Genomic DNA, 55,274 nt, shown 5'->3' on the forward strand with positions numbered 1-55,274 from the left:
TCAGTAAAGCACAATTTTCCAAGATTTCAAAAGGGGTTTCTTAATTCTGTACCCTTATTCACACCCACTCTTTGCTACCTAACATCCCCACTCCATTCGTCCAGCAGAGACAGAGAAGTAAGAAGACAAAGACAAAATTTGTCCCCGTCTGTCTTTCCCGCCAGGGTTTTTGCATTACACAGCCAGTGAGAGGAGGTGACATGGTGCTTCAGTAACAAATGAGCAGCATCCTCCCCTCCCCTTTCTGTACTAAGCTATTCTTTCCCCCATTGACTTTTACAATTCTTTTTTTTAAGATCCTGAGGGTATACCTGGCCAGTGTCTGCAGTGTGTTGGCATCCTTCTGCCAAAGAAGGCGACCTTTAAGTTCCCAGTCAGGGCACATTCCTGGGTTTCAGGCCTGGTCCTGGGTTGGGGTGTGTGCGGTTGGGACACGTGCAGGAGGCAACCCATCCATCAGAGTTTCTCTCCTTCTCTTTCTTCCTCCCTTTCCCTGTCTCTATAAATAAATACATAATATCTAAAAAAAATCTGAAGGTCTCAAAAAAAGTAATGGTATTCATAAAATATATGAGCAAAAGTTTACCATAGGAGCAGAGTAAAACTGATGTACTGTTACTTAATGTAAAATTCTGGATAATCAGCATTGCTCCCAAATTTCATGTTCAATAACCACAAGGCTTTGTAGCTAGAGAGTATAGAAGGAATTATCTACTTTAGCCCCATATTTACTGATAATGGCAATAAAACCAGGGTTAAATGATCTGTCCAAAGCTCACTAGGGGTGGGAGAACTCAAACAATGATTGCTCCCCACCTGCAGACCACCTGACCCAACCTGCGGAAGACCAGGTACAGTGGCGATGGATGAGGGGACCAGAGCGAGGGGAGGCCAGGGTAGGGGACTGGCTTCTCACCAGTGGAGAAACGGATCCCAAAATATGCTGAAAGAAAAAATAACTGCATTAAAAAACTTCCCCTGATGAAAACTACCTCATTTTTACTTCCAGAAATTTTAGTAGTCCATCCTATTTTTCCACCAGATGGCAAAAAATTCGTCGTGGGTGAGCAGGAGGAATGGAATGTGAATACACAGGGCGTGAGCATTAACAGGGCTGTGAGTTTTTGATGTGGTAATGTAGGAAAAATGGTGTGTCCTCAGAGAAGAGGATAAATAGTGGATTGCTAAAGCTACATGCTAGGAGCTAACAACCACCATCACAAACAGGATCATATCATTCATCTTTCATGTATGAGTATAAAACTTAAGAAGAAAACAAGTTTGCACCATTTTTTGACATTTTTTTTGTTTCCAGAAACAGATGTTAATGAATAGCTCATAGAGTGGAGAATGTGTTGACATTCTTAGTAGAATTAATCAAATTCAGATCAAGGAGACATCGTATGGTCCTAACACAAGTCACAAATTCAGAGAGTATTTTAAGAAACAAAGAGGGGGAAAGGAACCAGCAGGGACTGCAGGGATGAAACCTGGTAGCCATTTCTCTTCTCTTCCCACCAAGACCTCTTGAGGGAACCTGGGGACACCTCTGCACGGGTCTTTCAGAACCTGTTCATTTGCCTGTACCTACTTGGTTTCGATTCCACGTGTTATCATACAAATCCAACCCAATGCTGTGCTATCTCATGCCTATCACTCGCAATGTGCGATAGTCGAAAAGTACTGGAAAATTCTATTCCTTGACTGGTTTTGTAAGAAAGGAATCCCCAGCCCCCAATTTATCCATCATTTTCTCCTCTGGATTTTTTTTCTAAGTAGTGGAAATTCCTCTGATAAAGGCCATACTGTTCTTTTTAAAGACTAAGTAGTAGAAACTTTCATCAGTTTTTTTACTATTTTCCTATCTTCTTGAAAAATCACGATATGGTCACTCAGTTAAATTTCAAAAAGAAGTTCTAGCTTGTGAAATAGAGATTCAAATTTTAAAGAGTTAAATTAGAAAGAATCCAAACAGTTATTTATTAGGGCATATTCATACTAAACTAAGGAAGCTGTTAGAAATATTTCCTTAGGTTTTGGTAAATAGATTAATTACCTATTTAATATAAGTGAAGATAGAATGTAAAACAGACAAAGATAACAGTGGTGAGAGATGAAATCAGGTAATTCAGTTTTTTCTTTAGAAAACATTTTTAAAAGGAGACTATGATGAAAAAGTTTAAGCTTCTGTCTTTTTTACATCTTTGTCTTTATTATAAAAAGTCTTAAGTGAGCAATAGAAATATATTGGAAATACAGGAAAGTAAGAAGAGTTACTAATCTGAAGCCAACTATTAACATTTTAGAATAGTTTTTTTCCAAAGGGTTTCTTTTTTCCCCAAAGATAAAGTTTTTTTTTCAATTTTTAAAAAAAATCTGTTTGTGTTCACAGTTGTTTCATGGTTTTTATAACCTGATTTCTCACATTACACGATAACATGCATTTTCCTTTAGGATTAGAAACCCTTAAGCCCTGGCTGGTGTAGCTCAGTGGATTGAGCATGGGCCTGCGAACCAAAGTATCACAGTTCGATTCCCAGTCAGGACACATGCCTGGGTTGCAGGCCACTTCCCAGCAGGGGCCAGATTCCAGCAGAGGACTCACAAGAAGCCACCATACATTAATATTTCTCTCCCTCTCTCCTTCCCTTCCCTTCTAAAGATAAATAAATAATTAAAAAAAAGAAACACTTAAAAATAACTTTAACTGTTTCGCAATGTTTGGGCAAGGATGAGCCATACTTGAACATAGTGTTGGACATTAATCCAGTCCCTCCTTTCCGGTGTGATGTGAAATAGCCCTGTGATGAACACGTTGATTTGTACTTCTGCCAGCTTTCTTTTCAGCAGAGCTGAATGGGTGTACAGTGCTGCAAGCAGCATACCAGAAAGCAGCTTTCACACTGATGCCATGGCTGAGCATTATCACAAGAAACAAAGAACCAAACACTCTGCTAAATAGTCTCTTATTAGAGTTTCAATTTGCATATATTTGATTACTAGTGAAATGAAACCTTTTCCTACCATTTGTTAAATGGCTGAATTTCCTCTTTGGTGAACTACTTACTTCTGTCATTTGTCATTCATTTCTTGGGGCCTTTGTTATCCCAGTTTACCAAGAGCACTAACAAGCACAGCCCAGAGAAAGGCCTTCTGTGCACAAAGCTGAGGAATTCCTCCCCTTTTAGTCATTCCAGACAGCATTCGGACACCAACACGAAAGGGCAACCAGGACAAGCAGGACAGCTAAGTGACACATTTCTCTCTGTGGAATGAGTGAAGTGACAGTTCACGTTACCATGTAAATGACACACTGTTCCTTAACTCAACCCAGTACTCATTTTACTACTGCGTTCAGTACGTTTTGACCACTTATCAAACTGCGTGTTATGTATGATATAATACCAGGAATACATCCCAGCATGAGTCACCGGGAGGCCATCGTAGTTCCACAAAATGTTGCCATTCTGTAGTCATCTTTTAAAATGATTTAATTAAATATGATTTGATTTACTTTATCTTGGAGTGCCTTTCTCTATTCTAGATTGCTTCTGGAAAGGCTGGCCTGTCTATGTATAACTTTTCTTATGGACACAGCAAGAGCAAGTATCAGAAGGAGGCTTAAAGACAGTCTCCCGGGTGGATGAACTGAATGGCCTTCGCTCTGCACCGGCCACTCCCAGACTCAGGCTCACGGAACTGGCAGGGCAAGGCTCCGCACCAGGAAACACAGGACTCGGTGGCTCTGTGTTTGTTCCGTTTGGTCAAATAGTGAAACTCCCTATATGTCTGTATTTGAAAAATGGGGATTATAATGGTTCTGCCTCTTAGCCAAGGGGTGTTTTAAAGATTACATAACAAGAAAAAACATTTTGAGGTTGAAAGGAAGAGCATTAAGTATCATTATATCCCAGTAAGTGTTATTTTAAAGTATAAGCCAAAATCCAAAACTGACTTCCTGTGTCGAATATCTGGAGGTCATAAAAAAGAATCAAGGAATATTGAGAATGAATGGAATTTTAGGGTTATCCAAGCCAGCTCTCTCATGTGACAGAGAGAGAACCTGAGGCTATGAGAGGTGTCATCGAAGATGACACTTGTACAGCATGACACTACTAATTAATGACAGAGCAAGAATGCTAGCGTGGGAGTCCTGAATTCCTGCTGCCTCCCTCCCCCACCCAGTGGGTAGAAAGTTACTAAGCACCGACAAGGAAACAGTTCAATTTCATTTCCTTATCACCTTTTAATAGAAACTGTTTCCAATGCCCCCTTTATTCTATGAGTTAAAATTTTGTTCATAGCAAGAATAATTGTGTTAAATAAGCTGAAGAATATCCATAAAGTTTTCTAATAATAGAATGTGAATTCACATGTAAACCAGTGTAGGTCTAAAAATGTAAGAACTGAGTGTTCCAGAGCAGGCTGCGATCAGGCCGAAGGCCTCCACCACCTGCAGCCACGCCGCTGGCTCCCAGGCTGGGCCGCGCTGCAAACACACTGGGGAGCGAAGGTCACCGAAATGAAGTGGAACCAGTTTGACAGAGAGTATGCAATCTCGTATCAGGAGATCTCTTAGTATGAGAAGAAATAAATGTGTTAGCCACTGAGAAAGAGGGCTCTGGGATCATTGTGGGTTTCGAGCCCTCACCCTTCTTTTCAGCTAAGCACGAGTGTGTAAACTTTCTTCAGAGAAACTGTGTTTTGCGACAAGGAAATGGAATGTGAATACCTCTGAGGACCTTCTTTACAAAGACTGGGAAAACAAGCAGCAAGTTGGTTTATGTGTGAGACTCTTGGAAACTGTAGTAGCAGATACTTTCAACTGATCGAGGGTCCAAACACAAAATTATAAGTGGTGCTACCGAAGCCAAGGCAATCTTTGCCAAAGCAAGGGAGAGGGTTTTCCTTTCCTTCAATATTTTGTAACTGTGAAAGAACTTTTGCTTTCTTCCATGTGTTTTTCCCCAACCTCAGTAGGATTTAATGTGTATTTAGACACAAAATTCTCTTCTTTTATTTACATATACACACTACACATGAAACAGTAAGAAAGAATTAAACAGAGAAAAAATGCTAAGAAAGGTTTACATGGCAAAAACTTTTCTGGTGAGTTTTCAGAGGAGCCGTGTTATTGGCCTATTTCTATTCCTTTTATTAAATCTTTGAACTCAGCACCCTGGATATTCCGTGTTTCAGATCATTAGGCAGTTCCCCCTGGTTTTACAGAGTTTCCATGATATGCAAAGCAGAGGAGCTTAAACCACAGCTCTGGGTTTGAATTCGGTAGTCCTGACAATTTCAGATTCTGTGTGATATTATACCAGGAAATGAAGACGAAAATGATCGCACATAGTCATTAATTTCAATCTGTTCTCTTGCTTTCAAACAAAACTGGTAAGGCAGCAAAATAGCAGTGTCCTACTTTCTCATGGACCTTGCATCCGAATGATGAAAGTGAAGAATATGTTGTAAATTGTCTAAAAGATAAAAAGAAGAGAAATAAAGGCTGCACAATAACACAAAGTAAAGAACTGTCTCAAAATCAATGAAAATAGATTTATAGGAATATTTAATGAAGCCAACGCCTTGCTCTTGTGGAAACCGTCACAGATCACACAATGGTTGCATTTTATGTCTCATATAATGATGTCTCTACAATGCTGAATGAGAGCGTTGGTATTTCCCTGACTCACACGACAGGAGCGTGCCGCCTGATGAATCATTCTCCTTGCTTCCTGGAGTGCCTGGGTGTTCCAGACATTAATCAAGGATTACATTATGGTTGCCGGGACAATTACCTAAAGGCTACTTTGATAAATTCAACAGCTGTAGTACAGTGTTCCCTGGAAGTAGAATTTTTTCCCCTCCAAAATCTCTACAATTTTAATCCGTGAAGTCCATCCATAACTATGCAATGTTAATTTAAAGAATTGCTAACGTCTTTTCTCAACTAGATAAATTACCATAATAAGCCACAATTCATCTTTTAAAATTTATTCCTCCTAGTGAATGGTGATTGACCTATGGTGTTGCTTATTGTATTTTGAGGAAATAAAATGAAAAACATCAGAGTAGAAATAACAATGGTGTGTTTAATCAATTTTCTTAAAGTTATAGAAACTCCAGTTTGAGGAAAAAGATCTGAACACCTGCCCACTAGCCGGCATTTTGTGGTTAACGGTCAGTTTTACGCAGGCAGTGTTCATGCGAACTGGACACGTGAGGACTTGCCTGTGGAGGGTCTGGATCTGGCAGGAAGGCGTTCTGTCCCTCTCTTCTCTCTCCACGATTAGACCCAGTGAGAGCTGAGAGGCAGCAGCAGAGGTTCCTAGTAAACCTGTATTTTTATTTCAGAATCTCGCTTTGAGGAGGTTTACAGTATCTTTCAGGAGAATTATGCAAAGCTTCAGCTACCGAGGAGCACTTAGAGTCATCAAAATGGACATCATACAAAATTCAATGACGTTGAGTGTTCTTGAAATGACTTTACTGTGTTTTCATAGCTGGGTTCAAGCATTTGTTGCTGGTTTTTATGTAGTGTTTGTCTTCTCTCATTTTACTTGCCCTCAGGATGTTGGTTATTATTCTTTTCCTGAGGTGCTCATTGGACTCCTTCTAGTCTCAAGTGTGCATAGAAAAGCATCAAAGAATAGAGTAATCTAGGTTGTAGGGCCTTGCTTTTCATGATACTCTATCCAGTAAAGCTTTCATTTAGAATGGAAGGGCAGACAAAGTGCTTCTCAGATAAGGTCAAGTTCAAGGAGTTCATCATCTGCAAGCCCTTATTATATGAAATGTTAAAGGGGCTTATCTAAGAAACAGAAGATCAAAACTATAAACAGTAAAATGACAACAAACTCACAACTATCAACAACTGAGCCTAAAAACACCCCAAAATCAAACTAAGCAAACAACTAGAACAGGAACAGAACCACAGAAATGGAGATCACAGGGAGGTTTATCAGCAAGGAGGGAGAGAGGAGAGGATGAGGGGAAAGGTACAGGGAATAAGAAGCACATTGGTAGGTACAAAATAGACAGGAGGAGGTTAAGAATAGGGTAGGGAATGGAAGAATCAAAAAACTTATATGTATGACCCATGGACATGAATTATGAGGGTGGGGGATGCTAGAGGGAGGGGGTACAGATCAGAGGAGGATAAAAGGGAGGGAAAATGGGACAACTGTAATAGCATAATCAATAAAATATACTTTAAAAAATTTTCAAAGGCCTGTGCTATTTCTAAACTGCTCCTGGTTAGGAAACAAGTTAACTATGTATAATCAGTCAGGGTTATATCAGTAAATGGTCCATTTAGATGAATTTAATGGAAGCAAATTTAAGGACGTCCACAGGGGTGTGGACAGGGATAAGCGAACCAAGAAGGGGATGGTGGGCACTCAGACAGGAGTCTAGTCCGGAGATTTCCCACCCCTAGACATGTAGGTACATCACAAAAGACCAGCGTTCCAGAGCCTGGAGGGGGCAGGGACCATAAAAGAGCTGTGACAGGGAACTGCATTTGTGGTGGTGAGCAGCTACTTTTCCCACTAGAACCTTGGCAAGGCAGGGAGTGCAGAGGAATAAGCATCCCAACCTTTCTCTCTTTCCACCTTTTTCTTTGGTTGTCAGTGCCTCACAACCAAACGCTACACAGCAAGGGTTTCTGCTTTGAAGTAACTTCCAAGGGGTTAGCCGCTAAGGCCCTGAGCAGGGGAGACCGCGGGGTCTGGGTTTGGTGGTTGGCCAAAGGGAGAAGAACCAGACAGAACTCATCAGAACTTCAAACTGAGTAAAAGTTTTTGAAAAAAAGAAAAGTGCTTGAAAAAGAAGAAAAATATAGAACGTCATTGACAAATAAACTGAACAAGTAAGTCAAAACACAGAATGAGAGAAATACATTTCCCTCAGTTTCTAAAGCATACTTTTTGTCCAGCAGGTTCATGAGATGAGTAGGAGGTGGAAGCTAACTAGGTAGTGTCATTTTGGAGATGATAGTAGTAAATGAATGTATCATTCGAGCGTTCTTCCAAGACAGTTTGCATCTCTCTCCTGTTTTTGGTTTTACATGACTATTTTTTCCTCTTGATATTTTCCTATCATTAACCTGATCTCCTAGTCTTTAAGCTGCTTTTGAAGTTTTACATTTTGGGCAGTGATCTTATTATAAAAGCGTTTGTCATAACTCCCCTAAATAGAAATATTAACGAGTTCAATTATTTTTTGGAAGATAACAACTTAGAACCAAAGGGTTGAGTACTGGGCACATTCTGGCACTTGGTCAATTGACTTTCTTGATTGTGATCTTCGTTATCATCACCAGAGGGCGCCTTGAGACAAACTATCTTCTCTGCATAAAGACTTGCTGAGTTACTAGGAAAAGGTTACCATAGGGGTGAAGGGCAGTAAAACTGACAAAATGGCTAAAAATAACCAGGTGGTCTGTGGAGGGGGCATGTGCAAGACGGAAGGGGCAGATCCCACTTCCAGTGCCTTGGTAACAGGGTTATAATTGCCTGTGGTGCTGTTTCAGTTCATTGTGATCACCAGCTGGGCTGTCTTGTTCCCTTAGAGGTTGTTGCTCTAAATCAAGCCTTGTGCCAAGTGGTTAAAATCTCCAAGGTAATGAGTGTATTGTACGAGGGTGGTGAAAGCAAATGCTTGACAGTGTTTATGAAGGGTTTTTTTAACCTCTAAACTGGTTCACTAAATATGTCCAAGGGCATCCTCAAGAATCTTGTATGTACCGCCCTTCCAGAATCTGGCAGCAAGTGTTGCTGCCTGATCAGCCCAGGGCATCACTGAGAGTAGGGCATCCCGATTTCCCACCCCCAAGCATCCCCCTCCCCTCCCTGCTGTGAATTACTCCATTGTCAGGAACCTCCCCACCCCCAGGATCACATGGACTTACCTAGAACAATGTAGAACCTCTCCTTGTATCTGGAGGCCTGCTCTGACACATTATCAGTGTTACAATGCTGTTCCATGGGAAATTCCACTTACTATTGAGGCAGCTTTAAAAAATGCAAGTCACTTAGGGAAAAATGCTTGGTAAAGCATTTGTTTTTCCAATCTTCACAGGACTAATGAGAGGCTAGCAGAGCTCAGCACTGAACTCCTCCTGCAGAAACAGCAGAACAGATCTTTACTCAGCTCTCTGCCTCCGAAGCCAGGCCTGGAGATGCCTTGTGTTGGAAATCTTAACAGTCATTTGGGGCTCTGTGGAAACTTCACTCCAAGAGAAAACTTGGTGGTTCCTACCTCAAGGCCACAGACTTCGGGTGATCAACTTGGACTCAATCCAACAAGAGGATATAACCTTTATAAACATATATGCAGCCAATATAGGAGCACCTAAATATTTAAAAGAAATCTTGGTGGATTTTAAAGAAGAGATTGACAGCAATGCGGTGATACCAGGGGATTTTAACACCCCACTGTCATCAATGGGTAGAGCTTCCAGACAAAAAAATCGAGAAGGAAACAATGACCTAAAACAACACACTAGATTGGCTGGATTAAACTGATTTTTGCAGAACATTTTATCCCAAAGCGACAGAATATCTATTCTTCTCGACTGCACATGGAACATTCTCCAAGAGAGACTACATGTTAGGACACAAAATAAGTCTTAAAATTCAAGAGGATTGAAATCAGCCCTCACTGGGAAGGCTCAGTTGGTTGGAGCTATATCCCATGAACTGGAAGTTCACGGGTTCAATTCCAGGTCGAGACACAAGCCTAGGTCATGGGTTTGGTCCAAAGTCAGGATGCCTATGAGAGGTTACTGATTGAGGTGTCTCTCTCACAGAAATGTTTCTTTCCTTCTCTCTCTTCATACCTCCCCCCTCTCTGAAAATCAATAAGCATGTGCTCTAGTGAAGATTAAAATAAAAAGAAATCATATTAAGCATTTTGTCAGATCACAATGGTTTGAAATTAGAAATCAACATCAATTAAAAACTCAAATACATTGAAATACATGGGGGCTAAATAGCATATTGTTAAATAATTACTGGGTTATCAGTAAGGTCAAAAAAGAAATAAAAAATTACCTAGAAAAAAATGAAAATGATCACACAACAACCTATAATCTATGGGACCCAGCAAAAGCAGTCCTGAGAGGAAATGCATAGCAGTACAGGCCTGCGTCAAGAAGCAAAACCTCTTCAAATAAACAATCTAACCCGACACGTAAAACTACAAGAAAACAACAACAAGCAAAACCCCGAGTAAGTAAAAGGAAGACAGTAGTCAAAATCAGAGTGGAAATAAATGACATAGAGACTAAAAAAACAAAAGATCAATGAAACCAGGAGCTGGTAGTTTGAAAACATAAACAAAATTGATGAACCTTTAACCAGATTCATCTAGAAAAAAGGAGAGGGGACCCAAATAAATAACATCACAAGTGAAAGAAGAGAAGTAGCAATTAATATCACAGAAATACGAGGGACTGTAAGAAAATACTATGTACAACCATATGCCAAAAATTGGACAATCTGGGCAAAATGGATAAATTCCTAGAAACATACAATCTTTCAAAATTAAATCAGGAAGAGTCAGAAAACTTGATTAGATAAATCACAACTAATGAATTTGAAGCAGTAATGAAAAAGCTCCCAGAAAACAAAAGCCCTAGACTGGATACCTTCACAGGCAGGCTTTACCAATCATTCAGAGAAAAACAAATACTTATCCTCCTCAAATTACTATAAAATATTTGAAAGGAAGGAAGACTTCCGAGGTTTTTTTTTTTCAGGCCAGTATTATTCTAATTCCAAAACTAGATAAAGACACAACAAAGAAAAAAATTATAGGCCAATATCCCTGATGAACATAGATGCTAAAATTCTCAACAAAATATTAGCAAACTGGATCCAGGAATACATTAAAAATATCATACAACATGATCAAATCGGATTTATCCCAGTGATGCAAGGTTGGTACAATATTTGCAAATCAATAAATGTAATATATCACATAATTAAAATGAAATATAAAAATCACATGATCGTATCGATAGACACAGAAAAGCATTTGATAAAATCCAGCACCCATTTCATTTTTCAAATATTTTATTTATTTATTTTTAGAGAGAGGAAGTGAGGGAGGAGAGAGAGAGAAACATCAATATGTGGTCCTCTCACGAGACTCCTTACTGGGGACCTGGCTGGCAACCCAGGCAGGTGTTCTGAGAATTGAACTGGTGGCCCTCTGGTTCCCAAACTGGTGCTCAATCCACTGAGCCATAGCAGCCAGGGCCTAAGGCAATATTTTTTAAAAGATGGACTTTTATTTTAATGTTTCAAGAAACGTCTGTCTCTAGAAATCGAATCTCTAACTTTGGGGGTCTCTGTTTCTTTGCAAAGTGCGCGTGAATCTCAGGCCACCAACTCAGATATGAGAAAGGTGTCCTCCTCGTCAAAAACCATGTCAATTCCGTATCAAGTCCCCTTCTGCCTGGCACCTGAAAGGAAGTCTGTCAAATGAAGGGATCTGCGTCTTGTCCACATGTTGCTTAGTTGGTGTGGGGCCCCCTTCAGCCCCCAGGGCTGGTTGCCCGGTTTGTGGTGGAATACAGAGGGGAGCTGGTGGCAAGGGGCTGAGTGGTGCGGTTCTCTCTTGATGTCAATGATTCTCACAGGCTCCTGTAGGGGCGCCCACCCTTCCATCCGGCCCCTGTGGGGCTGTGCCCATCCTGCCTGGTTTGTCCTCAGCTCCTGAGCGGTCCTCTTGCTGGCCGAGAACACGTTTCGCAGCTTCCTCGCCAGGTCCCCGGGTTGGTGAGTGGGGAATCCCATCAGGCCCTGCCCCGCCCCCAGCTGTGCTCTGTCACCGAGCTCCCGCACTTAGCTGGGGAGCTTGGGAGCCCTGGGAGCTTTCTGGTAAACAAGGACGCACTGAAGCTCTCCTCTCAGTTTCCCCAAGCATATCTGTGGTTTCTAGAGACCCTCACCTCCACCCGGTCCTGGGCTAGGCTGGGAAGTGGGGAGCGAGACCCACATGTAGGGGAAGGTACATGGGCTCTGCTTTGCCGGGGACAGTCCTGGATTGTGCCTGTGGTCCCAGGGCAGTTGCTCAGAGCCTCCCTTTCAACTTTCAAAAGGGTCCCTGTTTGGACGGTAAGCTGTATGGTCCTCCCCAAACAATATCTAGTTTACCTGTTCCCTTTCCATCGCTTCTCTCCTCCCTTCCGACCTAGAGAATCTGCGTCTCATTTCGGCTTGGAAAACCTGACCTTCTCCGTCACAACATATTCTTTCCAATCTAGTGTTTATGGCATAAAATTAATGCTGTGACTCTTTCAAGGCCAGGCTTTTGATACCGAAAAGCCCAGATGCCTGAACCTCCTAAAAGCATTTCCTCTGCCCCTCTGGTGTAATAACCCTTCCCTGAAATGCACAATGGATGCCTCACAGTCTCCTTTGGTAGAGGGCCATAGAGTACAAATAAATTACTAGTAATGAAAAACACATGGTACAGGATTCTAAAAACTTACCCCTACCACATCCCCCTCCCTCTTGTAGTTCCCCCGACCTTACAAGGAAAGTTGACTTCTCAGTAGAGGTGTTCTCTGCTACCATAGGCCCAGGGGTTAAGAACTGGATCTAAACTGGTTCTCTGGGGAGAGGAGGGGGGTCAGTTCCACTGCAGGGAACTGGGGGGGCTGCTGGCCTAGGACCATCTGGGATGACTTTGACCAACTGGAGGTCAGATGCTCGTCCTGATCTTTAGCACCCCACCGAGGCCGGGGAGTTAGACACACCCTGGGGAGAGGGAGGCGCTGAATTCAGTGAGAGTGCCCTGAATTAACAGGAGTGATATTTCTCCAATCTAGTAGAGTTGGCCCACAGGATAGAAACTGAGTAGACTTATGCAAAAATTAAAAAGTTACATTTTTTGCGTATTTGAGTTACACCCTAGGACTCACTAGCCCTGCTACATGTAGAGATTTGTGTGGGATTTATAATAATAATAGTAATGATAGTCATGATGGTGATGATGGTCCAGGCTGCCCTCCGTATCTGTGGGTTCCATGTCTGGGGACTCAGCCAGCGGTGGACTGAAAACATGCAGGAACAAAGGTCCATTGTCGCTGACGTGTACAGTGTAGTCAGGCCTAGGATGGTGTGTCTGCACTGAACATGTGCAGACTTTTGGTCATTATTCCCTAGACAATACAGTATAACAGCTCTTTATGTAACATTTACATTGTGTTAGGCTTTACATGTGATCTAGAGATGATTTATGTTGGGGACCACTCTGCCTGGTTTCAGGAATTGTAACTACCCCCTGTGGCTAAGGATGAGCAAGTGACCTCTAGAATGTGAGCCACAGGAGACAAAGTTTGTCTCTGGTAGCAAATGCTGCCTCAGTTTCCTCTCCCTGCCCCCAAAGCATGGTCAATATTGATGACGGGTAAGTATTTAGGAGGATTCATGTACATTATATGCAAATACTACAGCATTTTACATGAGGGACTTGAGCATCCATGGATTTGGTACCCCAGCGGGGTCCTGGAACCAGTCCCCCATGAATACTGAGGGACAACTGTCATGTAAGCTTGACTGCTTACTATGCACCAAGCTCTGTCCTAAGGGCCTTACATGTTGATAAGTTGTTGATACTATAAGTTGCCCCATTTTACAAAAGAAAGTTGAGTCCCAGAGAGATTAGTTAATTGTCCCAGGCCTGGGTGTGTGCCAGCTCTGTAGACTGATGATAACTCCTGTGGTGGCATTTGGGGCCGGTCACTCCAGGGCATGAGAAAACTGTGTGCAGAGATGAGGCCAACTTCTCTGAAATCGGTGATTTAGTAGTGAGCCAAGGTGAGGCTACTCACTACTCACTACATGAATGTTTATATCCTGGAACCCTACCAATCTGGAAACCCAGAACTCAAATCATCCTGAAAGGCTGAAAAATAAAATAAAATAAAACACCAGAGAAGTGGACACCTTCTGCTTATTACCAGACCCATTAATGCAACAAAATGTAGGAGAAGGTTTTCAGTCTTAGAAGGCTCCATCTTACTTCCAGGTTCTATGCATGACCTACTCCAGGAAATCCTCAAAGCTCAGGAGCATTAAAATGAGAACAATTTATTTGAGAGCCATCTGCCACAAGCATCTGGTGTGCCTGGGAGATGTGCACAGGACAGCAAAGCGCAAGAAAGGGAGGTAAGAGTCCCTGTCACCAGCCTCCACTCGTACAAATACATTTTTTTTTTCTGTCTGGCTTCCTTTGCTCTTCTTCTGGCCACAGCACCACCTCAGCTTTGGGAAACTGCCCTTTCTCCTCCATGTGACCCAAACTTGGCCCCCTCTTCTCTGGGACTTTACAGGTTAATGCTGGGAGAGGGCAGCTATCTCCTTCTGGGGTCACAAAGTTGGGGTTGTAGACGCCTGAACTGTCCATGATGCTCTCCGCCCCCGGCCTGCACCCCGCTTCACAGTGGGCAGCAGGATAGCAGACCTGGAGAGGAGCAGGTGGAGCTGGAATATATGTGGAACTAGAATCTGCTGGACGGTTTAAGTGGAGGGAAGAGATTGGCAAAAAGCAAGAGTCAAGATTAATTTCTGGATTTCTGTTTCCTGCTTGAATGTGTTGCCATTGTTGCTGCAGGGAGAAAATGAGGGATGGGCTTGGAAATGAAAGCAGAACTCTGAGGTGACGGCAGGAGTTCAAGGTAGTGGACAAGTAGGATGTTGTATAGACAGTAAGAATATCAAGTTCCCAGAGGTCCCCCTTGAATGAGGCCAGGAGGATATGACGTTAGAGAGTGAAAAGGCCCTGCTGTCTCTGCCGGGTGGGAGCATGACTGTTTCTAGTTTTTTCTGCTTATTGAGTCAAAGGGGGAAAGAAGCCTTGTCCAGGTGGACAGCAGGGTACCAGGCACCTGGGCTGTGCTGACTTGCTTCGGTAGAGACGTCATATCCGGAGAGCAGCTCTAATGAGAGTCGCTGACTGATTGATTGGGCTTAGGATAATCCATGGCCATCTTCCAAGACCTCTCTCTCTGGCAAAGGCTCCACAGCTGAATTCAATGGGAACTGAACAGAAATTACCCTTCTTCATCTTTCAGAATTTGAAGATGGCATCAATTTCTGCATTTCTTCAGGGATGTGCTATTACTGCCTTTTGTTTACAATTTTAGCAGGTGAGGAAGAGCTCAGCAGGCTGTCAGCTGACCCTTGCTACCACGACTGCCCTTCCTGCATGGGTCAGGGAGAAATGTAGGGTCCTACCGGTTACCCAGGGCAGGAAGACAGGGAGTAGTGTGGCATTAAAAAGGCAAGAAAGCAGGGCTTTATGAAGGAAGAAAATCACTGCAGGAAACCAATAAGAAAAATGCTGGAAGGACACACTGGATTTGGTAACACGATGATCATTAGTGACTCTACCAAGAGCATATATATCCAGGAGTGTTGGGGGCAGATGCCAGACTGGCATGGGTTGAAAAATGACGGGGACGAGAGACATGAAGCCAGTGAGAGCAGGCAACTCAGGAAGATTGGCTGTGAAGGGGTGAGATTTCCATTCTGGACCTGCAGTACTGAGCTGGGTATGCCTGTGTGGTGCCGAAGTGGAGATGCCCAGAAAGAGTCAGATACAAAAAACGATAGCTGAGGGACATGTCTGGGATGCAAAACTAGATCTGGTGAGCAACAAAGTGGGTGTGGTTTTTGGAACCCGAGGTTGCTGAGATCTCCAAGGAAGAGTGTGAGGAACATCAAGAAAGGACAGAAACAAAGAACCTGGAAGAAGGCAGACGTTTAGGGGGAGCCAGAGGAAGCGGAGCTGAACAAGAGACTGATGAGTAACTGTCCGAGTTGTAGGAGGAGAACCAGCAGCCCTGCGCTGGGAGCCTAGAAAAAAGTCTCAGGACATGTGAGATGATGCATCTATTTCAGAGATGAAAAATGAACCTTTGGATTTCACCTTTGAAGGTCATCTAAGACTTTAGTGAGAGGTATTTCAGTAGGGTACTAGAGTTAGAAGCCAGATCATAAGGGGTTTATTTAAACATTGAGAAGTTAAGTAAATAAAATCAATGAACATTGACTTCTACTGAAAGAAGTTTAGCAATATATGTAATGGAAAATCAATTCATATCTATCATATCAATATATTAATATATCAATGTAATTCTATTTAAAATAAATTATATTTACAATTCTATTTAAAATAGTTTTATTAATAACATTAATACATGTTATTGAATAATACATGTTCATTAATAAGCCAATAATTGTTGTTATAGGAAATAAAATAATATAATTAAATTAGTGAAGTATCAGTGTATATTTATGTGAATATTAATGTGGTTAACATAATGATATATGTAATCATCATTGAATAATCCATGCAATAGCAATATATAGATTATTTATATGTTATATTACATATTAATTACATTATAAAATATTGTACATCAATATATTATTGACATAATGTTAGCCAATATAACATTAATATTATTATAATTAACAATAAAATGTTAATTATAGTTATTTTAGTAATTATATTAATTAATGTAATTTTCATTACTATTACTGAATTAAGAAAAAGGAGTACTGCCCAATTAAGAATGGGCAATGGATATGTATGTGCAATTCACAGGAAAGTAAGTATAAGAAGCCAATAATCATATAAAAACATAATCAGCCTTATAATAAGAAAATGCAAACAAAACAAAAAACCAGTTTTTCCTCCATTACATTGGCATAAATTTTGAGTTTAATAATATCAGGTATAATGAAATCAAAGCAATTGTAGGGTACTTGACCTACAGGTAGAGAGTAGTGGAGAAAGTAAGCATAACTTATTGTCCCTATAGACGAAATAGATGGGAGGAGTGGATGAGAATAAGGGTGAAAATTGTTGCTCCAATTGAAATTATGACTTCCTTCCCAGTTCCTGGACCAAAGCCAGTTTTCAGACTCAGCGTGTGTTGAGTGAAGAGTTAGCCAGGTCCCTGGAAAGAAAGACCCTACTATGTCATGGCAAGTACATACTACAGTGAATGGTGTTCTGGGTTCTTCCCCAAAGCAACTGTGGCCACTTACCTGGGTGACTGTGCACTGGGCAGAGGGGCATACCTGGCTATTTCATGGGCTACTGAACACAGGGCCTGAGTTGACATTCATACCTGGGTTACCCAGAGCCCATCACGGTCCCTTGTTAGGGTGGGGGCATAGGGAGACCAGGGAATAAGTGGCAAATCCACACAGTATTGCTTTCCTGGTGTTCAACTGTGTCACAGGGACTGACATACTCAGCAGTTTGGGTAAGCCCCACCTGGCACTCTTGGCCTGTGGAGTAATAACTGCCATGATGGGGAAGGTCACAGGAAAGTCTTTGAAATGTATCCTAAACCCCTGGTCAGGATTACCAGACAAATACAACATAGCATCTACGGAAGGTGCAGAGGTTGGTGTCCCTTAAGGACCTTGAGCATCTAGCTGTGCCGGCTCCTCTCACACCCACAGTTGACTTGCTAGGCTGGCCCCACGGCAGCAGATGGATCCTGGAGAATGAGTGTGGACTGTGCCAAGCTCAACCCAATAGCCCCCACTGTGGCTGCTAGGCTGGGCAGGGAATCCTTGCTGGAGAAGATTAAAACGGTTTCAGGTACATGTTATGCGGCCACTGATTCAGCAAAGGCCTATTTTCTATCCCAGTAAGAACAGAGGATCTGAAACGGCTTGCAATCACATGGACTCGGCAACACACAGAGTTTTTCCCTAGGCTAATTTAACTCACCCACTGGTTGTCATCACAGAATCAGAAGTGACCTGCTCACCTGGTCGTGGTGGAGAACATAACACAGATCTATTAGATTGATGGTGCCTTCTCACTGGACAGGATGAGCAGGAGGTGCCAGGGCAGGAGGCCGTGGTAACCCATGTGTTCCACAGGGTAGGAGATCGTCTTTATGGAGATTATGGACCTGTCACTTGGTAAAGATTTAGGTTTATCCAGGGGTTGGGGTGAACCAGGTCATCCCTTCCAGATTAAAGGACAAATTGCTATATCTTGCAACTTTTATCGCAAAGAAGGAAATACTACCACTCTACAAAAGAAGAAAAGTAGCCCAATGTGAGGATTCGCATGGGACTGGACTCCTCATTGGGGGCAACCTTTGAGGGACTGAGGCTCCTTTCTGGGCAGGAAAAGGCCATGTTCTCAAACACCACAGTGGATGGGAAAGTTGCTTCTGGATAGAACACCTACCTCTGCCTAGGCCGCAGTTTCCTGGCGAAGCTCTAAGGGAGTCTGTCTGAGCTCTGGGTGCTCACGCCCAGGTGCTGCCCCTTCCTTGTGACCTGCAGCCTGACCAGCCACCCCTGTGTCCATGGTGGATCTGTCCTCTCCGGAGTTCAGTTAATACAAGAATCACTTTAAATGCCAATAATAGGCGCCTGCCCTCCACAGTCCTCAATTATTGGAGAGTTTGGCTTGTTAACAGGCTCACACGCAGTGAGCACAGATGCTGCATGTGTTCAGAGCAGCAGCTTTTACCTTTCTGGGATCACACAGTAGCACAGTTCTCAGGTGAGGCTGCTGCGAACCTGGCTGCACCTAATTTAATTACTGTTTTTATTAGCAGTAGAGGTAGCATATACATTTTTCTTGTATGAAGTTAGAATAAAAAGTATAATAACCATCCAAAACCCAACCCTAAACTTCCCTTTTATTCCTCTTCTTAAAGGAAGTGTTCAAAAGTGGGTGTTTATCCTGGCAAACATTTTTATAAATTTATAGGCGTATCAAATATATTTTCATAAATACTGTATTCTTTGTGTATGTAAATTGAATTTTTCACCTAATAAGTCAAAGGATCCCAACATGTAAGTACATATAGATTTAGCTTATTTTTTAAATTGCTCTATACTTTTCCAATGTATGGGTGAAAAAAGATTAATTAACCTCATTGATAAGTTTTTTGCTTGTTATAAACAGTGCTCAGTGAATAAATGTCTTTTATTTAGAACACCAGAACAATACCTGCAAGTTAACTTTTTATAAGTGGCTTTACTGGGCCAAAGGATACCTACCCCCTTTCACATTTCTAAAGCTATTGATAATTAATATCCATAAAAGCTTAATCAATTAGCACCCTCATAAACAGTATGTGAAGTTTTATTTTGCTAAAGCCTATCATAAAGTGTTTGATTTGTGCCATTAGTATTTTATTTTATTTTTGAAAGATTTTATTTATTTAATTTTAGAGAGGGAAGGGAGGGAGAACGAGACGGGGAGAAACGTGAATGTGTGGTGGCTTCTCGTGCGCCCCCTACTGCGGACGTGGCCCGCAACCCAGGCCTGTGCCCTGAGTGGGAACTGAGCCAGTGATCCTTTGGTTTGCAGGCCAGTACTCAATCCACTTAGCAACATCAGCCAGGGCTATTTTAGTTTTATTTTAAATTTGTTTCTTCATATCATCATATTTCTCTTCTTTGGGTGAAATATCATCTATATATTTTGCCAGTTTTCCTTTTAGATGGTTGGGGTTTTCATCTTGATTTATAGGAACCATTCATGTATTAAAGAAATGATCAATTTTTTCTGCGTTTTGGGTCACAAGTCTCTCCATCCCCATTTTGCTGCTTGCCATGGTTTATGTGTATAATTAAATGAACTAATTCTTCTATGAGTTCTAGGTTTTGTCATAATAGACAAACATTCCCTTTTTGTCATTATAGTTACATGCTTTTTATGTTTATAATTATCCAATTAGAATAAAGCCTAGACATAATTATGCCTAATAAATATTTATTGAAATTTTTATTCAATTTTAAGTATGCTTGGATATGTATTTAGTAATATTTCAACTTTGGACTTTCTAAACTGAATTTAGAGAAGTTTCTTCTTTCTTTTCCTTTCACCCTTCAGCCCCTGATTTCTTTCTCCATTTAGAGTTAACAGTATTTTCTTTTAATCTTAATGTATTTTGTATTTGTATATAAATTACCATATTCATATTGGTAATTTTTATTGCCAAGAGCACTTTTTAATGTATATGCATATATATAAATTCTCTTAATAATATTGGGAATCAATGAATAAAACAAATTCACATATCTATGTTTAGGAGACTTGCCTGGATCATTTTTCTTAGCAATTAATTATGAGCAGTGCATGGACTCATTTTCCAAACTGGTTTCCTCTACACTCTGTCTCAAAGAAATTCTCCCGTATGAAGTTCTCTCTGTGTGAGGGACAGAGGGCACCTTCTCCGGTCTCCAGTGGTTTTGTAAGCTTGTCTCCTTTTTGTTGTATTTCTCTGGTCTATCCCAGTTTCCAGGGTGGAGTGACCCCCGTGTTCATGTCACCATTTGAATGAAAAAGCTATCCTAACTTTTAAGATGCACATAACTGGGCTCTTGAAAGGCGGGTTGTGTACAGTTCCTAGAACTTGGGACATTGCTTGGTACTTTTTTCATGGTTGTCACTTAGCAGTAAGTAGTAATTGAGTTTTTATGTGGGTAGATAGGACATTTTATGGAATCTCCAAATTGTAAGAGCACTGAATCTAAGAGTTTAGGGAAAATATCTCTAACAATGTTTTAAAGGAGAAAGATATAGGAGATTTTTTTGTATGTTGCCCTTCCAGAAAAGTCCTTGTTTAAAGCGTGATCTTACTAAAATAACCACAAGATGGCATTAGTTTTCCATTTTAAAAGTTGCAGTAAATTGGACTGAGGATTCCTTTTCTCCTTTATTTGTATGGTGCAAGTCCTAGTTATAGCTACCCTCTTGAGTTCTTCATCTATTTACTGTACACATAGTGGCATCTGTATCAAATTTAAAATCTGTAGATGGGGTAAGTGATTTGGGAATTTCATTTGTTGACCACATTTGCATAATGAGAGAAAGACTCAGCTGGTCATCTGGGTACTTAAGATGAAGTGTCAGTGAGGGTGTTCACAAATGCTCTCCAAGGGAGCAAATCCAAACAGAGGGCCTCTGACTGACCATCTTTATGGTGCCTTTTCAGCACAACATCAGCATATTTTTCATCTCAAAACACAACCTCTGAATGCCAACAATTGCTCACAAATGTGTCAGAGCAAAGTACTAAATTCTACAGAAAAACATGTGAGCTTCAGGATCGGACTTTATCTTGTCTCCTCCATTTAGATGATTGATTCTAGATTATTGTATTTTATTAATCCAGTTCTAAATTACTCACGTTTTTGTGAGTCTAGAGTGTCAATCAGAAAAGATTGTCATTATTTACTCTCTGCCAGTTTGTCTGTGTCATTCTATAAAAGGAATTTGCTGTCCTTAAAATGCCTAAAAAATAAAATCAGGCAAAATATTCTGAGTTCATCTGCTATTTTTGAGTCGTGAAACCCTTTCACATTGGTTTTGGAACCCAAGTGCAGCTGTAACATGGCCTAGCAGTGACATGGTTTCTGATTAAGGAAGGTTCTTCCTTTCCACTAAGACTATTTTTCTGGCTTTTAACCTAAGCATGGTGTCTACTTTTTCAGGACAGGATCCTCCATCTTTTAGAAAATGCACTCTGTATGAGGAGGTGAAAGGTGTTGGTAATTCAATAATATAGTTTAGAACTTAAAATTGTGTGTAGCCTACGTCTTACCCACGTTCGATCTAGACAAAATGAAGCAGGCAAACCATCACTCGGTGCTCAGTCACCTGCCTCTGCGTGACCTCCTGTCTCTGTCACTATGCAGGTCCCACTGCCCCTGTGTTACCGCCCTTTCTCAAACTGCTTTTCTTCTCTCCTCCCTCCTTTCTTAAGTCCCTTCTCTCAGCCTAGCTAACCTGAGTTTGGTATAAATAAAGGGACGTTACCCGCTATTATTTACGATGTGTCTCTGTTATGATTGTATTTTGATAATATGATTATCTACATTTGACCACGAGCTCTTCAGAGACAAAAACCATGTCTCATTCATGCTGGAATTCATTACTCAGAAGACACTCTCGTGTTAGTGAAAAGGGATGAGACATGGGTAGCAAAGAGACTAGAGACTTTGGTGGCGAGAATAAAGAAGTTTCAACTGAACTGTGTATCGGACTGTTCTCACTACTGAGGTGATTCTGCATGCCTTTCTTTTTTATCATATTTTATTGTTTCTGCTATTACAGTTGCCCCAAGTTTCCCCTTTGTCCCCCTCCACCCGGCTCCACATGCTCCCTCCGGCCGTCCCCACACTGTTCTCCATGCCCAAGCGTCCTGCATATTTGTTCTTTGGCTACTACAGTCCCTATACTGTGCTTTACCCACCCCCTCCCGTGACTATTCTGTAACTACCATTTTGTACTTCTCGACTTTTTTTTCCCATCCCTCCAACCACCCTCCCGACTGGCAACCATCAAAACGTTCTCTGTATCTATGATTCTGTTTCCGTTCTATTTGTTTATTTTGTTTTTTAGACTTCATTGTTATAAATGTATATTTATTGCCTTTTTATTGTAAATATTTTTGTTGTCCTTCACCTCTTTCAAGAAGACCCTTTAACATTTCATAAAATACTGGTTTGGTGATGATGAACTCCTTTAGTATTTCCTTGTCTGAGGCTTTATCTGTCCTTCCATTCTAAATAATAGCTTTGCTGGACAGAGTTATCTAGGTTGTAGGTCCTCCCTTTTCAACACTTTAAATACTTCTTGCCAGTCCCTTCTTGCCTGAAAAGTTTCTTTTGAGAAATCAGCTGACAGTCTTACGGGGGCTCCCTTGTAGCTAACTGACTGCTTTGTTCTTGCTGCTTTTGGGATTCTCTCTCTGTGTTTAACTTACACAGTTAATTATAATGTGCCTTGGCATTTTAATTATAATGTTTCTTGGAGTGAGCCTCATTGGGCTCATCTTGTTTGGTCTCTCTTGCCTCCTGGGGTTGTATGTCTATTTCCTTCACCAAGTTAGGGAAGTTTTCTGTCATCATTTTTTCAAATAAGTGTCTAATTTCTTGCTCTTTCTCATCTCCTTTTGGCACCTCTATGAGCAAATATTGGTATGCTTGTAGTTGTCCTAGTGACTCTATCCTCATTTTTTTTAAAGATTGTATTCATTTTTAGAGAGATGAGGGGAGGGAGAAAGAGGGAGGGAAATATCAATGTGTGGTTGCCTCTCACATACCCCTTACTGGGGACCTGGTCTGCAACCCAGGTATGTGCCCTGATTGGGAATTGAACCAGTGAACCTGTGGTTCACAGGCTGGCATTCAGTCCACTGAGTCATATCAGCTGGGGCCCTCATTTTTTTAATTCTTTTTTTCTTCTTGCTGCTCTGATTGGTTGTTTTCTGCTTCCTTATGTTGTAAATTGCAGCCTTGATTCTTGCTTTCATCTGGTCTACTGTTGATTCCCCATAAATTAGTCTTTATTTCAATTAGTGTATGCTTCATTTCTGACTGGATATTTTTTCTACTATTGAGGTCCCCACTAAGTTCCTCGAGCATCCTTATAACCAGTATTTTGAACTCTGCATCTCATCTCATTTTGTTAAGTTTAGTTTAGTTTTGTTTTTTTCTGGAATTTTGTTCTGCTCTTTCATTTGGGCCATGTTTCTTTGTCTCCTTATTTTGGTTCCCTCCTTGTGTTTTTTATGTATTAGATAGAGCTACTATGACTCCCAGGCTTGACAGAGTGGCCTAATGTAATTGGTGAACTGTATGATCCAGTGGCACAGCCTCCCCTATTACCACGCTGGGTATTCAAGGTGCACCACAGTGTGGGTTGTGTATACCTTCCTCTTGTAGTTGAGACTTGATTGCAGTTGGCACATCCAGGGTCAGCCACCACCTGTGTTCTTCCTGGGGTCACACAGCATTAACTACAAAGCCATCTGCAGATGGCTGCTACCTGTGCTGGGCTTGAAGGGTACACAGGAGAGGCCAAGCGGTGAATGAAGGCCAGCTGCTGCTAGTAACAGGCCTGGGGCAACTTAATGAGAGGTATAGGGCTCACTGAAGCCAGATTCTGCTTGCTTGAGAGCATTTAGGAAAATATAAAGCATGGGCCAAGAAACACCATTTATATGGAAAGGCCACTGAAAACAGCTTGAGTGGGTTTGAAATTTGGGTGGAGCAGAGCCTCAGGGAATCACCTGGGTGGGGCAAACAGTGTGAGCCAGGTTGATGGAATAAGATATGGTGTCTGCCTGCTGGTTCTGTGGGTGTGGGGCTCGTCAGAGGAACAATGCCCTCTGCCAGCTCTTTTGTCTTTGAGAAAGCTGCCCCCAAGCTTTTGCCCTGATGCTGGCCAATTCACTTCCTCCCTGTATGCCTCTGATGTCTTTCATTCTGCTGCTCCTGTGCTGGAGCTCAGAGAGAGTTTGTGTAAGTCTGTGTGTGGGCCCTTTAAGAGGAACTGCCAGGATTCCAGAAGTTTCTGTCTTTCACAACTTCAATCCCTGCTGGTTTTTACAGCCCCAAATTATGGAGACTTATCTTTCTGTCACTGGAACCCTGTGGGGGCCTGATATATGGCTGGGACCCCTTGCTCCTGAGATATTCCTCCTGATTTTTGGAGGAATAGCTTCATCCATCCTACCAGTCTCAATGTGGTTTCTTCTTTAATTTAGTTTTTGTAGGACTACCGTTCAGATCAATTTCTGATGGTTCTGAACAATGGTTGTTCTATCGTTTAGTTGTAATTTTGATGTGATTGTGTGAGGAAGCCAACTGTGTTTATGTATGTTGCCATTTTTACCACTCTGTTTGCCTTTCTATAGCTCCAGAAATAATACCATTAAAATATAGCAGACATAATGGCTACAATATATTCTGTAGATCCATTAGGGCAGGTTTCCCCAACCCCCAGGCCACCAACCAGTACCGGAACTGGGCTGTATAGAAGGAGGTGAGCGGTGGGTGAGCAAGCAAAGATTCTCTCCCATTACCACCTGAGCTCTGCCTCCTGTCTCTCCCGACCCTGTGGGAAAACCAGTCCCTGGTGCCAAAAAGGCTGGGGACCACTGGTTTAAGGTCTGTTTAGATGCCTAACTCAGTGTTCTAATTGAGACATGAAGTCTCATTTTTCATCTTCTCATCTGCCCTAAGTATTTTCCTCTTTCTTTCTTCCTTGTTAGGAATGAAAACAGGATAGCTGTTCCTCCTAACTTGCATAATAATCTCAGAGCATTATGTAGTCACTCAGTTCCCTTTTTCTAGGTTAAAATCTAAAGATTTAATAAATTGCACTAGTCATTGAAAACAGGCTCTAAAACTGAAACATAAACAAGTAAAGAAACAGAGGGAGGGGTTAGAAGTGACAGCAGCAAGAACTGACCATAAAGATAGTGTTGGGGGAGGGAAAACATATGGTTAAATTACATACAAATACTACGGTGAGGTGGTAGACTTTGATATCGATGGCCTCCAATAAATCGAAATTTCTGACATTTATTGTATCCTTCAACTTTGACTTTGGGTTTGGCCATATGACTTACTTGGTCCATTGGCACATTAGCAACTGTGACACAGTGGAAGGTTGATAAATTCTGTGCATTTCAGATTTTGCTTACCTAACGCACGAGTGCAGGTTTCTATTGACTTGTGGTCAAGTTCACGATGCTGATAGTAAAGCTCTTCAAAGTACTAGTTACTTTATCCCTGATCTTTATTAAAATTTTTTTAATTCAATAAAGTGAATTTCTCATTTCCTGTAGTGTAGTGATGCCCAAAAAAACTGGCATAGGGGACAGCAGAAGACAAACTGGAGACTGCTTTATGAAAAGAAAAATAGAGATTTCCTTAATAGAAGTTTGGGAATTGGGGGGAATCATGTCAGGCAGAAAAGGGAAAATAAGATCTTGAAGATCACCCTCGATGTACAAAAAGGAAAAACAAAACAAACCGACAGCTTATCAAGATAGGACTTTAAAAGGGGAAAACATTTTAATTATTAATAAGGCACAGAGAGAATCTAAAAAAGAATCTAGCAAAGGAAACTGGAGTAACAATCCCAGAGGGAGTGAAAACGGAAACGGTGAAGCATTCTGCATTGCCTTGCCACAACCTGCAGTCTAAATTCGAGGTCAGTAGATACAGTCCTTGGTGTGGTCTCTTTGGAGAACTTAAGTCTTCCAACCAAACAAAAGGCTTTGCAACAGCTCTGCCGAGGCTGTTATAAGGAGGAGTCTTTCTAATTTTAGAAATTAGATATTTAGAAATAAGTGACAATACATTTTACACAAATAAAATATGTACAATTTTTAAAACACTGCAGAGCAAAAGCTCTGGAAGTGACAACATTCACTTTTGAATACCGAAAGTTCTAATTTTGATAATGGGTAATTTAAACAACACATGATAGCATTTATAAAAATATATAATGATCAAAATTAATTCATCAGACATTTATATTTCTGTCATGTTCTTGTATAGGTGTTTCCTTATTCTGCAGGATCAATGGATTTTTGGTGATATACCATGTAGCAGATGGAAAACATTAACTACTATTTTCCATACTTTTCAAAAATGTTTTGTAATCATTACTCTAATTACATATACATATTGTACTAAGTCACAGGAAAGAAAATATTCATGATATAGTGAGCCATTGGTGTTAAATGAAAAATAAGCTAGACTTTAAAGTGAAAATAAATATGAATTGAACCTTGAGCTGAGTAGCAATTTTAAATTAAAAGCTATATAGAAATAAAATGATAGAAATTTGACTTTCCTTTCTCAAATTTTAATGCAACATTTCTATATATTTTTAGCATCTGAAAAGCACAGGCTATATCTTATACTTCACAAGTCACCTCTGAGAGCTGGTAACAGTTTGTCACCTACACAAATTTGCTAACTAACTAATAAAGAATATTCTCAGGCTCTTGGTCTGATTTTATCACTGGAATTAAGTGAACTAAGACCTCCATTTTTGACAGTTATATTTAATATGAAATTATCTTTATCATATGTTAAGGACTTTAACAAATTTATTAATTACTATTGATGTTTATAAGACCAGAGCTAAAGCATTTTTGAGCTAGTAAGAGCTAGGCCTTGTTTACTTACTTTATTTTCCATAACACTGAGGAAGTAACAAAAAAGATTTTCAGTGGTTTATTTCTATTGACTGGGATCCATTATCCCTCCTCAGCTTCTCAATATTTTTTCTCCTCTTTATTTTTTAAGAAAAGAAAGTTCTGCAGCTCTGGAGACTTTACTTTTGTCTGTTTTTATACAGACAAAATGCTTCTTAGTTTCCTAACTGTACTATCTTCTGGCTGTTCAGTAGAGATACTTGTCCTGAGTCTATAGGTTATTAAACTCTCAGTGGCCATCACAGAAACAGTCCTCATTATCCTTATTAAGTTATAGCTGTCTTACAACTTTTAAGCTCCACTTAGGAGAAACTTTTAAGATGGATTGACTTAAAAAAGATTAGAACTCTCTCGGTTAACATGAAAGAACATTTTTTAGAAGTCCTTTTAAAAAGTAATGTAGTAAATGCACAGTGTGAATAGTTACAAAACAACTTAGTTTCTGGAAGGTGTGGGGTGTAGCTGAGCCCCAGGAACATCTTGGATTAAGGCTCAAAAACCATCAAGACTCCCAGTGACTTCGCTGTTTTCTGTTTGCCTTGGCTACTTTCTCTTTGAAAGCAAATGAATCCTTCAATAGTCCACAGGCAGATCCAAGTTGGAATCTTAATAGTATCACAATTGAACGTAAACTGTAATTTAAAGAATAATTTAAAAATAGTTTTCCAATTCGTATTCTACAGTTGTAGGAAAAGGAGACAAATTGGCTTAGCCTGAGTCATGTGCTGCTTATAGACCAATCAACTGAGACCAGGAAATGAATTAACTCAGCCACAGTATCTTTTTTTTTTATCTAAGATTTTATTTATTTTTCTTTAGAGGGGAAGGGAAGGAGAGAGGGAGAGAAATATCAATGTATGGTTGCCTCTCATGAGTCCCCTGCTGGGAACTGGCCTGCAACCCATGAATGTGTCCTGACTGGGAATCGAACTGCTATTGTCTGGTTCGCAGGCCCGCGCTCAATCCACTGAGCTACACAAGCCAGGACCACAGTATCTTGTTTCCAGGGACCACTCTTGTTCCAAACAACTGTATCCAGGAAGTGGGTCATAGTGCCTTCCTCTATAACTAGGACTTGTGGGAAAAGACCAGTTCCTAGAATAAGGGTGCCAGACAAACAATTGCCTTGGAAGCCATTGTGGGACCACACTCGATATGTGCTCTCCTTATGTTCCTAATCATCATTCCAATCCCTCCCCTCCCTAGCCATAATGGAAATGTGGAAATGGGTCCAAAATTTAAAGCAATCTAAAGAACATGTCCTTAGATTTTACTTGCACATTTTTATGTCAGTGCCATGATTTTTAAAATAGCTTTAATTATGCAATAGATGATACAGGTGAAAATACATATGCAACACTAATGTTACTTAAGCACAGAAATAAACACCTGTGGATCCATGACCTAAGCTGAGGAAATAGCACATTACAAACACTACTGACTCTTCTGTTGTACACACTCTGCAACCCCCCTCCAATGTCTATGTAATGTATTTCATAAATATTAACATGTTCCCTCTTTTTGGCAGGAAAACCACAGAAGGAAATAATGTAGGCTCTGGATTAGAATTCTGCCATTTCCACTTACTACATGCATTAGATTAGGCAAGTTTCTTTGCCCGTGCCTCTCTCTATATCTTCATCTGTAAAATGGGATTAAATTGTTCTTGTTTCATAGAGTTGAGGATTACATAGGAAAATGCAACATTCTTTGTAATAGTGAAAACCTGGACCTGGGAAACAATATAATATGAACACTGGTTAATATGGAACAAGTTAAACTACTTGGTATATTCAAACAATTGGCTACTATGAAGCAATTAATATCCCATTTAGGTGTGTGTATTTCCCAAACACAGGGCAGGCTTTGTCCTATGAAGTATGTGGCCATTTTCCCCGGTCACTTCAGTTTATAAAGGTGAGGCCAGAGCTCGATCTGGAGCATAGTGACTGACACAAAAAGGGAACATGTTTAGTTTTCTCATAAGGAAGAGGAAAGGCCATTACTGAGTTTTGGCTTTTTCCTGTGGAGGAAAGGTGGGCAAAGGCAGGAAGTTGGGAACCTTAACGAGAGAGGATGAAGAGAAGCTTTGATAGTCAGTGGCGAGCATGATGGTCATTAGCATGGCAGAGTCAAGATGAGAAACAGCCAGAAAGGGACACCCCGTGGTGATGGTGGGCGGAGGGGTTGTTGGCAATCTACAGACCATAGACCAAGTTCAGCCCACCACCTAGTATTGTATGGCCCAGTAGTTAAGAATGGTTTCTTTTTTAACATTAAATGGTTGAGAAATAAATTTTAAAAAGAATATTTCATTACGCAAAAAATGATTTGGAATTTAAGTTTCAGTATCCACAAATACAGTTTTATTGAATCATGCCGTGCTCCGTCATTTGCGTATTCTCTGCAGCTGCTCTGCCCGGGGTGGAGTTGAGACCAAATGGCTCCCAAAGCGAAAAATATTTGCTCTGTGGCCCCTTACTGAAAAAATTGGCTGACTCCTGCCATAGGGTATAACTTATGGACTTTTCTGAGAAGTAATACTAAAACTTCATGTATACTGAGCACTCACTTTTGCCCAATATGATGCTAAGCTTTTCACACATGTGTAATACAATATGTGAACAACTTCAAAAGGTAGATACTATTATTATCTGTTTTTCACAAATGAGATATTAAGAGACTAGATAATATTCTCAAGGTCATAGCATTAATGAGTAGAAGAGCTAAGGTATGAACCTTGGTCATCTAACTCCAGGGAGGTAATGAGCAATATCCAGTGTTAGTTTTAGTTCTTGCCTGTTTTATTATGTAATTCCTGCCAGTTAGCCCTCAGAATGCCAGTATTGTTCAGTAAACACTTGCCTCCTTGTCTCAGTCTTGCTGAGGAGGAGTAAGGGATTCCCTGTGACTACCCTTAGGACAAAGGATCTGTGAAAGAGGATGGAGGAATGGTAGCACGTTAATGACATTTGATGGCATCACAGAATGGAGGAAATCACAGTGTGTATGTGTGTGTGCGTGTGTGTGCGATATACATAGAAAATGTCTAAAAGGATTCACTCAAACTTCAGATACTAGTTGCCTGTGAAAAGTTAATGGACAGTATAAAATTGGAAAATTTCTCCATTTTAATTCTGTGTAATTTGAAATTTTTAAGCGGGGTTGTACTTTGTGTTGCTATTTAAAAAAAAAACAACCCTACATATTATGGTATAAAGAATTCTCTGGACTGGATTTTGCTTTTGTGAGCTGAAGTAGCTTAACTTTCCTGTAAGTATTTTAGGTACTTAGAAGAGATAAATGATTAAATAGTCCATCTCCTGAGAGTGGAGCCTGGATGGAGAGATTACCTAGCCATCAAAAATGCCCTGCTCCTCTACTTGGGATACAGCCAAGGAAGCTACTGTGCAGATTGGGTGAGAAATAAGGGCCCTTTTTAGGTCAGGGTGTTAGGAGGTCAAGGTGGTAAGAAGTGGCTGGGTTGGGATAACTGGGGACAGTAGAACCAAAAAAAAATTGCTAGTGATTGGATGTTAGACAAGAGAGAAATAAAGGAGTAAGGAGTGACTCTGGAGCCTTCGGAAGGAGCAAACATTTGGGTGGGTCAGGAGCCATTTACTGAGCAGACAACACGAAAGAAACAGATTGTGTTGGCAGAAGAGATCGAGAATTTTGTTTTTGGACATACTACATTGGTGATGAAAAGATGTTGTCGTTAATATCCTCTATTGACAAATGGTTGCTTACATTATTAGTCCCTTAATTTAAACAACTTACCATCCCTAAATATTTTAAAGCAGTGGCTTCTTATAGAGCATGACTACAGAATGTGTTAGTGTTTATAAATATTTCTTGGTAAAATACATCCAAAAAATTGGAGGATTTTCATTTTTTTAAGAAATTATCTTTCACCAATTAGACTGTTGAAGTCAAACATTCCTGGTTTCATCCCTGGCAGAATTAGTCTCATGTTAGATTAGGGGATTTACACAGGGTTGCATTCACAGCAGTGGCTCCAACAGACACTCTGATTCATGCCGCAGTCTGTCTGTAAAATTAGGACAGCTACGATTTCAGGAGACATGTATATCCATCGCAACATCTCAAAAGATGAAATTCAAGAATTTATGGGAACTAGAAATCTTCTTCTTTCAGCACCATGGGTGATATGAGAATACAGTTTGTGATACATACTGAGAGATGTTGCTAATATTTAGTAGAGTCACATAGAGTGCTTGATTTTTCCCTTTTATTTGGCCAGTGAAACAATAGCATAACTCCCTAGGATGTCAGCAGTCACATTATGAATTTGAAAGTTCGTGAGCAGAATTCTTCCATGCCCCCAAAATTCTAAACAGGTATCTGAATTGAGAGTGTGATATTATAACACCTTTAAAATAGGAATGAAGTAACAAGTCCTTCCATGTTTCTCTAGCAAAAGAAGGAAAAAAACTAATTATCTTTTTCTTTTAGAAAAAATAAAATATGAAAGGAAAAAACTGAAATTTTTAAGTTCACTTCCTAATGTCCAGTGATTTTACTCACTAATTACACAATCCTCTACTTTGAAAATGTACTTAGCAAAAATGATCCAAAATCAATAAAATCATCCTTGGACACAGAAACTGCATTTTGTAATTTTATTTACCATGAATTCATTTGAAGTTAAACTGTAGCCACATTAAAAGCACGTTCATGTTGAGCCTGTTTGGGGCACCTTAATGAGTAGATTTAAGGGTCTCTTTGTAAATGTAGACAGTGTAAATAGCCAAGCGTTAGTGAAGTCCCTACGATGTCTTTTAGGTCCATAACATTTCTTTCTGTGGGTTTCTCTTTGTGGATCTAAGACCTGTGTCCCCAAAGCCGAGGTTAGTGTATGGGTTGAGGAACTTAAACACACACAGGCAGCCTGTTCTATGGAGGTTCCCAAGAATGCTTCCTCTTGGTCCAAAATAGTAGCTTTCAGTGGTGAGGAGAACGGGAAAGGACATCAGGAGCAACAATTTCAGGGGACCCCTGTTCTCCCCTGGCCCCAGCCATCAGTTCATTGCTTCTTTTTTGTGGTCTTTCACAATCATAAAAGAAGTTTAAAGACATACTATTTCTGACTAAAGCTGACAATGAAATCCTACTGGCACAGATAAAAATTGGTCTTAGTGCAGCCACGTGAGTCACATGCCCAGACATCTGGTAGTAATGGGTAACATATGCCTCACACGTACTTTGTGTTCCCTCTGTGTCATTTACTCACCCAACAGCATTATGTAGACATTATGATTAGCCCTGTTCTACAGATAAGCAAATGGGCCTTCGTGATTAAGTAACTTGTCCCGATCTATCGAGCCACTAAATGGACCAGCTGGAAACACTGTCATGGTTCTCTGAGCAGTCCCATCAGTAACACCTGCAGCCACCACGGTCTCCCTGGCTTCTGGGCTTTTGACTAACCCTAGATAAGGCACAAAACAGCTCCTCCTCGCCGACCCTTCGGGAGACCCACCACATTGCTAGACCTTGGGCAGAGAATAATTAATGCCTGTCCTTAAAAAGCAATATCCGGGAGGCTTAAGAGAGCTAACAGTATTTACAGCTAGAAAGACTCAGTCAGCTAACACTGTTAATAATCTGGCAAAATCTGGTCAATGCGTAAAAGGAAAAAATAATAATTCTCTAATAAAACTATGCTTCCTTTTCCTGAAAATTCATTTGAAAAAAGTTCTACTTTTAGTATATAAAAACCTAGTGTTGAAAGAAATCTTAAAAGCAAAGAACTGTTTATTCTAGTTTATTTATTTTAAGTAAATTCTTGAACATGAATGAGTCTTTGTTTTAAAATTGTATATATTCTAAACTTATAATAGTGAAAGATGGCTGGTTTTAGGCGTTCAGCTTCATGAGAGGAAGAGTCTTGTCCTGAAAGCATTTCCAGCTAAAAAAAAAACCACCACCAACAAAAAACCTTCAACAAGTCCTGGCACAGTTTGGAATCATGAACAACCTGTTCTTACTCAAATTGTTTTCCTCAAACGTCATTTCTGCTTAGTCCTTGCCAAACGTTTGTGCTACCCTAATCCCTCCTGCTTCCCAGAATCCATCTCCAGTCAAATTTGCCTTGCCGCCTCTCAGGGCTAATCTGGTTCTGTGCACCAGAGCAGGAGACAGATGCACGGGCTGTAATTCACTCAGGCAGGATTTTCCCTTTGGACTGCCAGCCCAAGTCAGGCCAAGGTGGGTGGTGATTCGAGGTGAAACGAGTATTAGTGCAGTCCAACCTTTTGGTTTTGATCTGTAGAAAAAAAAATTTGTACTGTGTTCCAGGGAAATGCAAGTATTAAAAAAAATAACACGCAGGGCATTGTTATATAAGAGTCAGATTGCTTTATGGTCCCTTGGCTGGGCTGTTAAAAATGCTGTAGTATAAAAGGAAAAACCAAAAGTGGAGGAATGTCATAACCAAGGTTGTGGTATAAAACACCCTTCTAAAGGAGACTGGAGTTTAAGAACTCCTTTGAAAGGATTTGGAGGCCATCCTTTGGCTTCCAAAGTCAACCCACTTGCTGCTGCTGCTGCTGCTCTTGTCTTTTTCCAGATTATGAAAGTATTGGAAGGTGATGAATCACAAAGCCATGAAGAATTGTCCCGTTCCTGTGCTCATCATTTGGCATGACATTATGTGACTATATAATATACCTTTAAAATTATCTGCAAGAGGAGATCTCTTGAATTCCAAGATTGATTTATATTTCAGGTAATTTTATTTAGTGTAACATAAGCCTAAATTGACAACACAGTTACTTATTTCTCCTTTCCCTTCAATCAGCCAATTTTTATCTATGGAATGAGGGGTATGAGTTTTTGGTAGATCGCTTATCTCCATTTTGTTTAATTATTTTTTTGTAGTTTTAATCTGTTCTTTCATTTGGGGCATGTTTCTTTTATCTCCTCATTTTGGCAGCCTCCCTATGTTTGTTTCTATGTATTACGTAGAGCTACTATGACTCCCTGTCTTGGTAGTGTGGTCTAATATAGTAGATGTCCTGTAGGATCCCACAGCCTCTCCTATCACCCAAGCTGGGTACTCAAGGTGCTCCCCTTGTGTGGGCTAAGTACATCTTCCTCTTGTAGTTGAGGCTTGATTGCTGTTGGCAAGTCAATGGGAGGGAGTCATCCAGGTCAGTCAGCTGCAAGGACCAGCTGTGACTATTGACCACCGGCCTCCATCCTCTGTGGAGGATCAGCTGTGCAGGGGCAGAGTGGTCGTGCTCTGACGTGGTCTGTAGCTGCCCACTGGGTGTGCAGGCTCTGGGATTTCCTGGGTGGTGCAGGCCAAGGTCATTCACCACCTGTGGTCTGCCTGTGGCCACTCTCTGTGAGCTATACAGCAATCTGAGATGGCTGCTACTTGTGCTGGGCTTGGAGATTCCCAGGCAAAACCGAGCTGTGAATCTAGGCTGGCTCCTGCTAGTGCTGGGCCAAGTGTCACTTAGCAAGGGATACAGAGGCCGAATCTTACGGAAGCCAGTTGTTACTTGTTGGATAAAATTTGGTAAATTGAGAAGCATGAGCCAAGACCAGCCATTCATAAGGAGAAGTCTTAATTAACAATTTGGGTGGGACAGAGTATCAGGGGATCATTAGGGAGGGGCAAATAGTGTTACCCAGGTTGATTGAGTCTCAGGTATGGCACCAGTCTGTTGGCTCTGTGGCTGTGTGGGAAGAGGGCTCAGAAAAGGGCCAATGGACTATGCCTAGCTTTTTGTCTGGGATAAAGTTGCCCCCCCAGCTCCTGTCTTGATTCTAGACACTTTAGTTCCTCCCCATATGCCACTGGTACCTTTCAAGCTGCTACCCCAGTGCTGGAGCTCAGAGGGAGTGAGTCTGAGTAAGTCTGTGTGGGGGTTCTTTAAGGCTAACTGCTTGGGACTCCAGAAGTTTCTTCCACTGACTCAATCCCTACTGGTTTTTGCAGCCAGAAGTTATGGAGACTTATCTTCCTGTGACTGGACCCCTGGCCTGGTATGGGGCTGAGAGTCCTTGCTCCTGACATATCCCTCCTGAATTTTTATCCTTCATACATGAATGTGGGACCAGCCTATTCTGTATCTCTCCCCCTCCTGGATATGGTTTATTTAATTCTGTAGTTGTCAGACTTCCATTAAACTCAATTTCTGATTGTTCTAAGTGATGGTTGTTCTAAACTTTAGTTGTAATTTTGATGTGGTTGTGCGAGAAGGCAAACCATGTTTACCTATGCCACAGTCTTGACTGGGGGTCAGTGTTTTACTTTTTACAGTGACTGTGTGTTGGCAATGAGTTCTCCCAGCCTTACTCTGTTTGAAAATATCTTTATTTTGTCTCATTTTTAAGGATATTTTTACTGCATATAGAATTTAGCTTGGCAGGGTCTTTCCTCCTTTCAGGACTTTAAAAAATATATTCTAGTGTTTACTAGTCATCATTGTTCCTGAGAGAATTCAACTATCATTCTTACCATTATTTCCCTGAAAGTTAATGATCCCATCCCACCATCTGGATGCTCTTTTGTAATTGATTTTATTGAGGTTACATTGATTAGTAAAATTGCGTAAGTTTAAAGTGTACAATTCTATAACACATCACCTATATATTGCCTTGTGTGTCTATCACCCCAAGTCATGTTTATTTCCATCACCATTCATCCCACCTTTAACCTCTCCTGCCTCCCACTACCCATTTTTTTTCTGGTAATGACCATATTGTTGTCTATTAGGATTTTTTGTTTGGTTTTGGTTTTGCTTAATCCCTTCACCTTTTTCACCCAACCCCTTACACCCTCCCCTCTGACAGCTATGAGTCTGTTTTTATTTTAGTCATTAGATTCCACATATAAGTGAAATCATACAAAACATCAACAAAATGAAAAGAGAATCCTCTTAATGGGAGAACATGTTCACCAATACATCTGATAAGGGGTTAATATCCAGAATTTATAAAGAACTTATAAAATTCAACACCAAAAAATAATCCACAAAAAATCCAGTTTAAAAATGGGTGAAGAACCTGAATAGACACTTCTCAAAGAAGACATACAGATGGCCAACAAACATATGAAAAGATGCTCAGTATCATTAATCATCAGAGAAATGCAAATTAAAACCACAATGATAGTTACTTCACCCCTGTCAAAATGACTATCATTAAAAATCAATAAACAATAAGTGTTGGCATGGATGTGGACAAGAGGGAACCCTGTACACTGTTCATGGAAATACAGATTTGTGCAGCCACTGTGAAAAGCAGTATGGAGTTATCTGAAAAAGTTAAAAATGGAAGAGCTTTAACTTAGTGATTCTACTCCTTGGAATTTATCTGAAGAGACCTGACACACTAGTTTGAAGGAATATATGCACCCCTCTGTTCATTGTGGTGTTATTTACAATGGCCAAAATTTGAAAGCACCCCAAGTGTTTATGAATAGATGAGTAGATAAAAAAGTGGTGGTATATTTGTAGAATGGAATACTACTAGGTCATCAAAAAGAAGGAAATCTTACCTTTTGTGGCAGCATGGATGGACACGGAGAGCGTTATTCTAAGTGAAATAAACTAGTACATATACAATGTTAAACCATTATTGTTATTGTCCCAAATAACTCAGATTCCCTATCTTTTTTAACCTTCTTTCCCCCCTTTCTTTGGTTTTATTTGGATAATTTTAATTGACTTGTCTACAAGGTCATTGATTTTTTCTTCTCTGCTGTGTCCTATCAGCTAAGTCCATTGAATAATTCCCATATATGTTATGCTTTTATTTCTAACATTTCTATTTGTTTCTTTTTATATCAGCTCTCTATAGATATTGTCCATCTGTTTATGCAGTGTCCATCTTTTACTCACTATATATTTTAACATATTTATTATGGCTAGTTTACTGTCCTTGTATGACAAGCCCAACATCCGGTCCTCAGTTTGCTTTTACTGACATTTTTTTCAACAATAGGTCACATTTTCTTGCTTCTTTGAAGGTGTCATTATTTGTAATATTAGACCTGGCATTGCGTATAAAAGAACAATGAAGAGGGAGGTAAATAATATTTACTTCCAGAAAAGTGTATTCTGATTTTTCTTTCAGACCCCTAGACTCACAATACCAAAGCTGGCAAGGATGCGGAACTGCAGGAACTCACATGTAGAGCGAATGGGTGCTGAAGTTGGCACAGCGACTTTGAAGGATGGTGTGAAATCCTGTGATAATACTCAGGGTATGTCTACTCTATGACTTAGAAATTTCACTTTTGGCTCTACCCTAGATACATGTACAGTAATATTCATAGCAGTGCTGTTGATAAAACAACACCAAACTGAAAATGACCCATGTGGTTGTCATCGGCAGAAAGAATAAACTGTGGTATTTTTATAAAGTAGAATTTTATACAGCAATGAAGTTGTATTAATTATAGCTGCACGCAACATAGATGCAGGTTATAAACAAATTTCAAAAAGCAAGACAAAATACATTATTCCACTTAAAAAATTTAAAAACAAGCAAAAAACAAAACATATTTCTTATGGATACATGCATATATAGTGAAAATATAAAGGAAAGCAGGAAATGATTAGCATAAACATTGGGATAAACAATGATCTCTCATGGAGAGGTGGGGTTGGAAATAGGAAGAACTGTATATATCGGTGGCTGCTTTGCCAGAAAATTTCTATCTGGTGATCTATATGATAATTGCACTGGCATATGGGTTTTTTAAATTATTTGTTAAGCCGTACATGTATACTTTATATGTGAGTAATATATCTCTGTGTGTGTGTTATGTGTGTGTGTGTGTGTGAGAGAGAGAGAGAGAGATTGAATCTTAGTTTGATTTATGTCGTCCCAATATTGTTCACTGAAGCAGGCATTTGTCAGCAACAATAAATATTTTGCTTAGAAATTTAAAAAATTTATGTCTTCAAAATTTGGAGTGGAGATGAGAAAATAACCATTCAGTTACAAGAAGTCATTATTGTATCGTTCAGAGATCGACAGGGATAGAAATGCTAAAGAACTGGTGAGCGGAAACAAATTTATTTCATCCAGTGGCCTCCTTACCACTCTCGATCTGTGCTGAATTTTTGAAGTTCACAGTAACTCCTAAAAAACCTCTCTGTTTTCTCCTAGAAGTATATGAGATCAGTACAGAATACTGTAGTTCTGTATTTTCCAACTGAAGGCTTTCTCACTATGCAGGAAGTGAACGACTCACATCTACTCCGGAGTTTTGCTATGTTTTTGCAGCTATAAACGTTCAAAGTATGGTACCAGAAAGGGATAACAACGTAACTCTGAGTCATGTTTGTAGAAGTTAAAAAGTACCTATTGTTAATTCAGGGCCTCAAAGCTACTGCAGGAATACTTCATTCTTGCTTTTGTCTTTCATGGTAAAAAAGGCAAACTATAATTTTGTAGCTATATATAAAACATCCCTAACTTTAAATGGTACAGTTTGTTGTGAAATTTAACTCTCCTCAAAACAAACAAAAATGAAACTAAAATTACATCTTGTACATACATGCACAAAAGCGCCCAACAAAACAGTTTCTTATAACTGCACAGTGTGACTTCAGAAAGAAAAAAAGACCTGTATGTTCTGTATGAAAACAATTACACCAAGTATTCAAGTAAGAGGAAGTTAAGGAACTAAAAAATCCTTTAAAGGAAGAATGAATAGCTAAGAAAGTTAATGAAGGATCTGGAGAGCATTATGCTAAGTGAAATAAGCCAGGTGGTGAAAGACAAGTACCATATGCTCTCACCTATAAGTGGAACCTGATCAACAAAACAAACAAGCAAGCAAAATATAAACAAGAGACCTGGAAATAAAGAACAGACTGACAGTAACCAGAGAGGAGGGGGGGAAGGGATAACGAGGGAAAGCAGGAGAAAGGCAGTCAAGAAACATGTACAAAGGACCCATGGAGAAAGCCAAAGTGGGTAGGATTGAGGGTAAGAGGTGGGAGGTGGGGGGAGGGAATGGGGAAAATGGAGACAACTGTACTTGAAAAACAATATTTTAAAAGAGGAAATTCATTATTTGTAGATGTAAAACAGAAAGTTAATGAAGGAAATAAATATAGGCATTCAGGTCATGACATTGCTATTTTGAAACTCGCTGTCTTCAAATATTTAAAATAATCACCCTTAAGAAAAGCACATTAAATCACAGTAATATGGTTAAGTTGGAGTAATGGTGTAAAATTAAGCAAGAACTAAATTATTTATTATCTTCTTTAAAGGCGAATGTTGAAAAATCCTTCCAGGCTGATTGACTATGGTCAGAAAATGACATTTTAGGAAATGAATGATTTTCCAAAAAATTTTGGTGTGGTTGGCTCTTTTTAGTTTAGAGAATGACCAAAATCTCTTTGTCATTAAAATCTCTTTGTTCTACTGAAGAATTTCTGCCCCTTCTCCGCAGCCTGCAGGCTCATTCCACCAGGTCGGCAGCTCCAGTTCTCCATCTCCAGATCGCCTGTGCATTCCTGCAGCTCGGACAAGCAAAGCACATCAAGAGAACTCACAGGAAAGGACCCTAAGGTCAGCTTCATGTTTTTGTTTTTGTTAGTGTGCAGAACCCTTGGCGAAGAAATGGGAGATATGGATGCTACACACTGCGTAATTTAGAGCAAGACACTCAAACTTCACAGATCTGTTTTTGTTTAATCTATAAGCTAGGAAAATATCACAGAAATGACCAAACTGAAGCTGCCCTACTTTGGACACATCATGAGAAGGCAGGGTACTTTGGAAAAGGCAATTATAATAGTGGGAAAAACCATTATTTCCTGCAGAAGGCTGCAGGAAAAGAGGAAAATCAACTATGGGGTGGATTGACTCCATAAAAGAAGCCACAGGGTGAGTCTACAGGAGGTAAGCAGGGCTGTTGAGGGCAGGACCTGGTGGAATCACTCATTCAAAGGATAGCCAGGAGTCGGAGCTGACTCAACGGCCTGAAAATGACACAAAATCTAGTGATAAAATTATGTATCTTGCTTACTCATTGAGTTATTAAAAGGATCAAATAATGTGTTCTAAAAATACAAAGTAAATTATAGGATCACTATTACTGTGCTCTAGAATAACTTCATGATGCTTGTTCCACCCCTACTTTCCCAGTGTCCTTTGTCCCTGACTCAGCCATGACCTTGCTGATGAATTTCCAGGCCCTACAGTGGAGCCAGCCATAGATGGCAGTGGTAATGAGGTGGACAATGGGAGGTGGAGAAGCTGAACAGCAGTACCAATAGCTCAGTTGCTCCAAATTACCAGCTACACCCTCAGTTAAATTCATAGCTAGGAAGTAAATTTCTGACAATTATTATGCAATAACAGAAAGATTTCTGAACATTTTTTCTAGCTCTGAGTTATGTTATTCTGATCTCTAAGATTAAGATTTAGGATTGGTATGAAGGAGGGCTCTTACTCTGAAACAGTCACCTCTACTGGGAAGATTTCATCCACATTGTTGAATTATGAAATGAGTTAAGTACAGTGGAATTTCAATGACCAAGTATGGCTTGAGATAAGCAGGGCTCTACAGGTTTCACAATGGTATTATATAAAATACACATCTTCTAATGGGGCAAGGAAAAGAATGTGTAGTGGCAGTGTTTTCTAGACTTTTCTGAGGCTGAACACAGCTTTGCATTACTGCTACAGGTGCATGATTTATATAGGCCTGAACATATAATCACTTTAGAATAAAAATTTCCCACTTTTATGAGAGTTCACAGGCTAAAAAAGGAACATTTTGAGGTTAAGGAATGTTAATTTGTGTGGAGGCACCAACAAAGTTGGAAACCAACACTAACCAGACTAAATCGTCTTACTACCAGTTTCTCAGCAACAGTGCCATTGGCATTTGAGCTGGATACTTCTCTACTGTAGGAGACTGTTCTGTTCATTGTGTGATATTTAGCAGCATCTGTGTCTTCTACTCACTAGATGCCAGTAACTTTCTCCCATTCGTGACAGCCAAAAATGTCTCCAGACCTTGCCAAATGTCCCCTGGGGGGCAAAACCATCCCAGGTGGAAAATCACGGCACGAACATCATTAATTTAATTTGCTGCACAAAAATATTTTTTCTGCTACCAGAAATTTGCTCTGATAAGGGACATGCTTTTCAAATCAACAAATTTCAATTCACTCTAATTTTACAAACAATTATTTTGTGGCTTTGCAATTTACAAAATACTTCTACATGCAATATTATGAAAGTGAGAGAAGGCAAGGTGTCAATATTTATTACTCACTATATGCTCTCTTCTAAAGGATGTACTTCAAATAGGGCCTTCTAGTTAAGTCTCAGCATGTCTCTCCTTGGGAGACATCTGCATTTTACAGACGAAGAAACAAACTTAGAGATATTAATGATCTTTCCCAAGAAATGTAGATAGTCTTTGGACTTTACTCTTCTTTGTCCCACATCACCACTGTCAGTGAGACACTGATCATTTCTACTTAAAGATGAAAATATAATATAAATATATTATAAATTTATATTTTATATAAATTATATAAAATTATAATATAATTATAATTTATAAAATTATAATTTATGGCACTGAAGAAAATATAAACTACACGCCATGTGTCAGAAGTAAGCTATCAGGTCACATTATGCTTTTCCATTTTACAATTTGAGAGACTGGCCCCAAATCACCAGGTCGCAGGCATGTATCATCATCATTAAAAGAAAATCCAGTTCAGTGTCCTGCCACAAGCCAGTTAGAATACCCAAATCAACCCATGCTCCCTCCGGGTTATTGAGTTCCATTACTCTTCCATCTGGCTGATTGGTAATATACGGCAGCTGGGTAGCAGAGTCGTGAGGGTAGCAGATGTTACTGGGGATTTGGAGCAATGGAGCGGGTCTTCACTGCAGCCACCTTGGAATTAAGTATTTGGAATTAAATATTAGATACCCCTTTTCATATAAGTCCTTCCACCACTGCCTCTCCAGAATGCACCCCATTTTTTCCAGCCTTTTTCCCGAGGCCCCAACCTCCCATCACACAGCTTAACCACTCCTCCCCCTCAAGTATCCCCTCTTATTCCCTGATTCTCTAGATCCCTTCACCTTTAGCTCTTCCGGGAATTTAATTACCTGCATTTATAGGGTAGAGCAATTAGTTCTCCACTCCCTCCTCAAGTTGAGGTTCACCTCTGCATATTCAAAAATACATTTGTCATTTTGCTAAACAAAAGGCATCTCCTCAGGAGCTCAGCCCTGTGCAACACTGAAGAAATGGCAGACTGTGCAATTTCTGTTTTTCTTTAGTCCCTGCCCCACCTTCACTGTCCTCCTCCCAGCTCGGTAAGTGGAAGACTTCAACAGTGACATTTGTTTTCCCGTTGATAAGAATTATCTAGCCACACCCCAGGCACATCTTGAAAGGAAGCCGAGGTTAGTCAGTTTTCAATTTTTTTAGTAGTTTGTACTGAACTATAAAACACAGACTGAAAAGTGCAAATTGGTAAGTGTACATCTCTATGAATTGTTATAAACTGAACATACCTGTGTAACCAGTATCCAGAACAAGTAAGGACATTACAAACCTTCCACAGGCCTCTTTGTTCCCTCTACCAATCACTGTAATACTTGCTAATGACAGAGTTTGCTCTCACAAGAGCAATGTGGTGAGTAGCTTTTTATTACTGTGTTGCATTCAATCACAAGGCACACACGATTGCTTATATGACTTCGACACGTAACACTGAACATGTAGTGATTATGTTAATGTTGCAGTTTAGGGGTTTGAGAGGGGAGAGAAAACCTCCCAGGTCCTGCTCCTGTGACTCCTCAGAGCACATCAGTCTTTCCTAGGTGGGGTTCTCCCCTAGTCACCCAGAGTGACGAAGTGATTGCAACCCTCCCAGCAGAGCTCACATGAAGTGCCTGTGAAACCCCGGCTCCCGGAATCCCCAGCACCACCACTTTACACTGTGACTGCCTCACCACGCAGGGGACACCGTCTGGGGGAATTCCCTCTCCCAGGGAGTCTTACTCCTTGAAGCACGTGTCGACTCTGTAAAATTACAGCACAGAAAGCTCATGCCCACCCTAAACCAGTGACCTCGGGATCTCTTGAGGGTCATCCAGCATTGATGGTTTTAAAGTTTTAGGTATTTCTAAAGGGTTGAAGAGCACTGAGACTTTTAACTTTTCCTTGGAGCTCCCTCCCATTTCTACTGTCGGCATAACAGTGACTCTAATGACATTCTCAAGGTGACTGAAAATTTAGCCCAAACTTCATTGCCTCACTACCTTTTAAACATAGGGAAGGGCATTGGGTTTTTTTCCCAGTGAAGGGATTACCCTTCAGTTGTTACAAACTGGTTAAAAAAAAAAAAAACCTGTATTTTCTCCCAGTTTCCCTCCACGGAGCACGGGGTGGGAGTGATGAGATAACCTGAGACCCCTGCGATGAAGGTGTGATCACTAGAGTTCACTGCCAGTGGAAGCTCCATCTTCTTCAGCACTGAAGTGTGCCTTCACCTGGCTGCATTCCTTTCAGGACATGCGGGCCGCCTACAGGGAGCCACATTCACAAGTGCTCTCTTGTCTCGGAAGGCAGTTTTACTGTCAACAACTATCCGTCAGTCACCAGCTACGTTTTGCTAGCTTGTCAGTTGCAGCTGTGATGTGAGGGGGAGAGTGAGGCCTGGGGCTGCTCTAGGTGGCTGGCAGGGAAAGAGGTAGCCCAGAAGTTAGGTCTGGAAGGAGTCTGGAGAGAGGTGGAGGTATGGGAAGGTCTGTGGAAGACTTTTCTTGTGGTAGAAATCAGTCCCTGTTTTTTTGCATGTTATCATATGCCCTTTTCTCTGGATTCCTCTACCATTAGGAGGCATTGTATTCCGAGAGATCTTCCTTGGAATTGCATCCTGCTTCTAGCACCGGAATGATGCAGTACCTAAAGGAGGGGCAGTAACTTGAGAAGGCACCCCAGAGGCAACCTGTCACCTGGCCTGAGGCTCACATCCAGATTTGAAATCAGCTCCAAATATATCTGACCCCTGTGATACCCTTCCCACAATCTTCAGATAAAGTAATGGGACATTCCACCTTTTCTTTCTGCCCCTCTCTTCGTGTTATTGTACTTCGAACACCCCCCAACCCCCAGTCCCCTGTTGCCTCCTTTTAGTTTTTCTTTAAGTTCCTTTTAATCAAATATTTTCCTGTTTTAAAGACTAGGAGAATGGATGTCACACTAGGTGATTTTCTTCCAAGAGCTGTCTTAGTTGGAAGAAAAATAACCCTCTGATAAACTTCTCTTTAAGCCCCAACTTTGAAACCAGGCCAAAGGCAAACCATTCTCAAGGCATCGTTCCCTAGTAAAATCCCTGGGGAATCAACAGCATTGACAGCAGACCTGACTGATGAGACAGGCTGAATTAATAACGATAATAGCCTTCATCATTGAGGATCTGCTGTTCAACAGACACCATGTATTCATCATATTATATCATATAATCAACCTTTAAAGGCAGGTATTGCTCATCTCATTTTACAAATGAAGCAGTTGAGGCTCGGAAACTCAAATGGCTTGCCAAGGGTTACAAAAACAGTAAATGAGTGAAGCTTTGAACCAGGTCTGTCTGCCTACACTCTGCCTTTCATAAACAAAGTTCATCTAATGCTTCTCAGGTCCCTGGTGCTCTTAGGCCAATATGGGGTTCCTAGAGTCTCCCCAGTTACCACCCAGCTCAGGCCAGCTCTCCTTCAAGGTCTCACATGAAGAGAGGTACCTATTGTTTTCCTCTCAGGGCCCTGTCTCTTTTCAGGAGATAGCTACCCAAGGTATGTGATGAGTTCATCTTTGGCTCTTCCTGGATAATACCTTTGCTCAATGAGAGACGTCCAAAAGCAGTGCCTTACCCAAGGTCAACACTGATGGTTGGGATTATAGGCATCTTGAAGAGAGAAAGATACATGGGTGCTTTTAGAGGTTTCCTGAGTGGGTCAACCAGGAGTCTTTGCTTAGTAAGCAAGGGAAACTCAAACACAACCTGGCTTCAGGGAAAATAAGATATACTAGCAAAACTGAAACTTCAGAGACAAAATGATGAATACAAAGCTTTGTGGAAGTTAGCATACAGCACTTTAAATGAACTACAGCTATCTCTCACAACATAGTTAAAGTCCAAAATATAACACTGAATAAAAATGTCAAGTTGTAGAAGTATCCGTGCAATTTGATAAGGTTATAAAGTTCAAAAATTGGTAAAAGAAGGTAAAGAATACATAAACAGTAAAAAATACAATGTCACGTATGGGCATGGTAAATACTGAATTTGACAGTGACCATCTCTGAGGTGAGAGGAGGGGTCAGGCAGGAGCACACAGCGTGTTTCAGACCTGTCTTTAATGCTTAATGATTTGTATTAAAGACATTTAAGGTATGATACTTAACATATTTGGCAAAACTGGGTGTTCACCATATTATTCTTTACTCTGATATGTATGTTTAAAATATTTCATTGTTGTTTTTTTTTCACAAGAGTATTTACTGCCTCATGGAACATCAAAATCGGAAAGTATGTCTCTACTCAAAGGATCAGTTTGTCAGGAGCTCTCTTTCTCCATACCTTGGGTTGACTTTCTTCTCTCAGGGTTCTGTTCTTGATCAGGTTTGTATTTATGATAGCTAGAGGGCTCCCGGCAGCTCCAGGCCCGTGTGCTAACCTTTCAGCCTCTCTTACAACACGCACTGTTCCTGACAGTTTTAGTACGAGACCAAAACTTTAGTAAGTTTCATCCCATTGAATAATGTGCCCATCCAAGAATTAAATGATTTTAACAGAGGGAGTGAGCTGATAGATACGCCATGGTTATGTGCCATCTCTGGAATTGGTGTGAGGAGGTATCAATTTTTCCTAAATGATATTAAGAAAGGTGTTTCCCAAGGAAATTAGGAGAGGGCTGAGAAGAGGAAATACATTTGGGGTAATTAGAAATAACAATGTCTACCACAATGAGCCCTTTCATACACAAAAAATTGCCTGTATGCTTTATCTATGATTATCTTACAGGAAAATATAAATCAGTCTCACTTAAGAATATGTTTATATATGCAAATTCATAAGTGAAACACCAGAAAATATAACTGAATAATATATAAAGGAATATTTTACTAAAACAAATCAAGATGTTTTATAGCTTAGAATATTAGAACAAATGTAGTAACATAATTTTTTTCATTAATAAGTTATGAGAAATAACAAATAATAGGTGAAGCTATAGCTAGTCCCATTAAAATTAAGAACTAGAAAAAGTGATGCTATTATCATTATTAGCTAATTTTTAAAAAGTGCTAGTTAATGCATTAAGGAAGAGAGCAGATATTAAAAGTATCATAAATAGAAAGTGGGAGAATTATTCTACCAACAGGAGACCAAACCTAGCAAAAGAAGACAGATTCAGTATAGTCTATCAACGAGGAGAATCTGTTCTAAAGGACAAGGACACAAACTTGCCTTGGAACAGGGACAGTGAGGGTGTTAGTTACAAAGCCAGGTTGTTCTAAGAATCATCTCAGAATCAGAGGAAAAGAAGAACAAGACCCAGCCCACAGGAAGAGGCACTGGCAGGGGTGGAACTGGAAGCGGGTTCCAGCCAGCTGGCTTGGCATACCCATAGGACTTTGCGTCCTCAAGTGCTCTGGGTAGAAGAGAAATGGGTAGGAGCCCAGACTTGCCATGTTGTGTATTTGTCAGCACCTGTTGGTACTGGAACTATAGACACACCTAAAGTAAGCACACTTAGGTGAGAGCTACAGGGCAAGATATTTATGGAATGTTGGGCTGGCTGATCATTGGTTCAGGAGTGGGAGAGAGCAGGCAGCTTATTCCTAAATGGATATTTCTTTGACAATGTGCCTGGGTTGAGAATGGTATGAGACAAACCTTGACAATTCCCTTCATGTATACCGAGGATTGTGAATGGCATATCATAAAATAAATCATTATGTTTTAAATACATTAATGAAAGACATTCTGTTGAAGTTTGAGCTGTTGATATGGTAGATGATTCTTTGTTACTCAATAGATCTAGCTCTGTGAGTAAACTAGAGGGCCAGAAATGCCAAAACTGAAAAGCCACTGATCAAAGGGTCCAGTTCAGGTAAGAGAGAACAAGTATGCTCCACCCCTGAAGCTGAAACTCCACCAAGTGAAGCTGTAAAGCCTGGAAAGAATGTATGGAGCAGCAGCTATCTGAAGACTCTGAAAAGTACATAGTAGCATGTGACTTGGGGAAGAAGGCTAGGATCTGAAATACCACAAACCCCGCAGTGAGTTTACCACTGCCCCCTCCCCCTACCCCCACCCCATCCCTCCTGGCACTGGAAGTGGGCGATGGGAAACAAAAAGACATAGCTCTAGAAGTCCTCTGGTGGTGACTTGAAGATTGAAAAAAAATGTAATATCTAAGCTCAAAGAGAGTGGAAATTTAGGCCCCTCTTTTTCATTTCTTTGTTCTTTTATGCCCTAGCTTCCAAGCAATCCTGTGGCAGCCAAAGCAGCCACTGGCAATAGCAGGCAAAACAAACAGAGAAAAACCTTCCTCTCTGTTTAGTGAAGATAGCAAGATATCAGGGCCAACTAACATTGCTGTGTTTTCTCCCTCGGTTCTCCTACCATTTGACCATAGACATGAATCAGTTATAAAAGTGCACAGTATACAGGGTAACTAGAGCCCTAACTTTCTGGCTGGAGGACTGAGGAGAGGACCTATGGGGAATCAGGAAGTATTAGGCAGATAACCAAGAAGAAGGAGCTCAGAGAAATGACACCATGCATTTGTTTGTAAATTCCTGGGCTAACCCCCAGGCTCACATGGTTGGGCCTGATCCTATTCAGCAAACCAACAAGTCTGAGAAATGAACAAAGAGATACACCACTGCCTGTATACTACATTGGCCACTGAGTGGTACATACACTAGATAGGTCCAAAAAGCTCTGCAAAAGCTCTGAAAACTGATCTTATATATAAGAACCACAGTGGACAGAAAGTGAGTTGGAAATTTTTCCTGAACCTAGTCAGATAATCTTCTTGCTAAAACAAAATATCAATAGGTTTTAAATAAGACTCAAAGTCTAATAACATAATATTCAATATGTCCAGAATATAATTCAAAATTATTCAAGGAATCAAGGAATCAAGAAAATTTCAACTCAGAAAGTCAACGAAGAGATTCCAATGCCGAGATGACATAGATTCTGAAATTATTCGACAGTGATATTAAAACAGCTGTTTTAAAATGCAATAATAAACACACTTCACTGGAAAGCAGACAATATCAGAAAAAATAATATAAAGAAGCAGATAGAAATTTTAGAACCAAAAAACACAAGAACAGAAATTAAAAAACTCACTGGATGGGATTAATAGCAGAATAGATATGTCAGAGGATCAATAGAAATTATCCAATCTGAACAACAGAGAGCAAAAAGATAGGGAAAAAATAGAGTATAGGCTGGGGACAGTAGTGAAATTCTAACATTCATGAGAACCTATGAGACCATAGTCTAACATTCATGCCATGAAAATCTCAAAAGGGAAGAAGAAAAACAGCTGCGAAAAAAACTATTTGAAAAAATGGCTAAAAATTCTGAAATGTAGCAAAAGACGTAAACCTACAGATTTAAGAAAATCAGCAAACCCTTAACAGGATAAACTCATTTCTAAATATATTATAACTTGAAAACTTCCATTGCTATTCATTACCTATAAAGGGACAATGATTCAAGTGGCTATGAATTTTTTCAGCAGAAACCAGGGAGCCCAGAGAGAAGTCAGGCAGTTTACAGGTGCTGAAAGAAAAGAACTGTCAAACAGAAATGGTGAATCTGGTTAAAAAAATATATATAAGTAATACATATAATATATAAAACATATATACCATATATATTTCATATATAAGTATATATCCTTCAGTAATAAACATGAAAGAAATATAACCTTAGGTTCGGAAAAGCAAGAGTGTTCATTTCCAGGAGACTTGATATGAAGGAATTGCTAAAGGAAGTTTTTCAGACGGAAGAGAAACAGTGTTGTAAGAATATTTGGAATACTGTTAATTAAGGAAGATCAACAGAAAAGATGAATATCTGGGTAAATATGATAAGTTATTATTTTCCTCTAGAGGTCTTTAAAATACAATGTTTGAATGCAAAAGTTTTAACCATGTCTGATGGGGCTTCAGTGTGTGCAGCTGTGGTACATATGGTAAATAGAACACAAGAGGGAGATATAACAGAGACCTATACATTTGTAAGGTTTCTACGTTTTCCACTGAAGAGGAAAAATACTTATTTTAAGTGCCCTTGTGAAAAGTTAAGTACATATATTGTACCCTTAGAACAACCATTACAAAACTGTGCAACAATATACAGTTTTAAAAATAGGTAAATTAAAATGGCATACTAAAAAGATTCAATAACACAAAACAAGTCAGGGAAGAGAGAACAGAGAAATAAAAACAGAAAAAAAAACCTAATAAAATTGTAGACCTAAATTCAAATATATCAATTTCAATCATCTAAATACACCAATTAAAAAACAGTTTGTCAGAAAGGATTTAAAAATATCTTGAACTAACTTTATGCTGTTTACAAGAAACTCACTTTAAATACAATGCTATATAAAAAAAGCATCAGTTAAAAGAGAGCTGGAATACCTATCAAACTGGAAAAGTCAGTGTTCATGCTGCCTGTCACTGCCAAAACCAGTAAGAAGCAACAAGGATTGAATCTTTATGGGCAGTTTATTCAGATGCCAGAGATCTGAGAAGACAGCGGGGTATTTACCCTCAAAAACTCTCTTAACATCACATCTCTAGCCAACCTTTTTATAAGGAGAAAAAAGGGTTGGTAAAGAGTTTGGGGGAAAAAGTTGATTGACAAGAGTTGCAGTCCAGCGGCAATTTTCCAAGAACTTCTTTATCTGTTGATCAACCAACCCTTCCTTCTCTCCTTCCTTCCTTTTAAAGAGAGGGAAGGGAGGGAGAAAAACATCAAAATATGGTTGCCTCTCACACACCCGCAGCTAGGGACCTGGCCTGCAATCCAGGCATGTATCCTGACAGGGAATGGAACCGGTGACCTTTCGGTTCACAGACTGGCACTCAATCCACTGAGCCACACCAGCCAAGGCTAACATCTTGAGTTCCCCCATCAGCTGTAGCTTATCAAAGTAGACTTCAAAGGGAACAAAAGTACCAGGGGTAGATAGAAACACTCTACAACAATAAAAGGGCCAACTCATCTAGAAGACTAAATAGTTTTAAGTGATTATGTATGTATCTGTTAACCTAAAAATAAAAGGCCTTTCAAAGTGAGAGGCAACTGCATTTATTTGAGGTCAAAAAGAAGATCTATTCAGGAAGCACTGATTCAGGCAGGAGCCCAATATTCTGATTAGGGAACAAAGAGAAAGGGTACTTATGAGAAATAGAAGGGGAACAATCATTTCAATAGATAGCAGCATTTCTATAAATGCAGATAATATAGTTAACTGATCCTGCCGTAGGCCATTTCAGTCTATCTGACCAGTTCCTAGTGGGTGGTGGGGTGTAGTGATAACACCTATGAAGTCCAAGGGCAGTCAGGAGGTCACTACCACATTGCTTTTGTTGCAAAATAAATTCTTTGTTAGAAAATGAAATGGTATGGGTTATAATGGGTCTGGTCAAATGAAGAATAACAATAAAGTTGCCCTTTTCCCAGTCTGAGCTAAGTAGTCCCATTGGCCCTAAAGACAGCACTGCTTGTCTCCAAAACCTCATCGGTCTCTGGACCCTGATCCCTCTCATCCTAGGACTGAAATCCCACCCCAGGTCCCAAAAAGGCACAGCAGTTACCTCTTCCAGGGATTTCATCTCTCACCTTGGCTCCCGAGTCCTCAGAGCTTTATCAAAACAACTAAACAGTAAAATGAACTACTCCTTGACAACCAAACCTGCTGTGCTTATCAACAGAGGCAAAGTGGTAGCTGGAAGTTAGGGTGTGGTTCTGGAACCTCTACTAGAGGTGGGTAGGAGGGGCGGAGGAATGCCATAGGATTCTTCCCACCAGTAGCACCTGAACTCCAGCCACAAAGGTCTGTTACACTTGGACACAGTAGCCCTCTACAAACCATGCGTCACAATGCTCATGTTGGTACCTGTTCAGAGCATGTGAGTTCTGCAAGCAACATTTCTATTCTTTACCATTGATGCTGAGAGGAACAGCAGAAAGATGCAGACAAATCAATGGATCAAATTTGATCTTTTTTCTCCCCTGTAGTCTCTTTTCTGGGATTGTTGCTGTGGGCATGTTGTGCATAACCCAGATTCAGGAGCCTTTCCCTGCCACAACTCCGAGTGCTTGTTAATTACAACCTCTTCTGTTCTGGGCTTGCTCATAGGTCATCCCAAACTTCAGGGCTTCAGAATCTTGGCTTAGATATCCCCTAATTATCTGATAATATCTTTGAATGTCACAGAAAGAATTAATACAAGAAGATAGATTCATGTTTCTAAAAAAAGGACAATAGTTATGTCTGGGCCTAAGAAGAAATGACTTTTACCCCCTAGAGATTTAAGAATAATAATGTATATGTGGAGCAGGGCACCTAGGTCAAATCATTGGTTAGGTATGCCTTCTTCCAGATTTTTCTGGTTTTGTGTCTTGCTATCTGCCCCGAATTTTAGAAGCACTGCCCTAAAAGAGTTCTGAAAAATTTTGCTTCCAGGACCTACCTTCACAAAAAATTCAACATGGTTAAAACCTAACTCATTTTCTTTCCTGTTTTCTTTCATGAGTTTTCTTTTGAATCCATGGCACTAAGGTTTAACACATCAGAGAAATGCTTGATATTTTCTCTTCCTTTTCTTCTCCTTGTCCTTCCCTGGGACAGTTATACCTTGTGCCTTTTCATAGTCCCTCCATTCTCCAGCTCCCACTGTCACCACCACATCCAGGTCTTCCTTTAGTTTCCTGTGGAGTCTGTCTGCCTTGACTCCTACCCTCTCCCTAACTAAGAGCTATTGAGGGCTTTATCCCCCTAATGTTCAATATAGAGATTCAAGAGACATCGTAATCTATATTAAAAAATTACAAATGAACAAGCAGATTACTGTTCCAAACTCCTGAGGTTGACTTAGGGTATTTTAATAATTTCAAGCCACTACTCTAGGTTAGGCATCGTACTCAATGCTGGAGGCAGAACAATGAACAGAGCATTAATTAATTCTCCTTTCAAAAAACACACATTCTGGTAGGGGAACAAAGAAAAATACATTTATAATACAGTGGAGTACATACCACAATAGATGCATAGGCCACTATCAGAACACACCACTGGAACATGCAATGTTGACCTGGGAGGCCAGGGAAGTCATCCCAGAGAAAGGATCCAAAAGCTAGATCATGGAGGAGGAGGAGGAGGAGGAGGAGGAGGAGTTGCCCAAGCAAAAGTGTGTGAGTTTGTGCATGGACTGCGTGGGGGATGGAGGACAGAGGAGTGCATGAGGCAGAAGGAACAACATATACAAGGTCCGAGGAACAAGCAAAACATGGTTCCTTGAAAATATAAAACGAGTTTCATTTGGCCAGAACACAGAATGCAAGGCATGAGATATAAAGAGATGAGGCTGGAGGGATAATGATAAAGACTTGTAAGGGCAGTGAGCAGCATGGGGAAGGTGCAGCCAGGTTTGCATCTGAAGAATACCACTTTTGCTGCTGAGCACTCTGAAGGGAGAGGAAAATCGAGGCAGGAAGGCCAGTTGGGCAGCTGATATGATAGGTGATCCTACTATAAAAGATGGTGATGATGACCTGATCATAGCAGTGGTGATAGAGATGGGGAAAAGTGCATACATTTCAGGGATGCTTAAGTAACGACTAAATGTTTGGGTGTGGTAAGTGAAGGAGAGCAAGTTAAATGAGTGTTAGTCAATCCTTAAAAAGAAAATCAGCAACCCCCGCCCCCCCAACTTAGTGTATAGGGGGAAATAATGAGTTCAGTGGCGGTCATGTTTCACTTGGCATTCTCCACCAGGGCATACCCACCTGAAGATGACTTGGCAGTTCTATGTTGGCCTGGATGAATCTCAGGAGAGAAACCTCCACCAGAAATGTGACTTTGGGACTCCTCAAGTGCATGGGATGAGGAAGCCATAAGTTGAAAAGGACAAAGGAGCCCTGGCTGGTATAGCTCAGTGGATTGAGCTCGATCCTTCCTGTGAAGCAAAGGATCGAGGTTCGATTCCCAGTCAGGGCACATGCCTGGGTTGCAGGCCAGTTCCCAGCGGGAGACACATGAGAGGCAACCTCACATTGACATTTCTCTCCCTCTTTCCTTCCCTTCCCCTCTCTCTGGAAATAAATAAAATATTTAAAAAAGAGAAAAAGACAAAGGAGTGTGTGCAGAGTAAGAAAATAAAGCCAAGCTAAAACCCAGAGAACAAATAAATGTTTAAAAGATGAGCAAGAGGATCTCACAAAAAACTGAGAAGTGGCGAAAAGTAGGAGAAAAATCTAAGAGAATATAGTGTTGCTGAAGTAGTTCAATGATGTTCCATGCATCATTGATAAATCCAGGCCTGGTTTTTAAAATACAATTTTTATTTTTTAATCTTGTTGTGAATAGTACCAGGCAACAGTTCTCAAACTTTTTGGTTATACAAGTTATTGTACACTCTTACAAATTATTGAGGACTCTAAGAGCCGAATATGTGGCTTTAGCTATTAATATTTACTAGGAAATTAAAACTGAGTTAAATTTAAATATACGTATTGATTCATTTAAAAATATACCTATTACTAATTAATTTATGTGTTTAGGAAAATTATTTCAAAAGAAAAAATTAGTGAGAAGAGTGGTATTATTTTATATTTTTGAAAATCTCATGAAAGTCTCATATCTGGTTCCACCTTCAATCTGTTTGCTGTTGTGATTTGTGGAAAATTCCACTGTAACATCAGAGAAAAAGAGTGAAAAAAGTAAATAGCAATTTGAATAATTATTAAAATAGTTTGCTCATGGAGACGCCATGAAAAGGAGTTCTATGAATCTAGTGACTACACTTTTAGAATTACTGCCCGACAGTGGGGCAGCATGGCTATACCGTGAACCTCAGAAGTATGCTCTTGATACCATAGCCTGGACAGATTTCATTGACATTTCAAGAGCTATTTTATGAGAGGTTGAGGTTGTCTGGTTGACATGACCTTCCAAATTTAGGAATGGACTCCAGAACATTTATTCAGTTAATTCCTTCATAAATATTTATTCAGCATATATTGTATGCCAGGAACTACTTTAGACATAGAGGCTATGGCAAACCAAATGGACAAAATTCCTTGATTTCATGAAGCTTCCCTTCTCTTTGGGGAACATTAAACAGTGAACAAATAAAGTATTAAAATATCTAGGATATTGAGGGTGGTGAGTGCTATGCAGAAAAATAATGTGAAGAGGACTTGCAGATTTCAGTAGTATGGACGGGGAAATCCTCATTAAGAAGGCAACATTTGAGCAAAGACCTGGAGGAGGTGAAGGAGCCATTTGGACTTGTGGTGAAAGAACTATTTCAGGTGTTGAAAAAATTACTTCCTTAATTTATTCTAATTCTTATTGATATGTATTCTTTCATCAAATATCTATTGTAGCTGTGAGTATAAGAAGATAAAACCCAAGAACAAATTTTTTTATTTAGTCCTGTCATGTTGCCAGACATTTTGCTAGGTATTATGTATGAGGTTTGGTACCTTCACGAAGATTTACAACCTAGTGAAGGAGACAAAGCATATACATAAAATTCCTGCAGTTGCAGTGTGGCGGTTCTTATAAGGAGTAATCGTTGCTTGGAAGTTGCACTACCAGAGGTCTGCATGCATTCTATCTACCTGAAGTTTACATCTCCCTGTCAAGATGAATTTAAGTATGACGGGTATTCTTAAATCTAACAGGGTATAAGCCACGAAGAGAGTAATATCCAGCCATACCCTTTATGGAGCCCTTAAGTTTGCAAAGTGCTTTCAGGAATTAACTTATTTAATCTTCATAACAATTTTGAGAAGCGGTATTATTATAAGAGGTATTACTGCGTTGACTGCGAGTCAGAAAACAAGCTCAGAAGACTAGGTAATGTAAGCTGTTATAGGGTGGATTTGGAACCTAAATTTAAAATAATCTGCCTTTAACCACAAAGCTT

The 55,274-nt window shown here is 40.1% G+C and overlaps 1 long non-coding RNA gene across 1 annotated transcript; it reads left to right on the forward strand.

Moving 5' to 3' along the window:
- The first annotated feature begins 11,684 nt into the window (after nt 1–11,684).
- On the forward strand, nt 11,685–34,218 carry LOC118980555 (uncharacterized). Its single transcript, XR_005065132.1, has 3 exons — nt 11,685–11,695; nt 15,452–15,461; nt 34,125–34,218. It is a non-coding gene; the product is annotated as an uncharacterized LOC118980555 (long non-coding RNA).
- The last annotated feature ends 21,056 nt before the right edge of the window (nt 34,219–55,274 follow it).

The sequence above is a fragment of the Sturnira hondurensis genome, unplaced genomic scaffold (genome assembly GCF_014824575.4).
Source record: "Sturnira hondurensis isolate 20B ecotype Veracruz unplaced genomic scaffold, ASM1482457v3 Scaffold0022910, whole genome shotgun sequence".
Classification (NCBI taxonomy): Eukaryota; Metazoa; Chordata; class Mammalia; order Chiroptera; family Phyllostomidae; genus Sturnira; species Sturnira hondurensis.